General features: G+C 36.6%; 1 protein-coding gene and 1 long non-coding RNA gene across 3 annotated transcripts; one reads left to right on the forward strand and one right to left on the reverse strand.

Moving 5' to 3' along the window:
* Nucleotides 1–32,345: 32,345 nt before the first annotated feature.
* Nucleotides 32,346–41,465, reverse strand: LOC138921984 (uncharacterized). The gene is made up of 3 exons (XR_011435052.1): nucleotides 41,334–41,465; nucleotides 38,129–38,256; nucleotides 32,346–35,036 (listed from the first exon to the last, which is right to left on the reverse strand). It is a non-coding gene; the product is annotated as an uncharacterized lncRNA (long non-coding RNA).
* A 3,708-nt stretch (nucleotides 41,466–45,173) lies between these two features.
* On the forward strand, nucleotides 45,174–57,611 carry TBX22 (T-box transcription factor 22). Of its 2 annotated transcripts, none has more exons than XM_001502532.4 (8): nucleotides 45,174–45,775; nucleotides 46,388–46,574; nucleotides 47,371–47,472; nucleotides 48,848–49,022; nucleotides 49,899–50,063; nucleotides 50,434–50,498; nucleotides 50,856–50,941; nucleotides 52,949–57,611. In XM_001502532.4, the coding sequence occupies exons 1-8, from the start codon at nucleotides 45,295–45,297 to the stop codon at nucleotides 53,560–53,562; spliced, it is 1,875 nt and encodes a 624-aa protein (XP_001502582.3). In that variant the 5' UTR covers nucleotides 45,174–45,294; the 3' UTR covers nucleotides 53,563–57,611. The 2 variants fall into 2 exon arrangements, with proteins under 2 accessions (XP_001502582.3, XP_070113643.1); XM_070257542.1 differs by having other exon boundaries at nucleotides 46,391–46,574; nucleotides 52,949–56,646.
* Nucleotides 57,612–72,089: the final 14,478 nt, after the last annotated feature.

Below are 72,089 nucleotides of genomic sequence, written 5' to 3' on the forward strand. Positions count from 1 at the left end.
CGATTTGGATGTCTGTCATTTATGTATGTATGTATGTATTTTCTCTAATTGTTCTTGATAGTACTTCCAGTACTATATTAAATAGGAGTGGTGAGAGTAGATGCTTTTGTTTCTGATCTTAGAGGAAAGGCTTTCAACTTTGCACTATTGAGTATGAGATGTTTCTTCTATACTCAATTTTTTAAGAGTTTCTTCATGAACAGACGTTAAATTTTGTCAAATTATTTCTTCGCATCTATTAAAATGGTAACGATTGTTACACTTCATTCTGTTAATGTGGTGAATCACATAGATTGATTTCCATATGTTTAACCATCCTTGCATCCCGGGGATAAATTCCTCTTGATCATGTGCTTTGATCCTTTTGATGTGGTGTTGAATTTGGTTTGTAAGTATTTTGTTGAGAATTTTTACATCTATAGTCATCAAGGATATTGGCCTCTAGTTTGCTTTTCTTATCCTGTCCTTATCTGGCTTTGGAATCAGAGTAATGATAGCGTCATAAGATGAATTTGAGAGTGTTCCCTCTCTTCAACTTTTTGGAAGAATGTGAGAAGGTATTAGTTTTCTTTAAATGTTTGGTAGAAATCACAAGTGAACTCATCTGCTCCTGAGCTTTTCTATGTTGGGAGATTTTTCCCCCAGTACAAAGTTGTATATTCTAGTTGTAGATCCTTCTAGTTCTGCTATGTGGGATGCTGCCTCAGCATGGCTTGAAGAGTGGTGCTAGGTCCACGCCTAGGATCCAATGAAACCCTGGGCTATGAAGCAGAGCACACAATCTTAACCACTCTGGCACGGGGCTGGCCTCTGTTGGGAGATTTTTGGTTACTGACTCAATCTCCTTGCTAGTAATCACTTCAGATTTTCTGTTTCTTCATGGCTCAATCTTGACGGGCTGTATTTTTCTAGACGTTTATTCATTTCTTCTAGATTATCCAATTTGTTGGTATGTAATGATTCATAGTAGTTACATGATGTTTTGTGTTTCTGTGGTGTCAAAATGTCTTCTCTTTCATTTTTGATTTTGTTTATTTGAGTCGCCTCTCTTTTTTCTTAATTATTCCAGTAAAAGTTTTGTCAATATTGTTTATATTTTCAAAAAAGAAAACCCCTCTTAGCTGCAGTAATCTTTTCTACCGTATTTTTATTCTCTTTTTCATTTATACCTGCTCTGATTTTTGTTATTTCCTTCTTTCTGTTAACTTTGGGCTTAGTTTGTTATTCTTCTTGTTCCTTGAGGTGTAAAATTTTGGGGTGTTTTTTTTTTGAGATCTTTCTATATCTTTTTTTTAAAGATTTTATTTTTTTTCCTTTTTCTCCCCAAAGCCCCCCAGTACATAGTTGTATATTCTTCATTGTGGGTCCTTCTAGTTGTGGCATGTGGGACACTGCCTCAGCGTGGTTTGATGAGCAGTGCCATGTCCGCGCCCAGGATTCGAACCAATGAAACACTGGGCCACCTGCAGCGGAGCACGTGAACTTAACCACTAGGCCACAGGGTCAGCCCCGAGATCTTTCTATTTCTTAATGTAGGCATTGGTTGCTATAAACTTTCCTTCTAGAACTGCTTTTGCTGAATCCCTCAAGTTTAGGTATGATGCATTTCCACTTTCATTTGTTTCAAGTTATTTCTTTATTTCCCTTTTGATTTCTTTTATGACCTACTGGTTGTTCAGGGCTGTGTTGTATACTGTCCACATGTTTATGAACGTTCAGCTTTCTTCTTGTTGTTGATTTCTAGTTTCATACCATTGTGATTGGAAAAGATACTTTGTATGATTTCCATCTTCTTAAATTTTCTAAGACATGTTTTGTGATGTAACTTGTGACCTACCATGGAAAATTTTCCATGTGTTCTTGAGAAGAATGTGTATGCTGCTGCTGTTGGTTGGAATGTTCTGTATATGTCTGTTCCACCATTTGTGCTAAATTATAGTTTAAGTCCAATAGTCCTGATTGATTTTCTCTCTGGATGACCTACTCATTGTTGAAAGTGGGATATTGAAGTCTTCTGCTATCATTGCACTTTTGTCTATTTCTCCCTTCAGATCTGTTAGTAGTTGTTTAATACATTTGGGTGCATATATATATATTTACAAGAGGATGTATTTATTATATCCTCTTGATGAATGGACCCCTTTATCATTATATAATGACCTTCTTTGTCTCTTGTTATAGCTTTTGCCTTAAAGTCTATTTGGTCTGATTCAAGTATAGCTGCCCCTGCTCTCTTTTTCTTTCAATTTGCAAGGAATATCTTTTTCCACCCCTTCATACCCCTCATGAGTATCCTTGAAACTGAGGTGAGTGTCTTGTAGGCAGCACAAATTGATTCTTATTTTTTTGTTCATTCGGCTACTCTGTGCCTTCTGATTGTGTAATTTAACCTATTTACATTTGAAGTAATTTTTGATAGGTAAGGACTTACTATTCTATCTTATTTATCAGTTTCTGGCTGTTTTGTAGTTCCTCTGTTGTTTTCTTCCTTACTTTCTATCTTCCTTTGTGAAGCCACAATTTTCTGTAGTGGTATGATTTTATTCCTTTCTCTTTATCTTTTGTGTATCTACTGAAGGTTTTGCTTTGTGGTTATCATGAGGCTTACATAAAACTACTTAAAGATATAACAGTCTAATATTTTAAGCTGATGACAACTAAACTTTGATCACATGCAAAAACTCTACCCTTTTACTGACCCCATACACATTTTTTGTTATCACAATTTACCTCTTTTTGTATTCTGTATTACTAACAAAGTATTCTAACTATAGCTATGTTTAATTCTTTTGTACTTTAACCTTTATACTAGAGTTAAGCAATTAACATCACCATATTGCAATATCAGAGTATTCTTAATGTGACAATATGCTTACCTTTGCCAAAGTGCTTTAACTTGTCATGTTCCATGTTACTAATTAGTAATATTTCATTTAAGCTTGCAGATCTCCTTCGAATATTTCTTGTAAGTCAGATTTAGTGGTGCTGAACTCCTCCAGCATTTATTTGTTTGGGAGTCTTTACCTTGCCTTCATTTCTGAAGGACAACTTTGCTGGGTAAATTATTCTTGATTGTCAGTTTCTTGTTCTTTCAGTACACTGATTTTGGCCTTGGTCACCTGAATGAAGTAATGCTTTCATTATTTGTAATTCTTCTGTGTGAGAGGATTATTTCTTCTCCTCGTTTATTATTTATTTATTCATTCACTCAATAATTTATTTATATTAGTATTAACTTATGGATATTTATTTTATACTTTGTACTATAATCTAATGGTACTTTATTTTGTTGCTTAAATTGTTATAGCTTTACCCAGTGAGAAGTCTTTTGACTTGTTTCTGTGCTCTGTAACATGTGTCCATTCTTTTAAAAAATATACGTAACGTATAATATACCATTTTAACCATTTTTAAGTGTGCAGCTCAGTAGCATTAAATACATTCGCAATGCTGTGCAATCATTACCACTATCCATTTCCATGACACGTTTATCATCCCCCCAAAAAGCTCTGTACCCATTATACAACAACTCTCCATTCCCCACCAGACCCTGGGAACCTCTATTATACTTTTTGCATCTATAAATTTGATTATTCCAGATACTTCATATAAGTGTATCAAAAAAAACCCAGAGCCTTGTAGTAGTTAAAGTGATACAAAAGAATTTTAATCATGAACTCCAGCAATACAACAAAAGAGACCTCAGTATAGAACTAGGCTCATTTCTGAATGATCATGGAATAGTGAAGATTTATAGCCAAGGAGCAGGATGAGGATCAGTAGATGGAAAATTACTAAGAGGAAACATCAGGGGTAAGGGGCATCTCTGGCTAAACCAATTTGAAAGAATTTTGCTTTATGTTTGCAGACCAAGGTAATCAGATATCCCCTGAGGCATGGTGGAGGATGAGAAACTTGATCAGATATCGAGAGTAATTAGACATTGAAGATGGGCTATTCCTGCCATATTGAGTTAACAAGCTTCTTGCTAAAATTGGGTGGTGCAAAAATGGACACAGAAGGCCAAAGTTTGAGGACTAGTTTGGAAGAGGATTCAGAGGAACCTGCCTAAAATTTGGTCAAGAATGGAGTCTTTGTGAAGTGAAATCATACAGTGTTTGTCCTCTTGTATATGGCTTATTTCACTTAGCATGATGTTTTCAAGTTTCATCCATGTTTGAGCATGTATCAGAGTTTCATCTTTTTAATGCTGAATAATATTCCATTGTATATATACCACATTTTTTATCCATTCATCTGTAGAAGGACATGTGAGTTGTTTCCACCTTTGGACTCTTGTGAAGACTGCTGCTATGAACATTTGGTATACAAGTATCTGTTTGATCCTCTGTTTTCAATTCTTTGGGTATATACCAAGGATGTAATTACTGGATCATATGGTAATTCTATGTTTAACTTTATGAAGAATCACCATACATTTTCCACAGTGGCTGTACTATTTTACCTTCCCACCAGCAATACACAAGCATTTCAATTTTCCCACAGCAACACTTATTATTTTCCATTATTTCATAATAGCTACCCTAATGGATGTGAACTGTTATCTCACTGTGACTTTGATTTGCAGTTCCCTGATGAGTAGTAATATTGACCATCTTTTACGTGCTTATTAGCCATTTCTATATCGTGTTTGAAGACATATCTATTAAAGATCTTTTCCCATTTTTGAATCAGATTGCTTTTGTTATTGTTGCATTGTAGGGGTTCTTTTTTGCATTCTAGATATTAATATCCTATCCGATACATAATTGACAAATATTTTATCCAATTGTATGGGCTGTCCTTTGATGCAAAAATATTTAAGCTTCATAAAGTCCAACTTATCTATTTTTTTGTTTATTATGCTTTTGACGTCATATTTAAGAAATTCCCATGAAATCCAATGTAATGAAGATTTCCCCCTATTTTTCTCTGTTTTATACTTTTAGCTCTTATTTTTAAGTTTTGGTTCAATTTTGAGTACAATTTTATATATGGTGTATGGTAAGGATCCATTTTCCTTCTTTTGCATGTGTATATCCAGTTTTCCAAGCACTGAGTGTAGAAAATACCACCCTTTCCCCATTGAATGATCTTGGCAATCTTTTTGGAAATCAATTGACCATATATGGAAAGGTTTATTTGTGGGTTACTTATTCTAATATATTGATCTATATGTCAATTTTTATGCCAGCAGCACAGTTTTGATTACTGTAGTTTAATTAGTAAATTTTGAAAACAAGAAGTGTGAGTACTCCAATTTGGTTCTTCTTTTTCAATATTCTTTTAGCTATTTGGGGGTCTCTTGTGATTTCATATGAATTTTAGTATGAGTTTTCTATTTAATAAAAACTCGTCATTGGGATTTTGATAGAAATTGCATTGAATTTGTAGATTGCTTTGGATAGTATTGTCACCTTATCAATATTAAATCTTTCAGTTCATTAGCACAGGATGTATTTCCATTTATTAATATCTTTTTAAATTTCTTTCAGAAATTTTTTGAAGAAGTGTAGAAGTGTTTTTCCTCCTTGGTTAAGTTTATTCCAAAATATTTTGTTCTTTTGATGCTATTGTAAATGGAATTATTTATTTGATTTCCTCTTGAATTATTCATGTTAGTATATAGAAAGGCAAAAAAAATTTTTTTTTTTTTAAAGATTTTATTTTTTCCTTTTTCTCCCCAAAGCCCCCTGGTACATAGTTGTATAGTCTTCGTTGTGGGTCCTTCTAGTTGTGGCATGTGGGACGCTGCCTCAGCGTGGCCTGATGAGCAGTGTCATGTCCGCGCCCAGGATTCGAACCAACGAAACACTTGGCCGCCTGCAGCGGAGTGCGCGAACTTAACCACTCGGCCACGGGGCCAGCCCCGAAAGGCAAAAAATTTTTGTATGCTGATGTACACTGGAATTTTGCTGAGATTGTTCATTAGCTCTAACAATTTTTTCAGTAATATTTAGGGTTTTCTGCATATAAGATCATGTTATCTGCAGATAGAGATTATTTTAATTCTACCTTTGTAATTTGAATGCCTTTATTTATTTTTCTTTTCAATTATTCTGACTGGAATTTTCAATACTATGCTGAATAGAAGTGGTGAAAGGTGGCATCCTTGTCTAATTCCTTATTAGGTAAAATGTTTTCCATCTTTCATTATTGAGTATGATGTTAGGATGGGCTTTTCATATAAGAGCTTTATCTTATTGATGAAGTTTTCTTCTACTGCTAGTTTGTTACTGTTATTTAACCAAAAAATGTTTTGAATGTTTTGAATCATTTCTCTGTATCAGTTGAGATAATCATGTAATTTTTTCCCCTTCATTGTGTTAATGTGGTATATTACATTGAGCTATTTTTGCATTCCAGGAATAAATCTCACTTCATGATGTATAACTCCTCTAATGTGGTGCTGAAATTGGTTTACTAGTAATTTGTTCAGGAGTTTTGCATCAAAAATGATAAGGAATATTGGTCTATAATTTTCCTTTCTTATGGTATATTTGCCTGATTTGAGATCTGGATAATGCTGGTGTCATAGAATGAATTAGGAAGATGGCCGTCTGTAAGCCAGGGAGAGAGCCCTCACCAGAACCCAACCATGCTGATGCTCTGAGCTCAGACTTCCATTCTCCAGAACTGTGAGAAAATAAATTTCCATTGTTTAAGCCACCCAGTCTATATTATTTTGCTATAGCAGCCTGAGCTGACTGATACAGTTTGTTTTTAGGAATTTGTCAATTTCTCCTGGATTATCCAGTGCATGTACAAATGTTCATAGTATTCTCTCATAATATATTTTATTTCTTTAATGTCCCAAGTTAAATCTCTAATTTTAATAATATGAATCTTTCCTCTTTTTCCTTAGTCCATCTAGCTAAAAGTGTGTGAATTTTCTGATCTTTTCAAAGAACCAGCTTTTATTTTTGTTGATTTTCTCTGTTGCTTTTCTATTCCCTTTTATTTATCTCCACTCTAATATCTATCATTACCTTCCTTCTTCTATTTATGAGTTTGGTTTGCTTTTCTTATTCTAGTTATCTTAAGATATAAAGTTATGTTATTGATTTGAGGATTTTTTTAGTGTTTACAATTACAGCTTTAAATCTCCTTTATAATACTGCTTTTGCTGCATCCCAAGTTTTGGTATGCTGTTTTCATTTTCATTTGTCTCAAGATATTTTCTAATTTCCCTTATGATTTCTTCTTTAAGCCAATCCTTTTTTAAATGAATGCTGTGTAATTTGTTCATCTGTGAAATTTCCACTTTTCCTTCTATTCTTGACTCCAAGCTTCATTCCATTGTTATCAAAAAATATTTCACTCTATATGATTTCAATCTTCAAAAAATTATTGTTTTGTAGCCTAAAATATTGTCTATCTTGGAGAATGCTCCATTAGCACTTGAGAAAATGAGTTTTCTGCTGTTATGAGGTGAGTATTCTGTAAATATTTATTAGGTCTAATAGGTTTATGATGCTATTCATGTGTTCTATTAACTTATTGGTGTTCTGTCTTCTTATTCTACCCATTATTGAAAGGGATGTAATAAAATTTCCTTCTGTCATTGTAGCACTGTCTATTTGTCCCTTCAATTATATTTGTGTCTACTTCATACATTTTTGGGCTGTGATGTTCAGTGAAAATATGTTTATAATTGCTGTGTCTTCTTAGTGGATTGACACTTTTATCAAAATATAGTGTCCTTCTTTTTGTCTTGTAACAGTTTTTGACTTAAATTCTATTTTTTCTATTAATATAGGGATCCCAGCTCCTTTTAATTACTTTTTACATGGATTATATTTGTCCATACTTTCACTTTCAAATCATTTTGGTCATTACATCTAAAGTGAGTCTCTTGTAGACAGAATTTAGTTGGATCATGAATGTTTATCCATTGTATCAATTGGTTAATATAGGTATTTCAGATTTCTTTTGATTCTTGTTAGCATGGTATATACTTTTTCCATTCCCCTATCTTTTAAGACAATTTTTTAGAGTAGTTGTAGTTTCACAACAAAACTAAAAGGAAGGAAGAGAAATTTCCTGTATACTCCCCACCCATACATGCATAACTCCCCCAATAGCAACATCCCCTGCCAGAGTGGTATATTTGTTAAAACTGATGAACCTGCATAGACACATCATAATCTCCCAAAGTACCTAGTTTACATTAGGGTTCACTCTTGGTGTTGTACATTGTATGCGTTTGAAAAAATTTACATTGAAATTAATCTATCAATATTATGATACAGAGAATTTAGTGCCCAAACAATCCTCTTGCTCCACCTATTCATCCCTCCCTCTCCCAATCCATGGCAATCACTAATCTTTACAGTGTCTCCATAGTTTTATGTTGACAATGAAATCATACAGTACATAGCCTTTTCAGATTGGCTTCTTTCACTTAGTAATATGTATTTAAGTTTTCTCCATGTCTTTTCATGGCTTGATAGCTCATTTCTTTATAGCACTGAATAATATTTCATTGTCTAGATGTACCACAGTTTACATATCTATTCTCTTGAAGAACATTTTGGTTGCTTCCAATTTTTGGCAATTATCAATAAAGTTGCCATAAATGTCCATGTGCAGTTTTGTGTGGATGTAAATTTTCAACTTCTTTGGGTAAATACCAAGGAGCAGATTTGCTGGGTCATATTGTAAGAGGATGTTTAGTTTTGAGCCAAATTTGTTTCACAGTGGTTGTACCATTTTGCATTCTCACTACCAATGAATACGAGTTCTTGTTGTTCCACATCTTTGTCAGCATTTGGTATGTCAGTATCCAGATTTTACCATGCTAATGAGTGAGTAATGGAATCTCATTTTTTTTTTAAAGTTGGCACCAGAGCTAACAATTTTGCCAATCTTCTTTTTTTTCTTTCTTCTTCTCCCCAAAGACCTCCCCCCACCGAGTACATAGTTGTAACTTCCAGTTGTAGGTCCTTCTCATTGTGCTGTGTGGGATGCTGCCTCAAGATGGCTTGATGAGTGGTGCCATGTCCATACCAAGGATCCGAACCAGGGAAACCCAGGGCTACCAAAGCAGAGTGCGTGAACTTAACCACTTGGCCATGGGGCCAGCCCCTCATTGTTGTTTTAATTGGTACCTCTTTGATGATATATAATGCAGAGCATCTTTATATATGCTTATTTGCCATCTCTCTCTCCCTCTTTCTCTCTCTCTCTCTATGTATGTACATATATATACATTTTTTTGGTGAGGTGTCTGTTAAATTCTTTTGCCCATTTTTAATGGGGTTGTTCATTTTTTTGTTGAATTTTTGAAATTCTTTGTATATCTTGAATAACTGTCCATCAGATGTGTCTTGTGCAAATATTTTCTTTCATTCTGTGGCTTGTTTTCTCATTTAGTTAACATTGTCTTCGACAGAGCAGAAGTTTTTAAATTTAATGAAGTCTAGCTTATCAATTTTTTCTTTCAAGGATCATGCCTTTGGTGTTTGTCTAAAAACATCACCATAGTTAAAGTAATCTAGGTTTTCTCCTATGTTATCTTCTAGGACTGTTATAGTTTTGTATTTTATATTTATATCTGTGATCCATCTTGAGTTAATTTTTATAAAAGGTATAGGATCTGTGTCTAGATATTTTTATTTTTTTGTGGGGATTTCCAGTGGTTCCAGCACAATTTTTGAAAAGACTATCTTTGTTCCACTGTACTTCTTTTGCTCCTTTGTCAAAGATCAATTGACTATATTTATGTGCATCTATTTCTGGGCTATCTATTCTGTATTATTGATATATTTGTCTATACTTTCAACAATACCACATTTTCATGATTACTGCAGCTTTATGTAAGTCTTGAAGTAATGTGGTGTCAGCCCTCCCAATTTGTTTTTTTCCTTCGATATTCTGTTGGCTATTCTCGGCCTTTTGTCTCTTCATTTAAATTTTAGAATCAGTTTGTCAATATCCACAAAATAACTTGCTGGGATTTTGATTGACATCTCATTGGCTTTATAAATTAAGTTGGGAAGAAATGACATTTTATCAATATTGAGTCTTCCTATAGGTGAACGTGGAATAGCGCTCCATTTATTTAGTTCTTCCTTGATTTCTTTCATCACAATCATACTTATTCTCATATAGATCTTGGATATATTATATTAGATTTAAACATATTATTTTATTTGTTTATGTCCTAAGGTAAATGATGCTGTGTTTTTAATTTCAACTTCCACTTGTTCATCGTTGGTATATAGGAAAATGTTTGACTTTTGCTCCTTAACCTTGTGTCGTGCAACCGTGCTATAATTGCTTATTAGTGCCAGGAGACATTTTTGTTGGTTCTTTCAGATTTTCAGATTTTCAGATTTTAGATGATCATGTCATCTTCAAACAAAGACAGTTTTATTTCTTCTTTCTCAATTTGTACATACTTTTTTCTTGCCTTATGGCATTAGTTAGAACTTCCAGGATGAGGCCAAAAAGGAGTGGTAAGAGCAGACATCCCTGTCTTTTTCCTAATCTTAGTGGGAAAGCTTCTAGTTTCTCACTAAGTATGATGTTAGCTGTAAGGTTTTGTAGATGTTCTATATCAGGTAGAGGAAGTTACCCTCTATTCCTATTTTCCTGAGAGTTTTTATGATGAATGGGTGTTGGATTTTGTCATATGCTATTTTTTGCATTTATTGATATGATTGTGCTATTTTTCTTTAGGCTGTTGATGTGATGAGTTACAATAATTAATTCTGAACCTTGAACCAGCTTTGCATACCTGGGATAAATTCCACTTGGTTATGATGTATAATTGTTTATATTGTGGGATTTTGTTTGCTAATATTTACTTGAGGATTTTCGCATATATGTTTATCGCAGATTTGGGGTTGTAGTTTTCTTTTCTTGTAGTGTCCTTGTCTGGTTTTGGTATTAGGGTAATAATAGCCTTGCAAAATGACTTTGGAAGTGTCCCTCCTTTTGTTTTTTGGAAGAGTTTGAGAAGGATTGGTATACATTCTTCTCTAAATGTTTCATAAAATTCACCAGTGAAGGTATCTGGTCCTGAAATTTTCTTTGTTGGGATGTTTTTGGTTATTGATCCATTCTCCTTACTAGTAATCAGTTGGTTGAGATTTTCTATTTCTTCATGATTCAGTCTTGGTAGGTTGTATGTTTCTAGGAATTTATACCTTTCTTCTAGATTTTCCAAGTTGTTGCCATACAATTTTTCATAGTAATCTCTTTAGATCCTTTGTATTTTGGTGGTAACAGTTGTAACATCTTCTTTTTCATTTACAATTTTATTTATTTGAAATGTCTCTTGTTTTTTCCTGGTAAGTCTAGCTAAAGTTATGTCTATTTATTCATCTTTTCAAAAACCAGCTTTCAGTGTCATTGGTCTTTTAAAATGTATTTTTGACTCCATTTTATTTATTTCCATTTTTATCATTGTTATTTCCTTCCTTCTATTACCTTTGGGCTTTGTTTGTTCTTCTTTTTCTAGTTCATTGAAGTGTGAAGTTTGTCATTCATTTGAGACTTTTGTTTTTTCCTAATGTAGGCATTCATCACCATGAACTTAATTCTTAGAACTGCATTTGCTTCATTCTCATAAATTTTGGTATGCTGTATTTCCATTATCATTTGTCTCAAGGTTTTTTTTTTTTAATTTCTCTTATGTTTTTTGCTTTGACCCATTTGTTGTTTAGTAACATGTTGATTAATCTCCACATATTTGTAAATTTTCCAGTTTTCTTCTTGTTGCTGATTTTGAGTTTCATACCGCTGCAATTAGTAAAAATGCTTGATATGATTTCAATTTTCTTAAATTTATTAAGGTTTGTTTTTGGCCTAACATATGATCTATCCTGGAGAATGTTCCATGTGAACTTGAGAAGAAGGTCCATCTTGTCTAACATGTCAGTTATGATCAAAGTTTTCCTATTTATTTTTTGCCAGAATGATGTATCCATTGGTGAAAGTGGTGTATTAGTGTCCCCTACTAATATTTATTACTGTCTATTGCTCCTTTTAGATTTGCTAATATTTGCTTTATATATTTAGATGTTCCTATCATGGGTGCATAAATATTTACAAATGTTATATTCTCATGTCAAATTGATCCTTTTATCATTATATAATGACCTTCTTTGTCTCTTATTACAGTCCTTGTCTTAGTCTATTTTGTCTGCTATAAGCATAGCTATTTCAGCTTTCTTTTGGTTTCCACTTGCATGGAATACCTTTTTCCATCATGTCACTTTCAGTCTGTGTGTATCCATATATCAGAAGTAAGTCCCTTGTAGGCAGCATATAGATGGGTCTTATTTTTTTCTTTATCCATTCAGCCACTCTATGACTTTTATTTGGGGAATTTACTCCATTTACATTTAAAGTAATTATTGATAAGTATGTACTTATTGCCATTTTGTTAATAGTTTTCTGGCTGTTTTGTAATTCCTCTATTTCTTTCTTTTTCTCTTGCTCACTTTCTTTGTGATTTGATAATTTTCTGTAGTGGTATGCTTAGATTCCTTTCTCTTTTACTTTTGTGTATCTACTATAAAATTTTGCTTTTTGGTTACCATGAGGCTTACATAAAATGACTTATATTTATAACAGTCTGATTTAAGTTGATAATAACTAAAGTTTAAGCACATTGTAAATGTCTACATTTTTACTCTCCTCATCAAAGTTTTAAGTTTTTGATGTCACAGTTTAGAACTTTTCATCTTGCGTATCCGTTAACAAATTATTGCAGTCATAGTCTTCTTACTATTTTTGTCTTTTAACCTTTATAAGTGATTAACCTACCACCTTTGCAACATTAGATTTTTTTGAATTTTTCTATGTATTTACTTTTACCATGATACCTATACTTTCATGTTTTCCTTTTACTAATTAGCACCCTTTTGTTTCAGCTTAAATAATTCCCTTTAAGATTTCTTGTAAGACCAGTCTAGTAGTAATGGACTCCTTTAGTTTTTGTTGTCTGGAAAACCTTTATCTCTCTTTCAATGCTGTAGGACAATTTGCTGGGTAGAACGCTCTTTGTTGATAGTTGTTTTCTTATGGTACTTCCTTCTAACCTTCAAAGTGTCTGCTGAAAAATCTGCCAATAGTGTTATAGTGGTTCCATTGTATGTAGAAATCTGTTTTTCTCTTGCTGCTTTTAAGGTTCTTTTCTCTTCTTTAACTTTTGGCAATGATTATAATGTGTCTTGGAGTGGCTCTCCTTGGTTTCATCTTGTTTGCAACTCTATAGGCCTGCTGAATCTGATATTTATTTTCTTCCCCCAGTTAGAGAAGTTTACACCCAATATTTCTTTAAATAGGTTTTCTGCCCCATTTTCTTCCTCTTCTCATCTGTGACCTCTAGAATCTGAATGTTGTTCCACTTGATATAAGAGTCCCATAAGTCCCTTAAGCTATCTTAACTGTCTTTTATTCCTTTTATCTTTTTTTTTTTTGCTGTTCTAACTGGATGAATATTACTGCCCTGTCTTTGAATTCGCTTATCCTTTCTTCCACTTCATCCAGTCTGCTGTTTAACCTCTCTATTGTATCCTTCAGCTCTGTGATTTCTATTTGCTACTTTCTTATATTTGTCTATCTTTTTGTTGAAATTCTTACTATTTTATTCACTGATATCCTGACATCAGAGAGCATTTTTATGACTATTATTTTAAACTCTTCACCAGGCAAAGAACTTATCTCCATTTAATTAATGTCTTTTTCTAAGTATTTATCTTCTTCTTTTGTTTGGAACATATTCCTTTGTTTCTTCATTTATCTTGACTCTCTGTGTTGGTGTCTATGCAGTAGACAAAAAAAACCTTTTTTCCAAGTCTTGAAGGAGTGCTTCATCTAGGAGATGAGCCCTATCATTCCACATCATTCTAACTCTTGGTTGTCTCTCAAAACTTTGTGATTGTCCTAGAAACCTATTTTCTTCTTAATGGGTCCCCAAACATTGAGGTTGTGCCAAGACCTGTCAATGTCCCCAAAGGGAAGTTCTCCGTCATCACCTAGATTCAGGCAGCTTGGAAGACAGACCTTCAGGTCGCAGCTTTCAAAATATGCAAATGTACCTCTGTCAGGGGAAGACTGGAAGATGGGCGTTTTGTCTGCTCTCTCTGTGCTGAGCCCTGGGGTAGTAGCCAGTTAAGAACTGCTTCTTTGTTTGCTACCTTCCTGTTAAATTCATGAATACAAACTCTACTGGCCACCAGAGCCAGGGTATTAAAGCATGTGTTCTCTGGGTGGCAGTCACAAAAGCCAGGACACAAGAATGTGCACAAGCTCCTTCGTTGGAGACATGGCAACCTGGGGTGGGGCAGAGGGAAATTGTGAAGATAGTGCCTGCCAGCCTACCCAGTCTCTGGAGATAATTTTATTAGGCCTCTAGATGTGTATTTACTTAGAAGTCTGCCCCTCAGGGGACAGGTTTGAAGATAAGCTAATAGACTTGTTTCACAGAAAAACTGGGAGGGGGGAGCATTTCATTCTGCTGTCTCTGTGCTGTGCCCTGGAGGTTAGTTGGTTAAGAATTGTTTCTCTGTTTGTTACAGTTCTTTGGGACCCATGAACAGAAGCTCCACTGACCAATAGAGCCTTGGGATGAAGTGGTGTCCCCTTGGTGGCAACCACAGAACCTGGGGCACATGTGTACAAACTCATTTCTGGGAGATACCTATGACCTGGAACTTGGCAAAAGGAGAGTGCAAAGATGAACATTGCTGGTGTCTTTGAAGAGTATTTCAATAGGCCCTTAGATGTGTGTTAAATTAGATACCTGTAACTCCGGCCAAAGCTTTAAAAAAAGCAAATAAACAGCTTTTATAGAAAGACTAGGCATTTCAATCAGCTACATCTGCACTGAGCCCTTGGGTATAGCAATGGTGAGTCCATGTAAAGTCTTTAAGAACTGTTTCTCAGTTTGCTATAGCTTTGTGGGTCTTGTGGACCCAAGCTCAGTTGGCTTTCAAAACTAGCTATTTTGGGGGCTCATCTCTGCAGTACAAGTCTTAAAAGTTGGGGAGCCCAATGTGGGATTCAAACACTTTGCTCCTCAGGGAGAAGCTCATAGTTGTGAGTTCCCTTTTGATTGTGGGTCACTATGCTACAGGTGGGTTTATGGCAAGATTGTGTCTTAGTCTCTCCTACCCATTTCAATGTGGTTTTATTTTTCATTAACCTGATGTGTAGAAGTTGCTCAGCTAATTTTTGGGTTTCTTTCAGAGAAAATTGTTCCATATGTAGCTGTAGATTTAGTGTGTCCCTTGGAGGGGGTGAGTTCAGGATCTTCCTACATTGCCATCTTGAACTAAAACCTAATAGTGTTTTTAAAGATTTTATTTTTCTTTTTCTCCCAAGAGGCCCCTAGTACATAGTTGTACATTCTAGTTGTGGGTCTTTCTAGTTGTGGCATGTGGGACGCTGCCCCAGCATGGCCTGATGAGTGGTGCCATGTCCACGCCCAGGATCCAAACTGGCAGAACCTTGGGCTGCCGAAGTGGAGCGTGTGAACTTAACCACTCAGCCATGAGGCTGGCCCATAATAGGGTTTTTTATTGAATTCTTTAGGCATTTCTATGTATAAGATAATGTCATCATGTCATGTGTGATTATAAACAGTTTTACTTCTTCCATTCCAATTTGGATGCTTTTTATTTATTTTTCTTTTGTAAGTGCTCTGGTTAGAACTTACACTACAATGTTGAATAATACTGGTGAGAGTAGGCATTCCTGCCTTGTTCCTGATAGCAGGAGGAAAGCTTTGTCTTTCACCATTGAGTATGATGTTACTTGTCAATTTCTCATAAATGCCCATTGTCAGTTTGAAGAAGCTCCTTTCTGTTCCTAGTTTAGTGACTGTTTTTTAATCAGGAAGTATACTGTATTTCATCCGATGGCATTTCCTCATTAATTGAGGTGATCATGTGGCTTTTTCCCCCTCATTCCATTAAGGTAATGTATTAAATAATTTTATTTTTGTATGTTGAATTACTATTGCATTTCTGGGATAAATTCCACATTGCCATGATGTATAATCACCTAATATGCTACTGGATTTGGTCTGCTAGCATTTTGTTGAAGACTTTTGTATCTATATTCATAGAGGAACTTAGTTTATAGTTTTCTTTCTTCTGATGTATTTGTCTGGTTTGGTATTCAGGTAATGCTGGGCTCATAGAATGAGTTAGGAAGTATCCTCTCCTCTTCTGTTTTTTGGAAGAGTTTGAAAATGATTGGTGTTAACTACTTTTTAAAAGTTTGGTAGAATTTAACAGTGAAGCCATCTGGTCCATGACTTTTCTTTGTTGTGAGGTATTTGATTATTGATTCAATCTCTTTAAGAGTTACATGATTTTTTCAGGTTTTTTATTATTTCTTGATTTAACTTTGGTTGTAAGTATGCTGCTAGAAATTTGTCTATTTCATCCAGGTTATCAAATTTGTTAGAATAAAATTTTTATAGTATTCTCTTTTTATAATTTATATTTCTGTCAAATAAATAGTGATATCCTTTTTATTTTTGATTTTAGTAAATTGAGTCTTCTCTGTTATTTGCTTTATCCATCTACTTAAACGTTTGTCACTTCTGTCAGTCTTTTCAATGAAATATTTTTAACTTTATTTATTATCTCCATTGTTTTATTTATTTCTTTTACATCTACTCTAATCCTTATTACTTTCATCATTCTGCTAGATTTAAGTTTGGCTAGCTCTTATTTTTCCAGTTCCAGAGGGTGCAAAGTGAGGTTAATGATTTGCGATCTTCTTTTTTTCTTTACCGTAAACATTTGCAGCTGTACATTTCTTCTGAGCAAGGCTTTCACTATATCACATAGGTTTTGGTATATTGTGTTTTGGTTTTCATTTGTTGTAAAATTTTTCTATTTCCCTTGCCATTTCTTCTTTGACTCAGTTATTTAAGAACGATTTTTTTAATTTCCACATATTTGTCAATTTTCCACTTTTTTAAAATTTATTTCTAGTTTTATTCCATTTTGGTCAGAGAAAATACTTTGTACAATTTAATCTTATAAGTTTATTGAGACTTGTTTTACAGCCTAAGATGTTATCTATCCAGAACAACGCTTCACATTCATTGCTGCTGTTTTGTATGTATTTGTTAAGTCTTGTTATTTTATATTGTCTTTCAAATACTCTATTTTCTTATTGATCTTTCTTATTGCTATAGCCAAGATAAAAGAGGATATTGTAGGCTACTACTGTTATTATATAACTTGCTATTTCTTCATTCACTTCAGTCAACTTTTATTCCATATATCCTGGAGTTCTGTTGTTAGGTGCATATATGCTTATAATTGTTATATATTCTTAATGAATAGGCCCTTCTGTCAAGGTGTAACGTGCTTCTTTCTCTCTTGCAAAGTTTTCTGACTTACTTAAATTCTATGTTTTCTGATATTAGTATAGCCAAATCAGGTCTTTTTTTTTACTTTTAGTATGGAATATCTTTTTCCAAAATTTTGCTGTTAACTTACATGTTCAATCATTACATTTAAAATTTAGCCTTAGCCTTTACTTCCTGCTTAAGTGGATCATAAAGGTCAGGGAGAAAGATAAAGGCTTAGAGTCTTCTCAGACCTTTTGTGAACATGCTCCCTCTGGCACTAGCAACTAGCACCAGGAGTGTGAGCTGTTATTCCCATAATCAGTATCTATCTGGGGTTTGGGGGAAGGCAGGCAGACAATTTAAAAGCCATAGTGCTCTTTTATCATAAAATATCAGCTTCTTCTTTCACCAAGCCTACCTCTAGTTCTTTTAAGTTTTTTATTAGATTCCAGAGCTCAGCAAAACCAGATTCTGACAGTCCTTGCCAGTTAATTAATTGCTTTTAGGGATGGACCAAGACCTGGAATTCCCTACTCCAATGTTTCTGATGATGTCACCAGCTTTATTCTGCTATTATTATTATTATTATTATTATTATTATTTTAATGAGGAAGATTGGCCCTGAGCTAACATCTGTGCCAATCTTCCTCCACTTTGTATGTGGGATGCCACCACAGCATGGGTCAAGTGAGATTTATTTCAGAGATATAAAGCTCACATGCTAATCTTCAAAAAAAAAGAAAAATTACATGGTTTTATCAATTGATGCAGAAAAAACTTTGACAAAATTCAACACTTTCATGATTTTAACAAATCTTTAAGCAATTTCAGAAAGCAGAAATCTTCAACTTGATAACCTGCATCTACAAAAAATATATAGGTGACATCAAACAATAACAAAACATGACTACCCTTAAAATGTGAACAAAATACAAATGTCCACTATAACAATATTTATCTTACATTGGAGGTATACCCACTGCAAGAGGGCAAGAAAAAGAAATAAAAGAAGTCCAAATTGCAAAGGAAGACATAAAATGGTCATTATTTGCACATGGCAATCATTGTCTGCATATAAATTCCAAGTAGTCTAACAAAGCATGTCTTAAATTTTTCAGCGAGTACTCCAAGGCTGCAGGAGACAAGATCAGTATGCAAAAATTAATCACATTTCTGTATACCAGCAATGAACACACAAAACCAAAATTAAAATCATGGTACCATGTTCAGTTGTGGTGAGAAAATTAAATAGTTAGGAATAAACTTAATAAAATGTGCATAGGATCTGTATGTTGAAACTTACAAAATGCTAATGAAATAAATCACAGAAGACCTAAATATGTAGAAAAATATACCATGTTTGAGGATTCAAATACTAAACATAGTAAAGATGCCAATTTTCCCAAATTAATCTATAACTTTAATTGCTTTAAAAATCCCAGAAAGGTTTTGTTTTTGTTTCTTTACATAGACTGGCTTATTCTAAAGTTATATGAAATGGCGTAGACCCAAGAATTGTGAGAACAATCTGAAAAAGTAGAATAAAGGGGGAGAAACCACTCTACCTGATATAAGGCTTACTATATAGCCACAATAACCAAGACACTGTAGTATTGATTGAGGGATAAACACATAGATCAATGAAACACAACAGATTCATCTAGAAATAGACTTATGAAGAAACACCGAATTGATTATTTACAAAGACTTATAAAGAGTTCAATGGAAGAAATATAGTCCTTTCAACAAATGGTGCTAAAACAATTGGACCTCCATAGCAAAAGAAAACAAAAATTTAGAACTAAATCTCACATGATATATAAAATTTAACTCAAATTCAATCATAAAATTTAAAGTAAAACATAAAACTATCAAACTTTTAGAAGAAAAATTTTGATAACTGGGACTAGGCAGAGATTTTAGATTTTACACCAAAAGCATGGTGAAAAAAATAAATAATTGATCAGTTTGGACTACAGCACGATCAATAAAAGGAATAACTGATAAGTTTGGACTTTAGCAAAATTTTCAACTAACTGTGCAATCTTATTTGAAGAGAATAAAAAGACAAGCTAGGCTTATTCTCTGGGCCCTCACTCTCTGATCTGTCTCTGGGCCTCTCACTCTCTTATCCTCTCACATTGTGGGCTTCTCATTCTCTAAGCCCCTCACTCTCTGGTCCCCTTCATTCTCTTGGCCCCTCAGTCTCTGGTCCCCTCAATCTCTGATCCTTTCACTCTCTGGGCCCCTCAGTCTTACATCCTTCACTCGGTGGGCCTCTCACTATCTGGGCCCCTCTCTCTCTGATCCTCTCACTCCCTAGGCCCCCCACTCTCTGGGTCCCTCACCCTCTGTTTCCCTTAGTTTCTGGGCCCCTCACTCTCTTAACCCCTCACACACTGACCCCTCTCTCTCTGGGTCTTCACTCTCTGAACCCCTTACTATCTGGGCCCTTAACTCTCTGACCCCCTCATCCCCTGATCCCATCGCTCTCTGGGCCCCTAACTCTCTGCTTCACTGATTTTCTATTCCCCTCACTCTCCGGGGCCCATCACTCTCTGATGCACACACTCTGTAATCTCCTCACTCTCTGATTCCCTCACTCTCTGATCCTCTCTTTCTCTGAGCCCCTCACTCTTTGGGACCGTGACCATCTGATCCCCTCACTGTCTGGGCCCCTCAGTGTCTTGACCCCTCACACTCTGACCCTTCACTATCAGATGCCCTCACTCACTAGCCTCTCATTCTCTGATCTCCTCACTATCTGCCTCCAAACTCTCTGGGCCGCTTATTCTCAGATCCCCTCACTGTCTGGGCCCTTCACTCAATGGGCCACTCACTTTCTGATCCCCTCACTCACTGCTCCTTTCACTCTCTAGTAGCCTCATCCTCTGATTCTCCTCACTCTCTGGGCCACTCGCTCTCTATTCCCCTCACTCTCTAAGCCCATCACTCTCTGAACCCTGCAATCTCTAATCCTCTAACTCTCTGATTCCCTTACTCTCTCATTCCCTCACTCTCTGATCTCTCACTCTCTGATTCCCTAATTCTCTGGGCCCTCACTGTCTGAGCCCCTCACTCTCTGGGCCCCTCACTCTCTGATCCCCTCAGTCTTTGATTCCCTCAATCTTTCCCCCCACACTGTCCTATCCCCTTGCTCTGTGGGCCCCTCACTCTTTGGCCCCAGACTCTCTGAACCCTCACACTCTGATCCCCTTACTCTCAGGGCCCCTCACGCTCTGGCCCCCTCACTCTCTAGCCACCCGTTCTCTGTTCCCCTCACTCTCTGTTCCCCTCACTCTTTGGGCTCCTTACTCTCTGATCCCCTCACTCTGTGGGCCCCTCACTCTCTGTGAGACTCACTCTCTGGGCCCATCACACTCTCATCCACTCACCCTCTGATATCCTCACTCTCTTGCCCCCTCACTCTCTGGCCCACCACTCTCTGTGCCCTTTAATCCCCTCACTCTCTGGGACTCTCACTGTCTGTTTCCTTGACTCTCTGATCCAGTCACTCTCTGATCACTTCAATCTCTGGGCTCCTCACTCTTTGGCCCCTCACTCTCGGATCCACTCACTCTCTGATGCCATCACTTCTTTGGCCCTTCCCTCTCTAGCCTCTCACTCTCTGATCCACTCTGTGGGCCTCTCTCTTTCTGGGTCCCTCACTGTTTGTTCCCCTCACTCTGTGGCCTCCTACTCTGTGGGCCCCTCACTCTCTGGCCCTCTCACTCTCTTATAACCTCAGTCTCTGATCCCCTCACTATCTGGGCCCTCCCTCTCTCTGGACCCCTCATTAAAGGAATAAAAAAAGACAAGCTAGGGCCTGACCCCATGGTCTAGTTGTTAAGTTCAGTGCTCTCCTTTTCAGGGGCCCAGGTTTGCAGGCTTGGATCCACAGCACAGACCTACACCACTCATCAACCATGTTGTGGAAGCAACCCACATATAAAATGGAAGAAGTTTGGCACAGATGTTAGCTGAGGCATTATCTTCCTTAAGGAAAAAAAGCGGAAGATTGGCAACAGATGTTAGCTCAGAGTTAATCTTCCTCAACAAAAAAAATAAATAAATAAATAAAAATAAAAGACCAGCTATAAACTGGGAGAAAATATTTCTAAACCACATATTTGACAAGGGATTATTTTCTAAGTTTATTTTATTAAATTATCAACACTCAACAGTAAAAAAAAAAAAAAGAACGAATGATCCAAGTGTAATATGAGAAAAAGACATGAAGGAATATTTGACAAAAATGTTATAAAGATGGCTAATGAGCACATGAAAAGTTGGTCAACTTACACATTTCTATACAGTAACAGTGAACTAGCAGAAAGAGAAATTAAGAAAACAATCACTTTTATAATCACAACAAAAAGAATAAAATAACTAGGAAGAAATTTAACAAAGGTGAAAGACTTACACACTGAAAGTTATAAGACATCATTGGAAGAAACTGAAGAAGACATAAAGAAATGAAAATATATTCCATGCTCATGTATTGGAAGAATACACATAATTAAAATGTCCATATGACCTAGAGCAATATACAGATACAATGCCATCCCAGTAGAATCCCAATGACATTTTCCACAGAAATAGAATGAAGAGTTCTAAAATTTATATGGAAAGACAAAAGACTCTGAATAGCTGAAGCAATCCTGAGAAAAAAGAACGAAGCTGGAGGTATCACACTCCCTGATTTCAAAATATACTACAAAGCTATAATAATCAAAACAGCATGGTACTGGCAAAAAAACAGACACACAGATCAATGGAACAGAACTGAGAGCATAGAAATAAACTCACATATTTATGAACAGCTAATTTTTGAAAAAGGGACCAAGGACATAAAATGGAGAAAGGAAGTCTCTTTAATAAATGATACTGGGAAAAGGGGACAGCCACATGCAAAAGAATGAAAGTAAACCATTCTCTTACATCATCCACAAAAATTAACTCAGTATGGATTAAAGACTTGATGGTAAGACCTGAAACCACAAAACTCCTAGAACAAAATATAGGCAGTACACTCATTGACATCAGTCTCGGCAGTATCTTTTTGAATACCGCGTCTAGTCAGGCAAGGGAAATAAACAAAAAAAAAATACAAATTGGACTATATTAAAGTAAAAAACTTCTGCATGGCAAAGGAAACCATCAATGAAACAAAAAGACAACCCATCAACTGGGAGAAAATATTTGGAAATCATATATCTGATAAAGAGTTAATTTCCAAAGTATTTAGGAAACGCATACAATTCAACTACAATAAAATGAAAAACTTGATCCAAAAATGAGCAGAATATATGAATAGACATTTATTTAAAGAAGATACACAGATGGCCAACATGAAAAGATGTTCAATACCACTAATTATTAGGGAAAGGCAAATCAAAACTCCAGTGAGATATCACCACATGCCTGTCAAAATGGCTATTACTAAAAAGACAAGAAATAACAAGTGTTGGAGAGGATGTAGAGAAAAGGGACTCTTCATAAACTGTTGGTGGGAATGCAAACTAGTGCAGCCACTATGAAAAATAGTATGGAGATTTCTCAAAAAGTTAAAAATAGAAATACTGTATGATCCAGCTATTCCACTTCTGGGTATTTATCCAAGGAACTTGGAATCAACAATCCAAAGAGATTTATGCACCCCTCTGTTCATTTCAGCATTACTCACAATAGCCAAGACTTGGAAGCAACCCAAGTGCCCATCTACATATGAATGGAAAAACTAGATGTGACATATACATAGAATGGAATACTACTCAGCCAGAAAAAAAGACTTAATCATGCCATTTGTGACAACATGGATGAACCTTGAGGGTATTATGCTAAGCGAAATAAATCTGACAGAGAAAGATATATACCATATGATTTCACTGGTATGTGGAAGATAAAAAAACAAACACATAGATAAGGAGAATAGATTGGTGGTTACCAGATAGAGAGTGGGTGGGGGTAGGGCAAAAGGGATAAAGGGACATATGTGTATCGTGACAGATGGAAAGTAGACTTTTGGTTGTGAGCACAATGCAGTCTATACAGAAGGTGAATCATAACGATGCACACCTGAAATTTACACATTATAAACCGAAGTGGCCTCAATAAAATATTTTTAAAACAATGATGGCTGACTTCACTAGAGAAATGCAAAATAAAATCACAAATAGATAACATTACACATCTATCAGAATGGCTAAAATAAAAAATAGCGACAACACCAAATGCTGGTAAGGATTCAGAGAAACCAATTAACTAAATCATTGTTCATGAGAACATAAGATGGAGCACCCAGTCTGTAAAGACTTTGACATTTTCTTACAAAACTTAACATACAATTTCTATACAAAAGCAATGGGACTCAGGCATTTATCTGAGAAAAATGAAAACATGTTCACTGAAAAACCTGTACATAAATGACATAGCTTTAAAATACACATAGCAAAATTTATCATTTTAATTATTTTTAAGTGTATAGTTCAGAAACATTAAGTATATTTACATTGTTTTGCAAACATTAGAACCATCCATCTTCACTTTTTCCATGTGGGAAAGTTGAAACTCTGTATCTTGTAAACAATAATTCCTTACTCCTCTCTCCTTGCAAGCCCTTGGCAACCTCCATTCTACTCTCTGTCTCTATAAATTTGACTACTCCAGGTACTTCATACATAACGTAGCATGTGTCAGAATTTTGTTTCTTTTTAAGGCTGTATTATAAATCAGTGTTTGTGTATACCACATTTTGTTCATTCATGCATCTATTGATGGAAAACTGGATTGCTTCTAAATTTGCCTAATGTGAATAAAGCCTATGAACATTGGTTTACAGATATCTGCTCAAAACTCTGCTTTCAATTATTTTAGGTATATACCCAGAAGTAGAATTTCTGGATCATATGTTAATTCTACTTTTAATTTTTTGAGGATTTTCCATACTGTTTTCCACAGTGGCTGCACTATTTTACATTCCCACCAGCACTGCACAGGGTTTCAATTTTTCTACATCTTCTCCAACAATGTTAACTTTAACAGACTTTTTTAGAGCAGTTTTAGCAGAAGATACAGAGATTTTCCCAATAGTCCCTAACCCCACACAGGTCTATCCATCTCCATTATCAACAGTATCAACTCTATCTACTTAACTTTACCAGAGAATTTTATGTTTTTGTATGGCTTCAAGTTACTGTCTTGTGTCCTTTCATTTCAATTTAAACAACTCCCTTCAGTATTTAGCATTTCTTGTAGGGCATATGTAGTGGTAATGAACTTCAGCTTTTTAAAAAATCTGGGAATGTCTTAATTTTCCATTTATTTTTGAAGAACTGTTTTAAACTATATAGAATTCTTGTTTGACAGTTTTTACCTTTCAGCACTTTGAATATTTAATCCCATTGTCTTCTGGCTTGCAAGAGTTCTGCTGGATTTAACCTACGTGGAGTTTGTTGAGCTTCTTGTATTTGTATATTCATATTTCCATGGCTTTTCACAAACTTGGGAAGTTTTGGGCCTTTATTTCTCCAATTAATCTTTCTGCCACTCTCTCTCTTCTCCTTATGGGATGCCTATAACACTTCCATTGGTCCTCTTAATGGTGCCCCATAAGTCCCTTAAGCTTTATTCAGTTTTCTTTGTTCTTTTTTCTTTTTGTTCCTCAGACTTGATCATTTCAATTGACCTGTCTTCAAGTTCAGTGATCCCTTTTTCTGCTTGTTCAAGTCTAATATTGAATTCTTCTAGTGCATTTTTCAATTCAGTTATAATGTTTAGCTCCAGAATTTCTGTTTGGTTATTTTTAATTATTTCTTTCTCTGAAGATATTTTCTTTTTTTTCATATATTGTTTTTCTGATTTCCTTTAGTCCTGTATCCATGTTTTCCTTTAGCTCTTTGAGCATATTTAAAACAGTTGTTTTAAATTCTTTTTCTAGTAAGTTTGAATACTGTGTTTTTTTAGGGTCATTTTCTGGAAATCAGTTTTGTTTCATTAAATGGGCTATGTTTTCCTGGCTTTTTGTAGGCCTTGTGATCTTTTGCTGAAAATTGAGTATTGAAAAACCAGCCAACTCTCTCAGTCTTTGTAGACTGGCTCTGTGTGGGTGAAGACTTTCACTAACCAGGCTGGCATGAAGGCTTCAAGTCTTCCTAGATAATTTTTCTGCCTGCATCTTCCCTGGGCTTGTGTGTGTGCTTTTTTCCAATTCCCCCCATATGTGGCAGATTTTTATTTATTTATTTATTTTTGCAGATTTTTAATGTTTCAATTTCCCTAAAAGCCTCATCTCTATTTCTTTTCAGTGCCCTAAATTTTCTATTGTATCCTTCTTCCACAATCTCTCATCCCAGGTATCCACACATCTGTAGCCCTCCTGCCATTTCACATGCCACAACATCTGCCACAGCCTTCTGCATTTTAAACCTGAGATTGAAACTATGCTGCTGATTACATCTGAGCTCTGAGTAAGTTGATACAGAGCCAGTCATTCAGGCAGCCCACAGATAGGCCAGAACATTGCAAATAAGTTCCATATTCTTCCTTCTATGCTAAAGGAAGGAACCAGGAATTGGCTTTCCTCCCCACCTTGCCCCACCAGGGAGGGATGAGGCAAGAATGAGCAAAATGCCACAAAATTTCCTATCATTTTGAGTGTGTCTTTTTCTTTTTTTGTTTTTGCTAAGGAAGACTATCCCTGAGCTAACATCTGTTTCCAGTCTTCCTCTTTTTTTGCTTGAGGAAGATTAGCCCTGAGCTAACATCTGTGCCAATATTCCTCTACTTTATATGTGTGTCACCACCACAGCATGGCTGATGAGTGGTGTAGGTCCACACCTGGGATCCAAACCCATGAATCTGGACCACCAAATTGGAGCACACTGGTCTTACAATATTCCAGCAAAGACATGAAGAAGCAAGAGGGGATTAGTATGTATTAAGTCCCTTACAATCTGAAAGGTAAGTACTACTGTTAACCACGTTCTACAGATGAGGAAATTGAAACTCAGAGTCAATAAAGAATTTGCCTATAGACACTCTTCTAGAAAGTGAGAGAGTCAGAATTCAAACACAGGTTGATCTAACTCCAAAATTCACGCTCCTCATCACCAAGTCTGGCTCATAGAAGACATTCTTTGGGTGCTTTTGAAATGACTCAGTATCTACTAGAAACATAAATCATGAATTATGGAAGTAAACAACAGTGGAGTTTGAGCAGTAAGGATTAACAAATAGCAAATGTAGTGCAAAAACTTGATTTGTTAGAGATGGAAACACTGAAATGTCATTGCTACAACCTTCATTAAATATTTCAATCACTTTCCAAATCTTTATTAGGAGTTGAAAATGCTAAAATAAGATTAGGTATATTTAGAAAATAATCTATAAAATGTATGTCAAAAATCTCCCCAAACTGAAAATATATATTACCTTAAGGATTGAATATTTTTATACTTCTCTGAACTTATGAAATAAAAATTATTTGCATATATAATCAGACAACTTCTGGGTCTAATGTATCTCCCAGAAAATGTTGTTTCTAACAATTATAAAGTATAATAACTGTATGCATGCTCCTATCAAAGCCAGAAAATAGTGAGAATTTACTTAGTTGATATCACATACACATATAAATTGAAAACAATTATATACACACACAGACACACACATAAACCTGCACATGTATATGTGAATAAACACACACACACAAGGATATGAACCTTACAAAGCATCAAAAGAACTATTGTTCACAGATAGGTCTTTCAGGCTACACTTTTTCAGAGATTTAACACATGTTTGATAAATTAAGCTTCATATGCAAAACTAAATAAAACTCTTCATCTGATACCTGGAAAAATGAAAAAAATCTTTAAGCTTTTCTCTCGGATTAAACTAGACACTTTCATTAAAAATCCATTATGTTAGACCACGAAAAAGATTGACACAGGTCCAAAAAAACTTACTTCACATAGCCGATGGACCAAAGAATAAGGAATATGTACAGAAAAGACATACAATCCCTAGGATTAGCTTCTAAGAGTTATCCTCCACAGGTTTTGAATGTTTTACTCTCAGATTACAAGATTAGAGAATGTTATTTTTTAGTTTTGTTTCATTTTTGCCACTAAGAGAAGAGATACAATAGTCCTCCCCACTTAGCACAGAGGGAAGGGAGAATATGTTCCAAGATCCCCAGTGGATGCCTGAAACCAAGGATAATACCAAACCCTATGTATGCTATGTTTTCTTTTCTATATTAAGCACTTATCACTGTGGCCGTAACTTTTGCAGTTTGAGGTGGGACAGCAAAACTAGCACGAATTTCTTTTTTCTCCTTCATAATTTCATGGATAGAAGATTCATTCTAACCATAGATCTTAGCAACTTCAGCATAGATTTTTTTTTTCCTTTTCTTATTAAGCGGAGAACTTTCACCTTTTCCATTAAAGGAAGCACTTTACAGCTTCTCTTTGGCATATTCTAATTTCCAGCATCACTAATCTTGCACTCTGAGGCCATAATTAAGTAAAACAAGGGTTACTTGAACACAAACACTGCCATACTGCCACAGTCCATCTGATAACTGAGACGTCTACTAAGTGATTAATGGCAGGGTTTAGCATATACAGCGTGGATACACTGGACAAAGGGATGATTCGCCTCCTGGGCGGAACGAAGTGGGATGGCATGAGATTTCAACACACTACTCAGAACAGCATGCAATTTATAACTTATAAATTGTTTATTTCCGGAATTTTCCATTTAACATTGTTGGACCATGGTTGATCGCAGGTAACAGAAACTGTGGAAAGCAAAACCACAAATAAAGGGACACCACTGTATGGTCCCTCTCTGTTCACATTTTACACTATAAATAAATTCGGTTAGTAGAGGTATGTGCCAAAGCATATATTACTCCAAAGCTTGATGGATGGTTCAGTTATATAAAATGACCAAAAACGAGAGGATAATCTCTTACAATAATCAATCACTAACTATATATTAATTCTAAGTAGTAAACTGTAGCGAATAAACAAAGAAAAACTTCTTACTCAATTATGCTTCATTCACTGCTCCGAGGGAATATAAACCAGTACTTGGAAATAACAGCAGAGGTATAAATCAAAATCTTCAGAGTTTAGTAGACACTTGTGGAATAGGATAAAAAGGTGGGAAAAATTAGTATTTACTGAAAGGATTTCCCCCACAATATGGCACAATGAGAAGAAAATAATAAAAATATAAAGGAAAAACTAGAAATGTTCAGGATTCTGTTCTCATTTTATGCACATTAGGACATGGCTTTGCTGAGCTTTTCAGGATAGAGTTCACTTCAGATTTAATCTTAAGCATACATTATATATAAATAAGAGAATAGAAGTTCATGAAAGTTCATTAGGGGAAAATAAGCTCAAAGATGAAATTAAAGCTGTGCTTACGAATGTGACATTTGAGAACACAGAGGAAAATTATCTCACAAGAATCAGAATAAGCTACTAGATGTTTTTGCCAAAGTCTACTTGATCTTTGAAACATTTTGAAAGAAAAGATTTGTTCTTAAAATGTTTTAATAGTTTAATTTGATAATGGACAATAATCGAATCTAAATAGTCAAACTGTCTTTGGTGAAGCATCTTAAGCATGTATTTATCAATGACAGAGCTTTAAAAAATATGTTAACCTATTGTATTTTAGTGAATTATGATCAAATTCTTCAATATAAAAATCTTACTATTGCATTTGTTTGTCAAATACAAGTACACATTTTAATATTTCTTTAGACTATTTTACTGTATTTAATATCATAAATTCACTACTCTAAGTTTTATCCTCTCCTTCACTGACAACGTCACATATGTAAAAATATGCTTTAAACTTTAATAAAAGGATATTTGTTGTAATAGATTTTGTTTCAAGGAATTAATGTATACAATATCAAAGTGAACTTTTATTTTTGTAAATTAAGGCTGCTTTTTATTTTTTATCCAATTATAGTTGACATAAAATATTATGTTACTTTCACGACATTTATATACATTATGAAATGATCACCATGATAAGTCTATTAAACGTCTGTCACCATAGAAAATTATTACTATGTTATTGACTATATTGCCTATGCTGTATATTACATCCCTGTGACTTATTTATTTTATAATTGGAAGTATGTACCTTTTAATCTCCTTCACTTATTTCACCCAACCTCCCACCCACTCTCCTCTGCCAACCATCCGTTTGTTCTTTGTATCTTTGAGTCTGTTTCTATTTTGCTTTTTTTGTTGCTGCTAATTTGTTTTGCTTTTTAGATTCCACACATAAGGTGAAATGATCTCAGTCTGACTTATTTCACTTAGCATAATACCCTCCAGGTCCATGCATATTGTTGCAAGTGGCAAGATTTTATTCTTTTTTTGTGCCTGAGTAATATCACATTAGATATATATACCACATCTTCTTCATCCATTCATATATTGATAGACATTTAAGATGCTTCCATATCTTCGCTATTGTAAATAATGCTGCAATGAACATAGGGGTACATGTATCTTTTCTAATTAGGATTCTTTTTCTCTTTTCATAAATACCCAGAAGTGGAATTGCTGGATCACTTGGAAGTTTATTTTTCATCCTTTGAGGAACCTCCATACTGTTTTCCATAACGGCTGCACCAATTTACATTCCCACCAACAGTATACAAGGGGTCCCTTTTCTCCACATCCTCGCTAACACTTATTTGTTGTCTTTTTGATGACAGCCATTCTGACAAGTGTGAGGTGATATCTCACTGTGGTTTTGACTTGCATCTCTCCGATGGTTAGTGATGTTGAGCATCTTTTCATGTGTCTCTTGGTCATCTGTATGTCTTCTTTGGAAAAACTCAGTTTCCTCCAATGTCTAGTCTAGTCATGTCTTCTGCCCATTTTTTAATTGGGTTGTTTGTTTTCTTGATATTGAGTCGTATGAGTTTTTTATGTACTTTGGATATTAACCCCTCAGCAGATATATCATTTGCAAATATCTTCTCCCATTCAATGGGTTGCCTTTTCATTTTGCCAATAGCTTATTTTCCTCTGCATAAGCTTTTTAGTTTGATGTAGTCCCATTTTATTTTTGCTTTTGTTGCTCTTAACATTGCTTTTCAGTTAAAGATATTTAATGCTACAAAATATGACACTTTGAACATTACTTCATCCTTTCATGATTTATTAATTTCAAATTTGTATTCAATCCTATAATTTCCATGCAGTATGTATGCATAAATGTCCTAATAATTGGTTATTACTGCGCATTTTCAAATAAACTCTATTTACGTACGCTATATTTATTACCCATTTTACATTTATTTTCGAAATCATCACATTCTTAAAGAAACTTTAGCTGTGCTTGTGACAGTGATTTTTGCTGAATTCAAAACTGTTTAATTTCCTAATGACAACTACCCTTTTGTGAACAATACCTTTATCCAGAGTGCACTGGATATACTTTGTACCAAAACAAAAATTATCTTTCTCAAAGTGGAATTAGGTATCTAGGTAGGCAGCTGGAGCACAGCAGGCTACATTACTGTGAGAGGAGAGAGGATTTTGACAATTGAAACTGGGCTAATTCCTCTATGCTTGTATAAAGCTGACAAAATGCAGGACCTCAGTGTTTATGACAGTAAATGAGAAGCACTCAAGCTGTCAAACTTCAGGGAATTCGATTTATCTACACACTTCAGAGGCTAAATAAACTGTGATGTGTTCTAAAAATATGGAGCAAGAAGTGAAGTGACTAATTTAATAACATTTTGTTATAATAAATGCTTTTCATGATTTTTTAAAATTCTACTGTTAAAAAATATTTCTAAGCCCCAGTTGATGGCCCATAGTCATAGTGCTTTGTTGATCTGGCTACATGAAGATTCGCTATATAAATATTAGAGAGTTAAGTAAATAACAATTGCCAACCCATGCATGTAACATAGTCATTCACTAAGATGAAAAACAAAGCAAAACTATCCAATATCTGATTATGTGATATGGAAAACATGCAAAGAGAAACCAAAGGTGAAAGAGCCCAGACTTCAGCACAATGCCAAAGTATAGTGAGAAAACAATATGTTTCTGGGATTTTCTTTCAAAGAAAAATGAAAAGCAGTGGAAGTAGTTGACTCTGATAGAAAGGATGGTGATCTAGGCAAAAAAGTTTGGGCCAGCCCCGATGGCCTAGTGGTGATGTCCAGCACATTCTGCTTTGGAAGCCTGGGTTCGGTTCCTGGGTGCAGACCTACACCGCTCTGTTAGTGGTTGCTGTGCTGGTGGCCCACGTACTAAAAAGCAGGGGAAGATTGACATGGATGTTAGCTCAGGGTGAGTCTTCCTCAGCAAAGAAAAAAGTTTCATCCTTCTATGCTATCCAAATTCTTAAAAATAATTGTGTCTGTGAAGTTTTTAAATTGATAAAGCTTTTGAAATTGCCATTATGTATTCCAAATTTCTTTTGAGAATTCCAAATGAAAATAAAATACCAATTATCAAAATACCCACCTAATTAGATATGTTTTTAATGTCCAAAGTAATACAATTCAATCTTTTTAAGTTTTACTAATGATATATGAGTGCAAAAACTTGTGTAAAATACTCTTTTACCATATGTTCCCTTGAAACATGATTTTCCTTCTTCTTAAATGTATTTTCTAGATCTCTTCCTCTCAGCAGTTTCAGAAAAGATTGCTAAGGGTTGAACATTACTTACCACAAAAAGCTAAAAACTTTCTATTTATTTACAACTAGAAACCAGACTAATCCTTTTTCATCACATTGATCAGATGAACCAGAAATTATCAAAAGAATCCGATCCTTCTGCCATGGTTCCTATTAATTTGAATGTGATAAATGATCAGTTAAGCATTGACCAAACTGAAGTTGAATCTTTAACAATCCAAGAGGATGGGTAAGTAGAGGACATAAAAGCAATGGGATGGTGATGAAAGAAAGGAGCAGTTTTTAAAAACGTGTACTCAAATGTTCATAACAGTTTTATTTTTAATCACCAAGAACTGGAAACAATCAAATGTCTTTCAATAAGTGAGTAGTTAAATAAATTTTGTACATGCATATCACGGGGGTACCACAATAAAAAAGGAACACACTATTGATATGAGCAACAACTTGGATGAATCCCCAAGGAATTTTGCTAAATGAAAAAAGTCAATTCGAAAAACTTACATATTGTATATCCCATTTATGAGTGTGGGGGCTGGAGGCAGTTGAGTGTAGTTATAAAAAGGCAGCAAGAGGAATCTGTGGTGATTGAACTGGTCTATATCTTGACTATGGTGGTGATCAAACAGCCCCACACATATGATAAAATTGCATAGAACTAAATATATACATGGGCACACACACAAATGAACGTATGTAAAACTGGGGAAAGCTGAACAAAATTAATGGATCATAACAATGTCAAAATCCTGGTTGCTATATTATACTACAATTTTGCAAGATGTTATCATTGGAGGAAACTGGGTGAAGGGTACACAGGATATCTCTGTATTATTTCTTTCAACTGTATGTAAATCTACAATTCAAAATAAAATATTTTTAAATATCTCTGAGAAAGAAAAGCAAAGTGCATGATTCAGGGTTTTTAAATTGTACTGTTCTATGTTAGCTTTAATTTCTAGTCAAAGTGTGGACTAAATTAAAGTATTTCATTTTTATTTTAAATCAGGTTGGGAGTGAACTATAGCTAATAGCTACAAAACACTTCAAACATGAATTTGAAAAAGAATTAATCATTTAAAATAGTCTCACCTCAGGAATTTTCTTCAAACTATTAGATGTAAGTCAATGAGCACTGTTGTTGTGTTTATTGTTAATGAGTGTTCGGTAAGGTTAGCTAGGTACCAGTCATGCATTATCATTATCTCATTCTTATAGGAACTCTATGAAACAGTAATTACTCTTGTCTATATTAAGTAGATGAGAAAATTGAGGCTCTGAAAAGCTGAGGAATTTGTTCAAAAGTTTTCAGGTAATTAAGTGGTAGATTTGAAATTCTAACTTAGGTCTGTCTGACTCAATACAGATCTCTTGACTACTATGCTTTAATGTCAATGCCATGCTCTACCCATTGGAAAACTTTCTAAGGAAAACCATTTTTATTTTCTATAATTAAGCATAAAACTATGGTGATGCAGCGGGGGGAAAAATTTGTGAGTATCTTGTCAAATGCTCATATGTTTTGTGATCTACCTTCCAGATAATTATTCAAGCATAGAGTGGGTTAATGACAGTAAATTTTATAATGGGAAATATGTTAGTATCAAATTCATAACTATAGCGCTGTATAAAGCCATAGCTTTTAAGATAATCAGATGAAAACATAATAAATAACAATATCAGTTACCAAATTAAGCACAGGTGGTTTGTCAAAGCTGAACCATTACCTGAAAGCTAGACACCAGTTTTTCGTTATTACAGGAATGAAACAGTTAGTAGAACCACAGAAAAATTCAATCACTTGTCATCTGAGTTTCGTTACACTGTAGTATTAACCCTTGAGTTCTTGAAAACTTAATACATAATTAAAATTTTTATACTCACAAATATGAAAATCAGATGGTTCCTTTAAAGGTATATAGATAAGTTTCAAATAAATTTAAGTTTGGATTTTATTTCTTTTTCTTACTGACCAGAGTGTATTACATAGCATAAAACTAATTTCTAGGGACTCAGTAAGATTACAAAATGCAATAATGATCTGAGCCAATCTACAACAGATAAACTTTCCCCCAATTCAACAGAAAATGTTGTCCAATATGCCATATAAAGCTAAATCCACTTATCCACTTCATAAATGTTCCTGATTATATTCTCAATTGCCTTCCTTTTTTGTTCTTTTCATTTTTCACCATAGAAAATTAAAATGATTTGGTTGATCTTTGTCCAACTTTCTAAATGTTTTGTAATAAAAAAATAAAACATTATTTGACATGCTTTAAAATAATGTCATCTGATTAGAGATAAAAGTGTCTCAGCTGGGTTCTATCAAAAATGAAAAAAACCTATCAATAAAAAGAGAAAGAAACGATTCATGAATGAAATATAGATGACCACATAGTTCTTCTTATTAATTTTGTAATTGCACGCCACTATAATGACATCTATATTTGCTACATGTGTTTCAGTTATACCTTTGGGGAGAAGGAACCTCATTAATTTACAAAATCTAACTAAAAAATGGGATTGGGATTGTATAATATAAAAGTTCTCCATTTGGTTTATTTTCATGCTGAACACAATTATAAAAGTAAAACCAAGAAAGTAATAACAATGAATTGAAGAAAAAAGCTCACCAAATAACAAGAAACTAAGAATTAGGGGAAGATCAGAAACTGAAAAAGTGGACAGAAATATTAATTAGTAACATATACTTGACAATATCATCAAATACCTTCTGCTATCTAAGAAAGGCCTTTATACTTTCATCAGAGATCACTAAATGCATTATATAAGACCTTTGAAGAATGGCTGTTCTGAATTTTAGAACTCCTACCATACCTCCACTGGTTGCAATAAAAGTTTCTTCATTCAAATAACAAGGTCTACTTTATTTTCGCTCTTTCAGTAAGGTCATTTTGTGGTTATGGTCCTTGTGACCAAGCTCTCCTCAGTCAATTAGATCTGCTGTTCAATCTGCTTCAGTTGTTGGGATGACCCTAAGCAAGAGAGAGTAATTTTTCAATCAGTGATTTTTATCAAATAAACATTGCTTTTAAATATTAAAAATAAGTCCACCAATCTGAAACATCCACCTACATCATTATATTAACAATTTTTATTGAAAATTTGACATCCACCTACATCATTATATTAACAATTTTTATTGAAAATTTATTGAAAAGCATGTGTATTAAGATTGTGCAAAGGATAAAGCCTAAATTTTATTAAAGCATTCAATATTTTAACTGACACAATAGATTCTTTTCAGGTATTGAGAAATAAAAGTGTTGAAAAGAAATTGTAATATTTAAAGTTTTAAAAACTTCACTTTAAAAGTATTATGTACTTCATGCACCATAAAATCTTATATATTAGCATGCATCTTTTCAATATCAAATCATTTCAACATTTGGTGTCATTCAGAGTGCTGAATGGGAAAGTATGATGTGTTTCCCCAAAGTGGTGGTTGACTAAGATTTACTACAGTGAAAAAAGTCTTATAATCATTTCCAGTTTCAAAGGAGTTTTACAGATGTCTAAAGACCAGTTTAAAATAAGGATGTTTAAAAGGCTAACATGCATATGCAAATGAAATAGAACAAAAATTGTTTGCAACCTAATTTTCAAAGTCATTTCATTGGGCCTTCTAGGTGCTGATGTGCTAATTGCACCTCAAATTGGTCACTTGTATTTTTGACAATAGATGTAGTGGCTAATCTGTACACAGGTGATGACGCTAAGTGAAAGAGAGAATGTTGTCTGAAAATCTAGCCCATAATTTTCCATTTATCATGTCCAATGTCATCCTCTTCAGAGAATGGTCAATATAAGGCTGCCTAAACTTCCCAATTTAAAAATGCAAGTAGCATTTCGATACATTCTAGCAAACGGAACTATTTCTCAAAAGTTCTTGGCTTCTCACAGTCAAAATCTTAATAAATCAATGGCCCCATAGATCATGATCATTTAAAGGTCACGCTGGTCCAGGAAGATGGTAGGAAGCTGAACCATAGGTGGGCTGATATTACTGGTTAGTAGAAACTCAGAGGAGCACAGCAGAAAGTGACTTTTGTGCTTTGACTTTCTAAAGTATTGTTTGTGAGGAGGTCTGTCTGTCTGAGACAGAGCTTTACTATTACAGGGAGGAGCTTTCTGAGGTCCTGACGAGTGGCAGCAGCCTTTCCCCAAACTTCAGAGTGCATTTTGGCACTCAGGGAGCTATAAACTTGGCTGGAAGAAAGGGAGGCTCCCGGCCAATCTTGGAAGGCGCCAGCTCTGCAAATTGCCCGGACCCGCAGGTTTGCTCCGAGGTCAGCACCAGAGGACAGATGCCAGAAGATCATGCCAAATAGAATGCCTGCTCTCCTTGAGAGGCGACAACTGGGTTTTCCCCCCAGGCCCTACGAGGCCTCTCACAGCGAATCACCGCGGGGATCTGGGGCGGGAGAGGGCTTTGCGATGGTAGCAGAAGCTTTAGAAATTCGTTACTTTCTGGTATCTGAGCAGTGGTCTTGGAAACTCACTGCAGCGCTGGAGATCGGCAGCTGTCTTTACCTTTAATGTAATTTTTCTAGTCCTCGATTACTTTATCTGGATAATGGGGTAATGAAATTACCGACCTCATTTTTTGTTGTTGCCTTAAGGATTAAGATAATGTATATAAAGAGTTAACACAACTCAAGTTTCAAAACAAATGGCACTGGTTACTGTTAGAGACCCCTCGCCTGTACCCATTGTCTCCCCAGAACGCTGTCAAGATCTCCTGAACTGTGGAAAACCAAGCCCTTGTTCTCTTCTATTCCCGAAATCTGGTTTGGTAGAAGCCACTGGGAGTTTGAGTGCACCTGCTGAAGTCGTGAGAAAAGATGAGAGTTTTTTTGGAATGTCAAAATTTGTCCCCAACTGACTGTCACTGCGGCGTCTACGCAGGCAGGGTACAGGTAGTGCTTTGTCCCTCTGTCCCTCGGTAGGCACGCTGATGCGGGTTTCTGGCAAACACTTGCCCCCTGGCTCACTACCTGACTCTGCAATGTCTCTCAGAAGGCCTCATCCCAAAGGCTAGAAGTGTAGTATCAGCTGGCTGTCCCGGGCCTTAAACCGAGCACGGTGGGGCTCAAAGAGGACAGCGGAGGGAGGGAGTGGGAGGCAGGTTTCTTCAGTTCCCTGGGTGCGATTGCTGACGCGGTAGCCAGGAGACTCTTCTGCTCCAGCGGGTGGCGACCTTGCCACTTTGAGATCTTGCCTGCACTTGCACTCAGCCCCCACCCAGCACACACAAGAGCAGAGACATAAAGGGGTACAGCTGGCCTGAGCCCGGGAAAGATGTTTTGTGATGTGAGTCCCAGTCTCGCTGCCGCTCACCAACAAGGAAAAATCTCTTTCATTCATTAATAATTGCCTGCCGTGTTCATTACTGCAGAAGAAAAATAGTTACAAATTCCTTTGTTTTGCTTGGGAAGTGATCAGATTTGGTTGGTAATTGCCTGCCTGATCAAGAGCCATTTCCTTCATGGTTAACTAAACATCAACTCCACACAGTTGGGCTCGTTTTAAATATCACCAAAAGTGAATAGCCCCAATTACAACAGGAAACACATTTCCTGACATGAAACGAGGACCAGAAACAGATTTGTCTGTGTTTCAAAATGCAGAAACAGATTTGTCCGTGTTTCAAAATTCTTCTTTTAGGGATGTGGAATGGACTGTTGGAAAATTCTACTTCTGAGTTCTCCTAAAAAATGGCTGGAACCTGCTCACTACAATGATGTTTTCAGACTTGAAAATAGAAATAAAGTAAAAGGGAAAGCCATAAGCGAAAAATAAAATTCCTCTTTTTTTCCTTGAGAGAAGGGAAAATATTCCCCAGGAAAATTACTTTAGAAACAGTGTAGTCCTCTTTACACAATTATAACTTGCATAGGAAATTGTCAAGAAAAACCTAGGTTAATGCATGGTTGACTGTGAGTTAAAACCTCAGGAACTCAGGAATGCATATATAGACCCTTCATGTATTTCACCCTCATAATTTCATGTCCAGTTTTGGTAAACAACGTGTTGGTTTCTCACGCAAGATCTGCATAGACTTTACCTGGTTCAGGGGTTTCATTCCCCAGGTCCCTGTTTCTTCCAGGTGACAAATGATGTCCTGGCAGGGTAGCCAAAAGCCAGGTGTCTGGGGTTTCCCTCATTCTTTGGAAGATTTGGCCCTCCCTGCAGCTGAAAAAAAATGCTCCATCATTTGGACATTCATTTAAACTGCACTGATCTGAAATCTATCTTCTCAGGGAGCCACTCCACTCCAGGATAAAACAAGCATTGATTTCAAGTCCCTGTAGGTCACTTACTGCTAGTAAAGTCTTCTTGTTTAGAGTCTTAGCCCTTTTCATTTCTCTCTGAGCTGCCCTGGAGAAATAAATCAAGTAAAAATCAGACATGTTCTATTTTGCATTGTGAAAATCAATCAGCCAATGCATTTCTAGGATTCCCTATGGATTAAAAAAAAATATTTCTATTGACTCTTTCCTCTGGGAGGTGTAGGGTTTGGATACATGGCGCGTGGGGATCCCAGGAGGAACCATGGCTCCTGAGAGTCTCACAATGCCCGAGGCACCTAGTGGCCTGCCCCCTGCATGGAATGGCTGAGACTGAATGGGTTGCTTCTTGGGCGACCAGAAATCAGAGCAGATGGCCAGAGCTGGGACCCACAGGTGGGGCTCCTGAGCTGCTGTTGACTGGAGTTTGAAAAGTGTTTTCCAACTACAAGTGCTCAGGATGAAGATGGGCCTATTTAACTAGTAAGGTCAGTTTACTTCTGGTTCCGAGGCATTTTTCTCAAGAAACGTTTGCCTGAAGCTTAGAGCAGAGCAAAGCTGGGCAAGCTGCCCAAGGAAGCTGGAGGAGGAGGCCAGGAGCCCTAAGCCTTGAGTTCCTGAAGGCTGAAATCACAGCTGTCCTTGTGCCTTCATGGTTGGCCTTGAGTTGAGGCATGTCTTCTGGGAGGGAGAAGGTGCGGCACAGTCTCACTCAGGAAGCAGCAAGTGCTGCTCTAGCCACTGGCCACCAGAACATCTTGTTCTCGTGTTCACTCGCTCCAGGGGACTCTCCTCTGGACTTTGGAGAGTTGGTTCTGGCATCTAATGGAGCAGATGAACCCAGCCTGAGACTCAGCTTTCAGATCAGAGGCGAGCCTGGCCTCTTAACCCAGCCACCAAACATTTCTTGCCTCCAGGGTAAAAGCCCTTGCCTTACTGGTCAGGCTGTGGGTTTTCTTTAGGATCTCAGGTGAAAAGATTCTTCTCTGTATCTGCCTCTCTTGTTAACTATGACTAGACAAATCCATAAAGTTAGGGAGGACCAGCTAAAGTCATAACTATAGGTTTCATCTTCTTCAACTGGGGCTTTGTGACAGGGATCCTGAAACATCTACTTCTCAGGTGACCCAAAGTGGAATGTTAATGATCCATAAAGTGAATGAAGGCTAGACTTGGCCTGTCGTTTGAGCATATGCAATGATACCTGAAGGAACCAATAATAGTCCTTCTCTTGGGCAGGGTCACTGCCAGAAAGCCCCCAGGCCCAGGAAACTGTGCATTGGGCAGGGAGTAAAAGTAAGAAGCCTACATGCCTCCCTGGAAGGTGAGGTCTGTGGCCTGCAGTGAGGCCAGATCTGAGAAAAGCATACTGAGCTGAGTGGCAAGTGTCTAGCACTGAGAGGTGGCCGGAGGGCTCTAAGCAGTGACGCTTTCTCCCCAGGCTCTTCTCCAAGGAGTTCCAGATCACTGAGCCAGAAGGCTTTTTCGGAGCTCCCCTTTCACTCACTTGACTTCAGCCCCCCTCATCCTCAGGAGGAAGCCTGAGGTTCCAAAACATCTGGCAGTGACCACTCCCAAGGGAGAGGGGAGGGAGCAGTAGGGTGTGCCAAAAGACACCTTCTTCCTTTACTTATTCCTTGTTTTTCTCACAAGAGCTTTAGTTAAGACACTGCATTGTAATCCTACACACACACTCATACACCCACCACACGCACCTGCCTTCAAGCTAGAGAAGGATACAGCAGAAAACACCTGACATTGAAAGGGATGCCACGGAGCTTGCTGTAGGGTGGTATGGTAAAACTCCCGCCTCCCCATGGAGGCCTTCTTGGATTATTGGAAGCAGGGAAAATATAAGAAATAGAGAGAGACAGGGGGAGGGAAAAAGAGGACTAAGCAGAAGAAAGAGAGAAAAAGAGGGAAAGAAGGAAGAATGGTAAAGAAAGACATAAATTAAGAGACATAGAAGCAGAAAGACAGAAACACACACAGAGAAATTCAAGTAACACAACAAAGAGACACAAAGAAAGAAAGACACTGAAACTGAGAGAGTGAGTGGGAGCAGAGACCCATTGAGTTTTCTATCAGTAGATGCCTTCATATCAGCTTGACTTAGACTGGCTTGTTTTTCTTGAGAACTTGATGAAGTACACTGAGATCTTTTTCAAACCAAAATCCTCATCTGAAGCCAGCTCTGGTGCCCTGGGGATCCCAGACATTCTATGATGGCTCCAGTTTATCAATATATTATCTAGAGGAAAAATGCACAGTGAATCCACCCTGGATAAACAACTGTCACCTAAAAAAAACATTCAAAACTGACTTTTAAGTCTTTTCAATGCCAAAATGAAATGTTGGGGAATAGAAGGTAGAATTTCTGTTTTTTAACTTCTGTTAAAAAAAGAAGTCACTCTTGAGGAAAATGCTTCATAGCACTCTGTCTGTGCATGTGTTCAGATAATTTTACTTAAAAATATAAACCTGTGGTCATTTTCACAGCACACACTAGAACACATACACACAAACAAATGCCAATTGTGAAATTTTTCTCCAGCCACAAAAGCTTATTAAAACATTAAGAGACATTCTAATTAGTCCTTAGACAAGGAGAAAGACAAGAGGATGCATGTGTGTGTCAGTAAGAAATAACTGCAAAGTTTTAAGTTTGCCAAAATGGAAAGTAATGACTAGGTTTCAGTTTAGGATGGAGTTTTCAAAATTTGTCTCTTTGTAACAAAATAAATCAGACCAGGACCACAATGTAAGACTGGAAATCAATTGTGAAGAGTGATATCAAGTGATTTAGCATTTATTAAAATGCTAGCACACTGGACCTCCTAATCCAATTATTTTCCAAGCAGTCACTGGCATCATTGCCCTGAAAAAATTCAATAATCACTTTCTATGAGAAATACACATATATACAAATTAAATGACTCTGGATTCACAATCATAAATTATAAAATAAATGTGTGTTCTAACCTTCTATCAACCTGTTGTGGTGCAGTCAGGTGAGTCAAGTTTTAGGCTGGGGGTACAAAATCCAAAGTTTGAGGAGGGGAATTATTTAAATGGCTTCACTGAGATGATTTAGTTAGTCCCCTAACTGAGCGGTGACCTAAAGGAGTTGCCTCCAGGGTGTACATCATGGTCCCATGGACCCAGTGTATTAAAGGCTGGCATTCATTTACCAACACGCATAACCATTGACTTTGTTCTTCCTTCATGCTCTCTTACTCCCTCAGTAATTAAAACATGATGAATTCAGATAGTGAGGTCCTTGTGGTTTTCAATAGTTCCTCTTTTGCATCTTGCCTTGTGTATCTTTATTGCTTAATTATTAAAGAATGCCCTTTTACCCCTTGGAAGAATTGATCAGGGTGTCCTAACTCTAGAAACATTCGCTTCATGCAGGAACAGCTTTTTGTCTAATAATGTTAATATAGGAAGATAGTAGGTGAAAGTAAGTATAGAATGTGGGCCCACTGGTGGCATAGTGGTTAAGTTTGCATGCTCCCCTTCAGCGCCCTGGGGTTCACAGACCTGGATCCCCGGCATGGACCTAGCATGGCTCGTCAAGCCATGCTGTGGCAGCATCCCACATAAAATTGAAGAAGATTGGCACAGATGTTAGCTCAGCAACAATCTTTCTCAAGCAAAGAGAGGAAGATTGGCAACAAATGTTAGTTCAGGGCCAATCTTCCTCACAATAAAAAAGGAAAGGAGACATAGAATGACTTTAAGTACAGGCAGAGTGGATGTTTGCCTAGATTTGATGTTTTGATGGATCTAGGGAAAATCCCTCAGCCTACCACCAAATATTTTCCACTATTACTTCTGTGGATGTCAGGTCTTGAAAAGCCCTCATCAAAAACAAATCATTATGAAAACAGGGAAGAAAGCTTTTAAAACTTTATTGACATGCTCTGGGCATGATGTGGTAGGGTGCCAAAGTAAGGAGGGGAAAATACGTTGGAAATGCCAAGGGGAAGTAAATAGAAATTAAATAGACATAAGATTTGGTGTGCCCAGTCTATGACGCTGAGGAAGATTTCCTACTTAGTGACAGGATCTGCTTCTGATGGGCTCATGGCTGCCTAGATTAGACAGAGCCAGAGGAGGGTGGCCTACTGATCTGAGGTCAGGTTTTTGACTGTTGATTGCATGCAGAGTCATTTTGTGAGAGTGTGGGGGAGAAGGGTGTAAAACGGGTTTTTACCTGGTTTTAGAGAGACAAAATGATTCTTCTTAAACAGTATTTTTTCCAAGAATTCATTGATGGAACAAACTTAGTATATCCCTGTTCAAGTGATCTGTGCTGGTGATATTTTGCTACATGTCAGAATTATTTATTTAAAACTATCGAATTGGTACCTGTGGCCATTTCTCAAATTCCAGCCCACGTTTTGTAGGGCTGATGCATAAAGCATATTTGGAAATAATTCTGACTCTTATACTCATAAGAGAAAAAGGCATGAAAGAAAAGACAAAGAAAGGGAAGATTGAGGGTGGGAAAGTAAAGGAAATGTATAAGTCATAAAACCCAAGTTAGAATGGCCTAACATTAAAATTCACAATTAGAAACTCAAGCCATGAAGAATTATTATTTCTAGCAATCTTGATTGAGCCTTAAGTTAATATACGACTGTGCAAATGCCAATGGAGCACAAGAGAGGTAACATAAGAAAGGACTAAGTCTGACCCAAGCTCATTGTTTCAATAGCGGCGTATTTGAGCATTAAAAGAAGCAAGATACATTTACAATTATTGGTTGCTTACACTGTGCTAGGCAGTCAAAGACAGCTGAAAAGTGGGCTTGCAATGCCTATTCTGGCAATTATTCAGGTCACTATAGAATAGGCTCACATCTGAGCTTATTCTTTTATTGTTTATTTTTCTTTTATTCATCTACTCTGCCACAAATTAGCCAAGGACAAAATTGTCCTCACAATTCTGGGGGCCAAGCTCCTAGATCCAAATTTTTAAAAAAATCTGCCAGCCATAAGTTATGAATTGAGTAGAAAAAAATGGGAAGAATAGTTGCATGCCTTTGACATACTTCACTGAGAGTGAGAAATACAGTGAGCCCAAGAGTAATGTTAGAATTATTTTCATAGGAAGGCCTTCATCATTTGATAGCAGTGTGAACACATACAAAGCCTTCCTTTCCTACACAAGGCAATTTCCTGCTTTTCAGCAATAAAATGAGCCAGGGTTCAAAAACAAGAATATATCCGTATTAGGAGACACTAATGCAAGTGCTACATTGTGATTAACACTCTAAATTTAACAAACGAACTCTTGACTTTTCTGTTTCTGAGCTGTGTCTTTTAGTTAAGAACATACAGTGGACAAAAAATATATCTTCTGAGTAAGAATGGCTGGCTGAATGCATTCATATCCTCCCTCACCCCTTTAATGGCTGCAGAAAGAAACAAATGCCAGTGGAGATGTGGCCAAGATCACATCCAGACCTGGCTCTTTTCCAGCCCAAGTGTCTTGTATACTGGCCTTGCACTGTGAGCTTCACTCTGCCTCTCTAGAGTAGCAATAGTGTCTTTCCCAGCCCTGCATGGTGAGCAGGGGAAAATTGGTTATTGAATCAAACCCCTCAGCAGCATTCAGGCTGTAATTAACCCTTTGCCATACTACCCGAGATCATCAGATGCTTAAAGTCATACAGGATTGCCTAAAGATCTCCTTTCTGTGGACCAGCTGGACACACCCACACACTCCACCACCACCAGCATTATCACTGGCACACTTGTACCTAAGAAGCTGGAACTAAAAGGCCACAAAAGGTTTTTTACTGTCAAACTCCAGTACTGAGATACTATCAGTTCATTCAAGTTCCATCCTATTTTTAGCAGAGTTGGATTGACTTTAAATGTCCTTTGAACAAATATCTCAGAGGAGAATAGGTGAACCTTTCTGAAAAGGTGCTAATGTCATTAGTTAGGATGCAGTCTGCAAAAGAGTGCAGAAGTGCCTGATTTCTTATTTCTGATGAAAAGCGGATGACCAAATCTCTTGCACACAGACAAACATCTCACATATGCATGCATAAACATGCTCTTTGGAAGTGGTAGGAAAGTCTTTTCCTGACACAAAGAAGATGCCTTTATCTATTTTAAGGAAAAGTAAAACCCAGCCCAGGAAGCTATTCCAGGAGACACTGGAATCAATTATCGGAGCTCAGCATTTTGAGATGCCACATCCTTGGGAGCAAAGTTCTGGTTGGTGCTCCGCTGGTGGCCCTGGAGTCCTTAGGCTGTGTTTGCTGATTAAGTCATGTGAGTAAGAAGCAGCTGTGTGTGGGAATGCTGGGCTCCAGTAGAGACAGGGCTTGAAAGCCCAAGGATCATTGACAGTGTGCATCTGGGAGGCTCCCGCTTGCCCTGGCCCTTGCCTCCCCAACTGGATAGAGAAGAAAAACTAACAAATAGCCCACCCATTTTGAGACCAGGACTATAGAACAAACTGGTCCTCTACTTTTCCCCAGTGTGCTCACTGGAGAGCAAAAGACCTTGATACACTTCTCTGGATCTGGTTAAATAATATTTGCAGTTTTGTTGGAAAAGTGGCTCCTCGTCGGCAATTATTTCGCATATCTCTGAGTTTCACAATTTAATGTATAATAGTAACTTTGCGTATCCCTCCTCCCTATTATCCTGAGCCCCTTTACAGCCAACTCTCAACCCCCTCCACCCCTACCCCCGTCCGACTCTGAAGTGTCACTCATAGTGTTTTTTTAATGCTTCCGACAGTTTCCAAAACAAACAGTGGAGGCTGTGACCGGCGGGTATTCACTCAGTCCGATGCAACAGTATCTCCCAATCCTAGCGGCCTGAGTCGCCATTGGCGGCAGGTCTGCTCCCTAAAAGGCCCGCGCTTGCCAATCTCTGCGCTCTGCCAAGTCCTGGAATCAGGGATTTGAGGACTGATGGTCTGCACATGTCCACTGGGAGGAAGGAGACTGCAAAGGAAAGGACGACTAGACTCCACAGGACTTTGGCTCCAGTTTGATCTTCTCCTTTCATTCTGTCTATTCAAAGAAAAAAATATACGTATATATAAAAATTATACACAATTCTTTTCTTTGAATATACATCCAGAAATTATTTTTCTGTTTTGGGGACTTTTCCGCTTTTTCTCCTTTGCCTGTCTTCTGCGCCCTCTTTACCTCTCCCTCCCTAACCCATCTCAGGTTGAAACTTTGCAGTGCGCATTCCCTTCGCCCCCTCCAGGAATGGCTCTGAGCTCTCGGGCGAATGCCTTCTCCGTGGAAGCTTTGGTGGGGAGACCCAGCAAAAGAAAACTGCAAGACCCAAGAGAGGAGGCGCAGCTTGAGCTGCTGGAGAAAGAGGGCGGAGAGGAGGAGGAGAGAAGGAGCGGCGCCGAAGGGAAGACATGCGAGCAGCCGGGTAAGTGCCTCTACCGCAGCCCCAAAGCTCTGAGCCCGGTACCTGCGCTTGTTGGATCTGCAAGTCTCAGTCTGGCCCGCGACGCTGCGGAAGGGCGGCTAGCCCTACCCTAGGATGTCCCGGCCCAGCCTGATGGCAGCCTTTGGGGCCGCAAGAACATCTCAGCCACCTGACTGTAGGGGAAGTTTCAGAGCCTCCAAATTCAGCCCTAGTTTGTGGTTCACTTGCGGTGAAGGGGAGGGACCCTACATGTTTGTGGAGAAGTGAGACTCTCCAATCTCCCCAAGCCGTGAGAGCCAGAGAGTGGCTGTTTCTCCGGGTAGGAAACAGGACACGCACCGGGATTCCGAGGGGATTCAGCTTGGGGGACCGAAAGCCTCCTAGAGAGTGAGGATGGGCAAATTTGAAGAAAGGCTGTGCCTTTCACTGGACGGGACGTGGGCCCCTTTCTCTCCATCAGGGAGCCACAGTGGGTGTTGTAGGAAACTTAAGGATCCGCCGCCAAGATTCTTGGGGAAGAGACAAAGCCGGTCTGCTCCCAGACAGGAGTCAACGAAAAGGGGGCGCGCGAACTGTGAAGCTCAGTCAAAATCTCGATGTCTTTCTGCCCAGCAGAAAAACGACCCAAGACAGAGCCCTCTGCAACTGCTTTCTCATCCTGTGGAGGCGGCAGCGGCGATCGCAGTAGCGGCGAATGCCTGGAAGAGAAAGATGCTATCCAAGTGGAGCTTCAAGGATCCGAGCTGTGGAAGAGATTCCATGACATTGGGACTGAGATGATCATTACCAAGGCCGGCAGGTTCGGCTCTCCCCAAGCTGTCCAAGGGCAGCGGCTCTCTAGTGTTATGCTTTAGTACCCCTACCCCCCACACCTCCACTCCCGACAGGTATTAGAAAGTCACTGCCTCTCAATCTACCATACTAGGACATGCCTGGCCCATGTTAGTGGCTTAGCCTTTCTTTCCTGTATAACGAGACTCCAAGAGCTCATTCTCCCAGCTCCTGCCTGTGGAGTATGTGACAGAAATTAGACCTCTCAAGGCAGGTGCCAGATGCCACTCCCACATCTTAAACAGTGGACAAGCCTCTCTGTTAAAACCTCACAATTATCAGTGGGCAATAGCCCATCTAGCAGGCCTCAATCTACTGTCCCTTAGCCCAAGCCAGTTTGAGGTGGGCTTTTCCCACTCCTACCTTTTACTGTGGGGCAGCTTCTTCATGGCAGCTTGGTAATTTGTGTGTGTGAATCTTCCTAATTTCGGTCTTTCCCAAATCTCTCACAGAAAGTACCTCTGAAAATTCGGGGAAGGGGCACAGATTTTTCCTTCCTATAGCTTTTTATTATGATGGTGGTGGGAAGTGAGGTGGACACTTGTGGTAAGGATATTCTGCTTCACTCAAAAATCCTGAACTTGTTCAGTCAAGCCTACAACCAACAATCTTTCTTCATGTAGCAAATATCGTTCTCTGAACCTGTCCTAGAATGGGAAGAGTATTGTGAATTCCTTCACTTTTCATTTGCCCCCACCTCTGCCCCACTCCAAATGTGTCTAAAAGAGCCCAGGTCAGTTGCTATGCCATTTTCTCTCCCACAGGAGGATGTTCCCCTCTCTTAGGGTCAAGGTGAAAGGACTGGACCCGGGAAAGCAGTACTTCGTGGCCATTGATGTGGTGCCAGTGGATTCCAAACGTTATAGGTAACCAAGTCCAGAGAAGAGTGCCCCAGGCCAGGCTGGGAATGGGGATTCTGATCTATGGAACCTGAGAGCGCTATTTTGAAAACTCTACCATGAGGGGTGGGATTCTCTCCCATGGGCTTTGGGAGTTGAATTTTCTCACTCAAATTGAGGTTCAGACTGAGAGAGGAGCAGGCTTACTCCTCTTTCCTCTCACTCCTGGAATGCGATGCTAATCAATGTACCCCAAACCTTTCAGCTTCCTGCTGCTCTGGCCTTGGCTGTGCAAACAAACTGCAGAGGGTGTGGGCTCAGGCAGCTGGGACGGGAGCTGTTTGAAGGAATTTGGGAAGAAATGCCTGGACTTCTCGGGTCCATACTGGGCTTTGAGCTGTGCTGCTTTGGCAGCAGGTTCCTGGAGGGATGCCCTGATTTGCCATCCAAGGCAAGGCTAGCAGTTCTCTCTCCTAGGTCCATCTTTTCTTCTTTCCTTAGCCTCTCTCCTGAAGCAGTGGCCAGGTCCCAAAGAGTACAAGTAAGCTTTCCTCTTGATATAAGCTCTCTACCTAGAGCAGGCTAAAAGTGCAGAATTGATCTGAAACGAAGAGTCCAGTCTGTGTCAGCAGCCCGGAAGTGTAAATCTGCCAGGCTTTGGCTCAGGGGCAATGGGAGTTTTGCGAGAGGTGCCTGCACCCGGGCTGCAAACTTTCGACTGAAGTGGGTAACCAGTCTTTCTAGGAGACAGCCCCCATCGCGTCCAGTGCTGCGTTTGAGGGGCAAGGAGAAGGCTCAGCTCAATAGCCTGCTGGGGCCCCAGCCTGGAAATAGCAGAACAAGCAGTTTGCTTCTGCATTTGAGCTGGCTTGGGAATGCGGTGCCCAACTGAGCGATTGAGATTAGAAACAATAGGAAAATCAGTCCCGAGACCACCTGGGGCAGAGTTCCTGGGGGTATTCTGATGCAAAGCTTTGTTGGGGAAAAGGCTTCTAGGATGACTGCTGGCAGTGGGCTGGACAGACACTCTCCTCACCCCTCTGCTTCTTCCCTGATGCTTCTGGCCCGAGGCTTAAGGATTTTTCCAGCGACTCTGCCCCATAGAACAGGTTAGATCAAATTTTGTTGTGGTTTCTGTGAGGAAATACAAACCAGACTCTGAAATCTCATAACATTATACTTACTCTGGGACTTCATTGCATTTTAATGAAATATGCTTATTTTCAGTTTGCTTTCTGACTTTGAACGCTCTTTGGAAATGAAGTTGGATCTTCTACTAGTTGCTTTTGGGATTAGCGGGCAAACCTTGGCCGAGGCTCTTAGCATCAGAGCCTAGCAATCTTCCTCCCACGCTCCTGGCTGTGGCCCTCTGTACCTAAAGCCACACTCTGCGCCTTTTCAGGTACGTGTACCACAGCTCACAGTGGATGGTAGCCGGGAATACGGACCATTCCTGCATCACTCCTAGGTTCTATATTCACCCGGACTCACCCTGCTCAGGAGAGACCTGGATGCGGCAGATCATCAGCTTCGATCGCGTGAAACTCACCAACAACGAGATGGACGACAAAGGTCATGTAAGTGTGTGCAATCCTTTGCCCTGAGGAGGGGAGGGAGATGCCAAGGCCTCAGCCCTTGGGTGGCCCTGGAGAGGCCAAGGAGGCTTTTTCTCCCAGTTGCCTAACGTGGTCTATAGGAACTGCTCAAGTTCTGGGCCTGTGACCAAAGTAGCTCCTATGGCCTTTGTTTTGCATCTGAGAGTGCTAGGGGATGGGGATGGTGAGAGAAGGGAATTTGAGGATCAAATGAGGCTTGTTTAAGCCAGGATGTTTGGTCTGGGAGAGTGTAAGGGAACATTTCACGGAGCTCTCTGACATCTCAGCCTCCTGGGCAATCACTGTTGGCTCTGATTGCTTTCTCCTAGACGGGGCACTTTCTGTGTAGCATGGTGTGGTGGAAATCTCCTCCACAACCTGCCGCCATGGAAGGCCTTTTCAGGTCACCAGGATCTTAAGCCATCTTCCCAAATGCACCCCGGCCTGCCTTTGCCCTGCCAGGCCATGTGCCAGCCACAAAAGGAGAAAGGGAGGCTCCCAGGATTAGGAGGTGGGGAGATGTCAGAGGGTTGCCCATCATTTACTGCAAGCCTAGGGAATTAATGGCAGGCACTCATTCCAGTGACACCTGGGGATATCACATGGTCACCCACGGTTGGAAGCAGGAAAAGTCCCATCTGGAAGTGGAATCACTGCTGCTTGGTGCCGCTGTGCTGCCCTACTCTGGAAACCCCGTAGCCTTGAGGGCCTCTGTCTGGGACCAAATGGCACAGAAAAGTCCTTGTGTGTGGCTAGTCTAGCCTTTCTGGTTTAGCCTTACTTTTGTGTGTGGGCAGGTTGGGGGTGCGGAGGAGGGGAAGCCAATTTCTAGGCAGCATTTGATGATTTCTTCTCCAGATCATTCTGCAATCCATGCACAAGTATAAGCCCCGTGTGCACGTGATGGAACAGGACAGCAGGATTGACCTGTCCCGGATTCAGTCCCTGCCCGCTGAAGGGGTTAAAACGTTCACTTTTAAAGAAACTGAGTTCACCACTGTGACAGCTTACCAAAACCAGCAGGTAAAGCCAACTAGGTCCCAGGCAAGCAAGGATGGCCCCAGAGGGACTTTTGGGATAGAGGCAAACTGTACTATACGGATTGAATTTTTCACAATTAAAAAAAGTCATAGTGCTATTGCATTGTCATCAAGCAAGTTTGATCATGAATTGTGTGGATCTTGTGTTAGAAAGGAAAGCACAACAAAGAGTGCCAGGAGAGAAAGGACATAACCATTCCAAATTTGACTTACCAATATGCTTACATTTATTTAACATGCCATATTACATGTTGAAAAGTGTTTTTGTGGTGGTTGTAACCATTAAAAACAATGGAGATGGTGTTATTAGTGAGGACACTGACTTTATCTTGCTCTCTCTTTTGAATCCATAGATTACCAAACTGAAAATAGACAGGAATCCTTTTGCTAAAGGATTTAGGGATCCTGGAAGAAACAGGTAAACAACATAACAGTCACATCTAATGTTTATATAGCTCTTTTTGCAAGTATTACAGATTAGCAAACTGTGGCTTAGAGACTCAGGGGACCTATGTTTTGTAACTAGTAGGTAGTAGGAAAGGAACTTAGCTGTTTTGTCTCCAAAATCTTGCTTTCTCCCTCTCTGAAATTGTTTATTCTAGATTCCAGGGGGTTTATTCAGGAAATAATTACTGGGAATTTTATTCAGAAGTCTACCTGTAAAATAAAAATATTTCAGATATTCACCCCTAAAGGCTATAACAAAATAACTCAAAAGTTTACATAAATCATTATTTTCAGGAAATGCATTCTGGAGGTTGAATCTCTTTTTCAGGGGTGTATTGGATGGGCTTTTAGAGACCTACCCATGGAGGCCTTCTCTCACTCTGGATTTTAAAACTTTTGGTGCAGACACACAAAGTAAGAAAAGTTTTATTAACTTTTATTTTTAAAAGTAAATGAAATAAGAACAGTCAGAACCTCTGTACCAAATACTACACAAGGGGAGAATTACATGCCAGAAAATGTGTGTTTACAGGCAAGTGGGTGTATATTTATCTTGATGAGGAGGTAAGAGGCAAAAAGGAAGGAGAACTGGCATGAAGGAAAAGTACAGAGCCATGGTAATGGTGGGTTTATTGACTTCTATCTTCTTGAGTTATCATGCATCCTGAAATCTCCAGATCTCATCTGGATTCTTCAGCATCTCACTATATCATACTCTTTAGGATCTGCCCGTGAGGCATTTGTGGCCTTGTTTGGAAATATGTTAGGTATTGAAATAAATATTTTATGTTTTAGGAGAAACTTTCAGAACATGTTAAAATGACTTCCATTAAATTTTGCCAACACTTAGCTCTAATTTTCCTTGTGTTGTGAGTAGGGAAAATAAATGTTGAAAACAATACTAAGCCAGCACAATTAGATTAATTGCCATAAGCATTTAAAATATTTGCAAGGTATGTGTTCTCAGGTAGGGCATTACATGAATAAATGATAAGAATAATTAGACAACGCAGGCTTTGTGGTGGAAGAACATATATCTTCTTTTACTCTGATATCTAACAATGAATAGAAGAATCTTTATTTGCAAGCAACATGGAATTATTTTACCCCTTTTATCTTTACTCCATTAAAGTTGTTTGTCTTTGAACATTAACGCAAGGTTACAGTTATAGAGAAAATCATCAACATTATAAGTAGATTGAGTTTTATAAGATATAACTACCAATCAAAATGTAAAGAGATCAAGTCTAATATTTTGGTGAAATGTTTCACTGGATTGACTGTGTTAATTTGGTTTAGAGAGTTCCATAGAAAAATAGGAACACTTATTTTATAGTATCACTTTAACTAATAGCATCTAGGCAGCATGCTTTTAAAATATCCAAACCAACACTAAGTATACTAAAAAAGAAAAAAAGCTAAAGATGATCATTAATTGATAATTTAAAATACACAGTTTTCTTAATTATTTAAGATGCCCAGAATGTTCTTAAATTGCAAAAAAAGGGTATCAGTTTTTTAAAATAACTTTTGAATGCTTAGTTATAAAAGATATTTGCCATCCTGTTGATAAAGAATTAGGTTATGTCTATGCATACGTCTATATACACAAAATAGTTAAGAAAAACAATAGCAATACCAAAAAAATCCCACAAAAAATTGACCAAGTTCACTCAATAAGGAATTTTCTAAATTCAAACACTTACAAAAATAAGGTGTAGTGTACAGATTTTCCTGGACCTTATAATTATCTCTAACTCTAGTAAATGCCGGGCCACCATAAAATATCCCCTGACTACATTGATACAAACACTTTCATTTTCATCTTGATATTTTTTAACCTGCAAAATTTTCTTTAACTCTTGATATAGTGCACCACTGAAGTCTCCCCATCCGTACTTTTCATGCAAGGAAAAAATCTAATGCATTTAAATGTTATTTTAATTTATAAACATTACTTTCATGTGCACTGATTTTTTTATCAGACTGAAGTTTTCTGTATAATCCCAAGCAACCAATTTATTCAATTTAATCAAGCATTTAATTTAGTAATATTTTTAAGCTTAAAAAATTTTAAAAAATAATTTTTATTTGTAAGATATACTTGGTTCTGGGTCATATGTAATTGGACTTCTTCTTTATTCATTGGATAAATGTTGTTCAAGTGCCTAGCACAGTTCTTGTACATAGTGAATGCGTAACACATGAAAACAACAGCGGTGCTAAAAGTAATAGTGATGGTAGTAGAGATACCATATTCAACTTTAGTCAGAAAAATGAGCATGCTCTTTACCAAAGAAATTAAAAGAACTGTGAACTTGCAAGGAAAGCTAACCTAAAAATGAAACAGGGATAGCTATGGACATGATTCTGATTCAGTAGGAACACCAAGTTCATTGTTTACTGAATTGTCATTCACAGGTGGAAGCAGTGGCTCATCTCCAGTGACCTCTAGTGGAGGGGCTCCCTCTCCTTTGAACTCCTTGCTTTCTCCACCTTGCTCCCCACCTACGTTTCACTTACCTACAAGCTCCCTTGGAATGCCCTGTCCGGAGGTGTACCTGCAGGATATCAACCTGCCCCTTTGCTACAAGATTTGCCCAACTAATTTTTGGCGACAGCAGCATCTTGTCTTGCCTGCTCCTGAAAGGCTAGCAAGCAGCAACAGTTCTCAGTGTTTAGCCCCACTCATGATGGAAGTTCCCATGTTATCTTCCCTGGGGGTCACCAATTCAAAAAGTGATTCTTCTGCAGACTTCAGTGGGCAGTGTCTACAAGCACCTAATTCTGCCAATCAAATGTTGTATGGATTACAGGCACCTGGAAATATTTTATCACCATATCCCATTGCTCAGGAAGCAATTGGTTGTTCTTTCCATCCTTCCTATGGCTTTTATAGGTACAACTTCTCCATGCCATCTAGACTGATAAATGCTGACAACCAACTCAAAGTGAATGACAACCGTCAAGTTTCTTTTAGAGAAGGCAAATGCAGTCATGGTCATTGGTATCCAACAATTAATCATTGTCTTTAATGGAATAGTCACGTTCACTTCTAAAACAATTACATGTGAGCGCATATTTTTTTTATTTGTAGCCAAAGAAAGGTTATGAGCTATTGGGTTTAAAAAGCTTCATTATCAGAGGGTATTTCTCTGTTATGCATTTAGAGTGCCTTATCAAATGTTCACAAGAAGTTGTTATAGGTCAAATATGACCTATCGTGATAGATCTCTGATTACAGTGGCCTTGGGCCTCAAAAAAGATACTCAATAAATATTATTTAATGAGATGGACTACCAGTGAAAATTGACTCCAGATGACAAAGTCTCCAATTATAACGAAGCCAGTTTACCATGTCAGCTGCCTCTTATATATTGACAATGACCAAAAGAAGGTGGATTTAATTCCTGTGAAAGTAGTGAAACAATTTTAGTTTAATCTATGAATATTGTTGTCATTGTAATTATCTATCTAGTAATTGTAAAGGAAAATTTCATTGCTCATTTGCCTTATACTTTTATATTCTGCTATTGAAGGAGCAACTAATCTCAGTTTTAAGGTATAAATAAGGACACAAACTTTCAAATATTAATCTTTGCAGCCTAAAGACCCTTTAATCCTTAAGGAACACAAAGATTAAATGAAAAGCAAAATATTCTAAATAAATTTGATCTTTTACTTCCTTTTACTTTTTGGATCATTCCTAGGTGAAGCTTGTTTACTTATTCCTCTAACAAACCTGGTATTTTATACACAGTTTACAAAAACAAACTATTGTAGTTCGCCAAAAAGACCATGGAATTATAATTTGAAGGAGGAGAATATATCTGAGTCTGGAAATATGAAAATATCACGACATCAGGAAAATTTAATTTCTCTTTTGTGCTTCAATCACGATAAATTAGACTCGACAAAAAGTATCATAAATTAGACTTTAGTTTATGAAGTTGAAAAGTTTCTTTTGCCTGGTCCTAAATTTTCTGAAAAGACTTGTTAAGTATAACCTATATATAATTTGTATATCCTTAAAATTAATCATATTTTAATTTTTATGCTATTAGCCCTACAATTTATTAAGCAAAGACCCTTCAAATTACAATGGCATGACTTAACTTTTGATAAACTAACCAAACTGCTAAACTGCTTTCTCTAAGTTTTCCAACACATATTAGGAAGAGCATGTCATTATTATTTATTTTGCTCAAAATGGTTATTTCCTCTTAAGTATATCTTATAAGTGTGCCTTCCTATATATACTTTAAAATTATGTGCCTGTTCACTTCTGGGGCTATGGATAGAACAGCACATGGTTACATTCAAACTGAGTATTTTAGTCAAGATGAAATATTATTTGTGGCCCAAACTAACTAGGTACCTGTTAGAAAAGTCTTTGAGGCAGAAAACTTGTACTACCTAAGTTTATCAAATCAGGGATCAAAGCAGCAAGTACACTTTATTTCTGTCTATTCCAAAACAGTAATGCTGTAGGCTAACTTACACTGCTAAAATAAATTATGATTTTTTTAAAGCAGAAACTCCCATATCAGATTATAATGAAACTTATTCTGATGGTTTACCTGACAGATAATTAGTAATTAACAACAGAAAGTATTTAACTAAAAAGTCCAGAGAATCTCTGGGTTACTTTTTAATGATTATTTAAGAGAAAGCATTAATTTTGTAGCTACTTGAATATATATACCCGATGCTTTATATTTCAGATCATTTTGCTATATTTTGCCCATATAAAATTGACAATACAGAACTATATTGATAAAGGAGATTAATATAAAGGGGCAAAAGTTTAAATTTTAGAATCTAAACAACTACTTTAGGCTGTTTTTGTATAATGTTCATAAATTGCCATTTCATACTTTTAATTGAAGAAGTAACCAAGGGAAAGCTTTCATAGAAAATTAGACTTAGAAGAGACCTCAAGAAGTCTAGTAAGCAGTCCCCTACTTTCTGAGCAAGTTACTCATCTGCAGGAAGCTGCTAACAGCTCTAATTCATGCACAATTAATATGCAGTGTCCTTACTATTTTACATTGAATAAATTCTTACTCCTCAATGTAGGACGGTGCAAAACTCGGGTAACTTGGTAAATTGAGGCTATGGTTCTGGAATAAAAACCAAAATGCCATGGAATTCTATTAATTTCAACTGCATCAACTAAATATTAAGCTCGCTTTAAAAATCTACAAAAATCAAAAGCCACTCTGGTTAGACAAGGTATGAAATAGCAAATGAAAGTGGCCAAATGGTACTTAATAGATTCCCAAGTCTGATAATTAAAACTATTTCCAATTGGTTTGATCATATATATACATCTCCCCCCCCCCAAAAATAAAACATCCAATTCAGCTGACTAGATTTATAAAATCTAATTCTTAACCTGACCTGGTTATATGGCTTACCGCAAATAAGTCTAGAGAAAATAAAATTTTCATCAAGTCTGTAAAATTTGTACATTGAGTCAGGAAAGAAGTGAATGTTGCTTTGTCTTTGTATAATTTCGAGTCACGCTCAAACCTGTAGTCAGATTCCCTTGTCAGGAAGGTTCTATTTTGTGGAACAGCCAGTCAAGCTGAGATCAAGGACTTGATTTCAAGTTTGAGGTTGGTTGCAGAACACATGTCTAAGTGGGTAAATGCTCTATTCACTACATTTTAAAGACAAAAATATGACTTTAGATAACATAACTCAGAACGTCAAAACTATTATTTCTTTTCACAAAACAGAGGGGCTAGGACTCCTGGATATTATATTATAAAGTCCAATATATAACTTTAGATTACATATTTGAGTCTTCAAACATTAATATAATTGCTCATCTTCACTATACTACAAAATGAAGAGTTATATTTTCCCCAAGCTATGAAGATAGATATTCATGATATTTCACTGCCGTTAGGCATGGGTTCTACAACTGGTCTAAGAATGGACAAGACTTCATTCTTTTGTGAGGTTGAAGTGTGTCTATGGCACGAAAAGAAATGAACAATTAGAATTGTCAAGTGATGAGTCAGTGAATCAGTCCTTGAATGGTCAGAGTCCTATGTGCCGACTGCTTGACAAGGTGCCAACAATGAATAAAGACAAGCATCTATACTGGACGTTAAGAAAGATTTCCCTTTCATTCTCCTAAGCATTTATACTATGCACCTTGGGGAAAATCATGGTGCACATAAGGCAGGTAGCATGTATCTTGTTAAGTGTTACTGGTATAATGCTAAGCCAGAACATGACTGAAATAAATGCTTTGCATACATATTTAAAATATATTTTACAAAAATATACAAAAATGCTGATGACAAATTTAGATGCTTTGAGACAGTAGTGTTATATGTCCACATATGTATTGGGGTAATATACAGTTTTTATCTCCCAGGTAAATCTCAATAACAAATCTTTTCCTTATCTGAATTTGCAATTTGATAAATTCCAGATGTCACACTGTAATTTATATAACCAGTAGGGTTTTAGTTTAGTTTTGTTTTAAAATAATTTATACCATGTTGCTTTTCATCCTTCCTCTTCTTAAAAAGAGATGCTACAAGAACACCTACTCATTATATACTTGTACTATTGTGGAAAGGCAGATTTAAATATACTTAGAGATGTCTAATTGCATGTACTGTATTTTTTTAATTTAATTGACAGGGTGGAAGTACAATGTTTTCACTCCAGTTTAGAGATACATTGCCTTTGTGCTGAAAAATTTTCAATTAACCAAAATAACAATATCCTGGTATACAGCAACAGTTTACCAGTTGATTTCATTGGAATTTAACCTATTTATTGGAGCAGTTTAAAACAAACCAAATGCATAGTTTAGGCATTGGTGGCAGTTGTTTTGATATAAGTGCCTTCGTATACGTTTAATCTTCTTAGGTTTGGTCTGCAATTAAATGATAATTTGTATTAAAATTGTGCAAATAAACATGGTTTGGATGAAAACATAAAACAGAACAAATAGATATATAGGACATGAGAAACATATCCAGTATTAAAACTATTTACATGTGTGGTGCTGGCCAACTTCTGACATGCTGTTTCAATAAAATATTGAGAAGAAAAAGCTAGTATCATTTCCTTTTAAAGTTTCAAATGTTCACGTTTACAGATTTGTACTGCACATTAATATGTAAACATACATTATAGTGAGCAGATGTACAGAGAATAGTTATAGGATATTTCTACTTATTTGAAATGTATACATGTATACTGGATTTATTTTTTAAAGTACCTGAAAGAGTTACCAAATTTAAAATTAAATACAATAGACAATCTTGAAGTTATACTACAATAAATTGTATCATTAAACTCTTTTATCAAATTATGATGACAGAATTTTGATTTTGGATTTAGGATTATATAATTATCCACATGATCAAGTAAAATGTAATATTATGCAGTACAAAATGGTATAAATAATTCAAAATTTTACTAGAACAAGAAGGGAATAAAATCATGTATTTATATGGATAAAAATTAATGTCTTTAAATTAAAGATTGTTTGGATTAAATACATAATTCATTCTGTCTTCAATTTTTCTGGTCAGTTTTTGGAAAATGTTGATGTTTTAGTGTTTTGTTTTTTTTTTTTTTAAAGATTTTATTATTTCCTTTTTCTCCCCAAAGCCCCCCGGTACATAGTTGTATATTCTTCGTTGTGGGTTCTTCTAGTTGTGGCATGTGGGACGCTGCCTCAGCGTGGTCTGACGAGCAGTGCCATGTCCGCACCCAGGATTCGAGCCAATGAAACACTGGGCCGCCTGCAGCGGAGCGCGTGAACTTAACCACTCGGCCACGGGGCCAGCCCCAATGTTTTAGTGTTTTTACCTTCACTTAAATTTTGCCTGAAATTGAGTTTTCATATTTCTTTTGTGACATGAGGATTTTGTGACCTTTTACCAATTACTGTAAGGTTTAATAATACTGCCTTTTTACTTTATTGGATTTTGAAAATTTTAGGAAAAATTGTTTCATAGAAGCACCAACAAATAGATTACCCTTTGAAAAAGACACAATGTTTTAGTAAACCTCAAGTTGAAGTAGCAAAGTTACTCTCACTAGTGCACAAACACAGACATCATATTTGGCTTTCTTTAAGGGAATTCATGCAAGGCCAAATGCTTAGTGTTTAACTGCTACAATAATAGCTATGCCTTGCAAAACCAAGGTTGGCTCCTCTTCAAACCATGATGCCAGGCAGGAGAAAGAAGTACTTGGGAAACATATCATCACTTTGTAACCTATCACCATGATTCTTTTCTGTAGTTGTAATGGGCCCTAGTATCACACACAGAGGTTAAGATAAACTAATACAATGTTTATCCTCAATTGTTGTAGCCAAATTCAGCAGTCCCTTGGGTGTGCTGAATCACGCAGTCGCCCTGAGCCTTTGGCTAGTCAGGATACAGGACCTTCCAAGTGGGTAGTTGGGGTGACAGACCCAGTTGATCCTAACAAAGGCATGAAGCTTTACACACACATATTGTGCTATATTTTAGTTTAGTTGTTTGTATGCATGCCTCTCCTATTAGACTGTGAATGAGAGGAGGAATGGTATTTTTTAAACAACGTTTATTTTCCAACTTTTAAAAGTTTATGTGCATTACCAAAAATTGGAAAATGCAAAAAGCAAACACAAAAAGATTTATAATCACAAGCAGTGTATAGTTTGAGTTCTAGTGATTGTGTATGTCTACACACAACTGAGCATACATTTTTTTAATGTGGTTGAGGTCATACAATATTAATCATGCTTTTTCACACATGGTCAAGATATACCAATTCAGGGTCTGAAAGCCATGAGTATTTTAATAACCAAGAATATGCTAAATCAAATTAACAGGATAGAAATGTAATCGTGCCTTTCACAGGGCCAGATTTTTTTTTAAAGACAAAAATGGCAACAGGTGTTTGGATAAAGATGTTGAGAGAATTACAATTAAAATACTGCATTCCCTTAATGCTCAATTAAAAATGAGACGAAGTAAAAGGGTACACTAAGCATAATGCTTCTAAGGTAAGTCATCATCAGATCTATACTATTAAAGTATTAGTGAGAAGTATGTTTCCTTTAAATTGTATTCCATGGAATGGATGTACCACAGTTTAACTATTGACCTGTGGATGGACATATGAGTAGTTTACAGTTTTTGGCTATTACAAACAAAGTTGCTATGATCATTTACGCACAAGTTTTTGTGTGAAGATAAGTTGTTTATTCCTCTTGGTAAATGCCCAAGAGTGCAATTGCTTGGTTGCACATAGCTGCATGTTTACTTTTTTAAGAAACTAACAAATTGTTTTGCAGAGTGGCTGTATGATTTTACATTTCCAACAGCAATGTATTAGGAATCCAATTTCTCCTCCACCTGGTCAGAATTTGGTGTTGTTACTGTTTGTTTTTGTTGTTGTTATGCCAATAAGCTGCTTGTTATTCTGATAACTCACTGTAATTTTAATTTGAATTCCCCTGATGGCTAATCATATCAAACATCTTTTCATATGTTTATTTGCCATTTGCAGGTCCCCTTCCATAAAATGTCTGTTCCTGTCTTTTGCCTAATTTTAATTCTATTGTTTTTTTTTGTTTTTAAACTGTTGCATTTTAAGAGTATTATATATATATATATATACACTCATCAATTGTTTTCTTTTATGGATTATACTTTTGCTGTCTAGTCTAAGAAATGTTTGTCTAGCCCTAGATCTCAAAGAATTTCTCTGGTGTTCATTTTTATAAAAGTTTTATGGTTTTATGTTTTACATTTAAGTCTGTGATCCATTTTGTGTTAAATTTTATGTAGGTTGTAATGTTTAGGTTGAAGGTCTTTTTTATCTTTCAATTTTGGGGCCTATGGATATTTAATTGTTTCAGCACAATTTACTGAATTACTTCTTCCATTGATCCATTCAACATTGATTAAATTGGTTTTGCATCTTTGTAAAAAATCAGTTGGGCACATTTGTGTAGCTCTATTTTTGGGTTCTTTATTCTATTCCATTGATCTATGTTTCTAGCTCTCTGCTAATACCACACTGTCTTGAGTATGGTAGCTATATAGTAATTCATAGTATCAAGCAGAGTAATTCCTCCCACTTTATTCTCCTTTGTGAAAATGATTTTGCCTATACTAATTCCTTTCTATCTTTCATATAAATTTTAGAATTAGCTTGACTATGTCTACGAAAAACTTTGCTGAGATTTGGATAGGGATTGCATTAAACCTATAGATCAATTTGGGGAGAATTGACATCTTTAATATATTGATTCTTCCAATTCACAAACATGGTATTTCTATCCATTAATTTAGCTCATTTATCAGTTCCTTCATCAGCATTTTGTAACTTTCAACATACATTTTGTATGTGTCTTATTAGTGTTTTACCTAAATATTTCATTTTCTTTGGAGCAATTGTAAGTGGCATTGTTTTCTATTTCACTTTCTGTATGTTCACTGTTAGTGCATAGAAATGCGATTACTTTTTTTGTATTGGTCTTGTATCCTGCAAACTTGCTGAACTCACTTACTAATTCTACAAGTTTTGAGAGTGTGTTTTTATGGATTCCTTGGGATTTTCTAGCTAGACAACCATGTCATCTGCAAATACAGTTTTGTTTCTTCCTTCATGTTCTCTATGTCTTTTATTTCCTTTTCTTGACTCACCACACTGGCTAGGACTTCTAGTACTATGTTGAAAAATTAAAACTAGGACTACCATACAATCCAGCAATTCCACCTCTGAGTATATATCTGAAGGAAATAAAAATAGGATATGGAAAATATATCTTCACTCCCATGTTTATTGCAGTATTATTCACAATAACCAAGATAAGGAAACAACATAAGTGTCTGTCAATGATGAATAGATAAAGATGATGTGTGTGGATATATATGTGCACATATATACACATATATGTACACACATACATGTATATGTACATATATATATATCCACGTAAACGATGGAATATTATACCACCATGAGAAAGAAAGAAATCCTGCCATTTGCAAACACATGGATGGAACTTGAGGGCATTTTGCTGAGACAAATCAGAGAAATACAAATACTATTTAATATTCTTTGTATATGGAATCTAAAAGAAACAAACTCGCAGATACAAAGAATAGATTGCTGATTACCAGAGGCTTAGGTGGTGGAAGGATTGGGGAGATGTTGGTCAAAGAGTACAAACTAACAGTTAGAAGATGAGTAAGTTCTGGAGATCTAAACACAGAATTGTGATTATAGTTAACAATACTGCATTATATAATCAAAAGCTACTAGGACACTTGATCTTAAACGTTCTCATCACAAAAAAATAAATGATCATCATGTGACGTGATGGAGATTTTAGTTAATGCTACAGTGGTAATCATATAGCAATCTATAAATGTATCAAATCAACACATTGTACACGTTATACTTATATAATGTTATACATCAATTTTATCTCAATAAAAAAAGAGTGGAGAGAGTGAACATTCTTGCCTTCTTCCTGATCTTAGAGATTTTCATTAATGGTATGATGTTATCCATAGGGTTTTTGTAGATGATATCAAATTGAAGAAGTTCTCCTCAATACCTATCTTTTAAAATCATAAATAGGGATTGGATTATGTGAAATGTTTTTTTGTGTCAATTGATATGATTTTTCTTCTTTAGCTTGTTTACGTTGAAAGATTACATTAATTGATTTTCAAATGTTGAACAAGTCTTGCATACCTGGAGCAAATCCCACTTAGTCGCAGTTATAATTAATTTTACACTTTGATATGTTTGATTACAATATTTTGTTGAGAATTTTTAAATCTAAGTTCATGAAAGATATCGGTCTGTAGGGTTTTTTTGTGTTGTCTTTGGTTCTAGTACTGAGGTAACATTAGTCTCATAAAACAAGTTGGGAAGTATTTGTCTTCTATTTTCTGGAAGATGTCATGAATAATTTCTTTTAATTCTTTTTTACATGTTTGGTAGAATTCTCCACTGAAAATCATTTGGGCTCAGACATTTCTTTTCCAAGAGTTGTTGTTTTTTTCTTCAATAACAGTGTTATTAAGATATAATTGACATATCATAAAATTCACCCTTTAAAAGTGTACAATTAAAAAGTTTTTCATGTATTTACAGAGTTGTGTAACCATCACTACTATAAAAGTTTAGGACATTTTCATCACTCCAAATAGAAATGCCATACTAATTACTAATCAACTCCTCTAACCCTTTCTCCCTCCCTCTCCCTACCCATGGCAAACACTAATCTTCCTGTTTCTATGGATTTGCCTATTCTGGAAATATCACATAATGGAATAATATAATGTGTGGTATTTTGTGACTGACCTCTTCTGATTAGCATAATGTTTTCAGTGTTCCTCCATGTTGTAGTGTGTCAGTATTTTATTCATTTTATGGCTGAATAATACCCTAATGTATAGATATAATGCATCTATTTATTCATTCTTCAATAGATGGACATTTGAGTTTTTTCTACTTGTTTGGCTATTATGAATAATGTTGCTATGAATATTCATCTATAAGTTTTTTGTGAACATTGTTTTCAATTCTCCTGGGGAATATACCTAGGAGTGGAATTGCAGGATCTTATGATAACTCCATGATTAACAATTTGAAGAACTGCCAGATTATTTTCCAAAGTGACTGCACCATTTTACATTTCCACCAGCAACATAGGGTGTTACAATTTTTCTGCATCCTCTTCAATACTGGCTGTCATAAAATGTTTTTATTTTAGTCATCTTAGTGGGTATAAAGTAATACTTCATTGTGTTTTGGACTTACATTTCCCTATGACTAGTGATGTTGGGCATCTTTTCGTGTGTGTACTTCCATTTGTGTATCTTGAATTTCAAAATGAATTTTAGGATCAGCATGTTAATTTCTGAAAAAATAAAGCCAGCTGGGGATTTGATAGAGAATGTGTTCAGTCGGTAGACCAATTTAGATAGTATTGCCAGCTTACAGTATTAAGCTATTCAATCAACAAACACAGGATTACTTTCCATATATTTAATTATTCTCAAATAATTTAGCTTCTTCCTTTACAATCTGGATGGCTTTTTTTTTCTTGCCTAATAACCTGGCTAGAACCTACAATACAATGTTGTATAGAATTGGAAAGATCAGACGTATTTATCTTATTCCTGATCTTAAGGGTAAAGTATTCATTTTTCACCAGTAAGTATGATGTTATCTTTGCACTTTTCATAGATCAGTTAATTTTGATCAAGGAAGTTCCCTTCTATAGCTAGTTCATTGTGTTTTTATTATGAAATATTGTGGGAATTGTCAAATTTTTTTTCTGTGTTTATTGATATGATCTTGTGATTTTTGTCCTTTATATTATTAATATGATGTGTTACATTGATTTATTTTCACATATTAACCCATTTTTGCCTTGCATTCCTGGGATAAATCTCACATCTCTATGGTACATAATGCCTTTTCAAGGTTGATGGATTTTGTTTCCTAGCATTTTGTTGGGAGGTTTTTTTCATTTATATTCATAAGGAATATAGTCTGTAGTTTTCCTTCCTTGTGGTGTTCTTGGCTCTGGTATCAGAGTAATACAGGCTTCATAGAATGAGTTGGAAAATATGCCCTCCTATTTCATGGAAGAGTTTGTAAAGAATGGTGTTAATTCTGTATATTTGGTGGATATCATCTGTGAAGCCGTCTGGGCCTGGGCTTTTTTTTGTGGGTCACTTTTTTATAACTGTTTTATTTTATTTATTTGCTATAGCTTCATTTAGGGTTTCTATTTATTTTTGATTGAGTTTTAGTAGTTTGCTCTTTCTAGAAATTTACTGTTTCATCTAGGTTATCTAAGTTGTTGGTGTAACATTGTTCATAAAATTCCCTCACAATGCTTTTTATTTTTGTAAAGTTGGTAGTGATGCCCCTGCTTTTATTCCAGATTTTAAGAATTTAATCCTTCTCTGTTTTGTTTGGTCAGTCTAGGTAAATGTTGGTCAACTGTTGATCTTTTCCAAGAAAAAATTTGGGTTTCATTGATTTTTGCTATTGTTTTTCTATTCTCCATTTTATTTATTTCTGCTGTAATGTTCAGTATTTCCTTCTTCTTTTCTTGCTTAAGTTTAATGTCCTCTTCTTTTTCCAGTTTCTTAAGGTGAAATGTTATATTCTTGATTTGAGATCATCCTTCATTTTTAATTCAGATGTTTACAGCTATGAATTTCGCTCTAAGTACTGCTTTAGTGGCATAAATTTTGATATGTTGTGTTTTAATTTTCATCCATCTCAAAATGTTTCTAATATCTGTTGTTATTTCTTTTTGACCCATTGCGTTTTCTTAGGAGTGTGTTGCTTAATTTCTACATATTGTATTTTCTCCAAATTTCCTTCTGTTATGGGTGTCTAATTTCATTCCATTGTTTGATTTGAATCCTTTTAAATTTATTGAGGCTTTTTTATGACCTTGCACATGGTCTATCTTTGAGCATATTCCATATGCACTTGAGAAAAACATGAAAATGTGTATTAGGCTTTTGTTGGGTGGAGCATCTAATAAAGGTCTGTTAGAACTAGTTGGTTTATGGTGTTTTTAATGTTCTCTATTTCCTTGTTAATTTTCTACCTAGATGTTCTGCCCATTATTGAAAACAAGTTATTGAAGTCTTGGACTATTATTGTTGAATTGTCTGTTTCTCCCTTCAATTCTATCAGTTTTGGGTTTCTGTATTTTGGGACTTTTTTGTTATGTGCATTTATGTTTATTATTGTTTATTATTATTATATCTTCTTGATGGAATGGCTTTTTTATCTTATAATGTCCTTTTTCTCTGGTAACAATTAGTGCCTTTTTTGTGTTAAATAGATAGTTTCTAGTGTCCCATTTTCATTCCTCTGTTGTCTTTTTTACTATATTTTTTAAAAATTATTTTTAGTGGTTACCCTGAAGACAAAATTTAACATTTTATAGCCATCTAGCTTGTATCAGTACCAACTTAACTTCAATAGTATCCCTATGCTCCTCTCAATGTCTTCTGTGCTATTATTGTTATACAATTTGCATCTTTATATATTATAGGACATTTTGTCTCAGTTTTTGTTTATCTGAGAAAGTTCTAATTTCTTCTTCATTTGTGAGGGATAATTTTCCTAGGTATAGAATCATTGGTTGATAATATTTTCTTTCAGCACTTTGAATATATCATCCTACAGCCTTTATTTTCCATGATTCCTGATGACAAGTAATCTTTAATAATATGCTGCTTTGTCTTTGTCTTTCAAAAGTTTGACTATGGTGTGTCCAGGTATGATCTCTTTGTGTTGATCCTACTGGAGTTCACTGAGCTTCTTGGATGTGTAGATTGTTGCTTTCCTAATTTGGCAAGTTTTTGACCATTGCTTCTTCATATCTTCTTTTTGCCCCTTTCTCTCTCTCCTCTCCTTTTGAGACATTCATTATGCATATGCTGTTACACTTGATAGTGTCCCATAGGTTTCTGAGGCTCTGTTCTTTTTCCTTCATTCTTTTTTCTTTCTGTTTTTCAGACTGTAGAATCTCAATCACCCTGTCTTCAAGTTTGCTGATTCTTTCTTTTGCCAGTTCAAATCTTTTGTTGAACTTTGTAGTAATTTGTTCAGTTTAGTTACTTTATTTTTCAACTCCATAAATTCTCTTTGATTTTTTTTTATAATTGTAGTAGCTGATTTAAATCTTTGTCTAGTAAATCCCACATGTGGGCCACCTCAGAGACAACTTCTATTGATTACGTTTTTACTTGGGTATGAGCCACAATTTCCTGTTTCTTCTCATGTGTCATAACTTTTATTAGTAACTGGACATTTCAAATTAACATAGTGGCAACTCTGATGATCAGATTCCCTCCTTTTCTCCAGGGTTTGTTGATGGTTCTCCTAGTTGTTGCTGTTCCCATTTGTTTGTTTGATGATTCTTCTGGACTAATTTTGTAAAGCCTGTATTCTATGTTGTATACTGATATTTTTACTCAGCTAGTTTAGTGGTCAGTTAACAATTGACAGTGATTTCCTTAAATGTTTTGAACCATTAAGCACCCCTGTCTTTGAGAGCAGCTCTCTGTGTACATTGAGGCATGTCTTCAATATCCAAGCAAGCAGTTCACATCTTTGCCTTAGACTTCACTTTCTGCTTACACAGAGCCTCAAGACCAGTGAAAGGTGAGAAGTTAGGGCCTTCTCAGGTCTTTCTTGGGCATAACCATAGTACTGGGCATGTGTGTGGCCTTCTAGATTCCCAGGAATATTTTGGAGTTTTTCAAAGCCTGCTATGGCTATCTCGTTCTCCAGTTTTTTCTTTTAAATTTTTTGTCAAGGTGTTGTTAGCCTCAACTGGTATTGCTCTATTAGACATATGTGATGTTAAAGAATTGCTGATGATTGTTTTTAGCAAATTCTCTATGGAATGAGCTCTGAGTCAGATGAGATAATGATAAGCCATGAGAGTACAACTTTTTAGGGAGGTGCCTAATATATCAAAACATAGCAATTATCTGGGGATTACACTTTTGAGGAGCTGCCAACCTTTTCAGCCCCCTCCAATGGTCTACTACACTGCTAATTTTTACAGATAACAATAGTTGAAAGGCTATTTGTTTGAAGGCTACCTCTGAGTCAGAACGGGAAGGAGAGTTGGGAGTAGGGTAAATAATGTCCCAAATCTCACTGTTCTTACCAAGATTTAGCTGTGTTTCTGGAATAATACTCCTCTGATTGCTGGAAGCCTTTGATTATTTTCTAAAGTTCTGAAAAAGTTGAGTTTGATAAATTTTTTGCTTTTTTTTTTGTGGACGATTAGCTCTGAGCTAACATCCTCTGTCAATCCTCCTCTTTTTTTTTGCTGAAGAAGACCGGCCCTGAGCTAACATCTATGCCCATCTTCCTCTACTTTACATGTGGGACAACTGCTACAGCATGACTTGACAAGCAGTGCATAGGTCTGCACCAGGGATCTAAACTGGCAAACCCTGGGTCACTCAAGCAGAACGTGTGAACTTAACCACTGTGCCACCAGGTCAACCCTAAATTTTTTGCTTTTATAGAGGAGTAGATTCTTGGAGGTCCTTACTCTGCCATTACAGAAGTTCTTTTCCTTGGCATCTTTTAAATTACAAATCCAATTTCCGTTATAGGTATATAGTTATTCCAGTTACTTATTTCATCTTGGTTCAGTTTTCATATTTTGTGTTTTTTAAAGGATTGGTTCATTTACCATTTATTTTAGATTGTTGAATTTATGAGCACAAAATTGCTTGTAGTATTTCATCACTATCAAATTAATGGCTGTAGGATCTGTAGTTATATCTTCTTTTTTATTTCTAATTTTGGTGATTTGTATCTTCTCTCTTTGTATCTTTGTCAGTCTAGAAGTTTGTCCATTTTTACATATTTTCAAAGAACCAACTTTTGGTTTTGTTATTTTTCTATGATTTTTAAAATTCCCTATTTAATAATGTTAACCCTTATCTTCATTATTTTCTTCCTTGTGCACACTTTGGATTTATTTTACTCTTCTTTTTCTAGTTTCCTAATGTTGGAACTTACATTATTAATTTGAGACCTTTTCTCATTCCTAATGTAAGCACTCAGTGCTATAAATTTACTTCACAGCACTGGTTTAGCAGCATCCCACATATTTTAATATATTGAATTTTTATTTTCATTCAGTTCTACATACATATTGTTTTTTGCTTTGAGATTTTCTCTTTGACTCATGGATTGAACAAACATGAATTTTTGTCATTTCTCTAGGTAGTCTAACAAATTCATTTCTAAAAGCCATTTCCAGAAGACATTTCTATGATGTTTTTATACAAAAGTGTTTTTATAAGACATGATTTTCTAACTCAACATTATTATACCACCCCAAAAGTTGCAACTTTTGTTCACGTAACACATACAAATCTATAAACATTCGGTAAATCTTTCCAAAGTGTAATGCTCACTTCCTGTTAGTCAACTGTGATACATTATGTGTATCACACATGTGTGTGTTGTGGATGGATTACAGTGTGCTGAGATTTGTGCTCTCTTATCCCTCAGAGTGGTAGGCCAGGACCTGACGTGGCCAAAGTTCTAGGGATAAAGTTATTAGAGTCCTAGTGCCTTTACTCCTGGCTCAAGAACCCTCTCTGCTTACTTCATCATGCCATATAAGCATTATCATTCTCCACGTGTGCCATGATGTGAAGTGGTTGGTAAGTTCTAGACACACTGTAATTTTGAGTATTTCTTGTGAACATTTTAATGTGTAATATTCAATCAAGACCTGTTTTGTGGGTCCCTGCTGCATTGTTTTACATATACTTATGAAATATCTTAGAGAATGTTCCTAGAAATTTTATCTTTGCTGTTTCATCTTTATTTTTCATTTAAGAAAATGTGTCAAACTGTCTTATAATCTTAGCAAAGTCATGAAAATTTAATGGTTACTCTCCTATCGTGAAACTTTTACATTGGCTAAAATGGAATAAATCTGCTCTAAAACAGACTGAAGACCACTAATTAGAATATAAACTTACCCTCTTTTCAGAGAAAAATCATAACTGCTCAGCATTTACTGCTGCTGCACTTCAAAGAAGGAGAAATACCTCTTTCTTATGGTTAAAATATTTTATTCCTCACTGAAATCTGTGAAATTTGCCATTTGTGATAACCAGATATTGATCCATTCATCTGACAAATATTCCTTGAGTATCTTCTATGCAATGATATGTTAAGTGGGATAAAAAAAAGTATAAGGCATGGTTCTTGTTCTCAAGGAGTTTATAGTCGATTTGGATGGGCAAGACTTGAATATATTAAAAAGAGATTAAAATAACGTTAAAACAGTGTGAACTATTTCCTATGGTGGTATAAAATGAAACACCAAAGGAGTCGTAATGATTCTAAGTGATACAGGATTTCAAGAGAGCACAAGGATGATGTGTCACTTCCTGGAGATGATGGGAGCTAAACTGTGCCTGGAAGGAGGGAGGAAGAAAAATAATAATAGAAAATACTTACATAGGAGCTACTTCGTGCCAGCCACCTTCCTCAGCACTTTATGTACTAGTTCATTTAATACTCAGAAAAATGCCAGAAAATGCAGAATTTTAGTGGCTTGACTAAGGTAATACAGCTAGTAGGTGTTAGAATAAAATACAAGCAATCTGTGTTTTAACCACTATACTGTACTATCCCTTGGCAGATGTTCTAGGACTTGAGAAGCAAATGAACAAAGACACAGTAGGGTGTACTAAGATCAATGAGCAGATTCTTAAAGAGGGGGCCAGGTTTGATAAGAAAGGTGATATGTTTCTGGTAACTCTGTTCCTGCTTCTTTTGAGGTTAGGACTCTTCACTCTACCTAGTTACAATTAATACCTAGGCCCAGGGTTGCTGGTGTTCCACAGGTACCCAAGGACTAAAGATTATCAACCCTTTTTGCCAGTTGTTTGTTTTCTCTAACTCTGTAATTTCTTAGGTTTAGAAGTAGGTGGTTTAGATGTGTACTGTTTGCACTTGCTTATAGGATGTCAGTAACTTTGTCTTTACAGTTTACATGCTTAAATTTTAGTGGCTGACAAATCCCTTAGTTACCACCCTATATAGTATTAGGTGGGTGAAGACTGGATCTTTGAGGCTCTTGCCTTTGGGATGAAACCTTAAAGTTTTAATCTGGCTCATTATTGGGAGACATTGGAAGTGTTTGGGTAGAACACTGCAATAATAGTGGTATTTTATCAGGCAGTTGTGTGCAGGATGCATTGGATAATAAATAATCAGTTTCCAGAAATCAGAAACTATACAGGTTTCACTTTGTTAGGCTTGTTTCTGCTTTTAGACAGTAAAACTGTATGATTAAAAAAATTCTAAGGTTATTAAGCTTTTTTTTTACTCTTCAACTTACCCATCCACATGCTTTATGGATCTAACCTTAAACTGAGGATGTTTGCTCAGCTATCTGCCACATAGATTTCTGTTTGTCTTTGACAATTTTAGGAGGCCTCGATGCATCTGTATAGAATATGCAAGATTTCAACTTTCATTGAAATATTTTATATTTCATGCTGTCACCAAAATTTGAGAGGGAACAATGTTAGCGATTTTACAGAGGAAGTTTACCTTTCATTAAGTCTGCTTTAAGATGTTTGAATGACTCATCACTATAAACTCACTTTTAAGATAAGAAGCTCTTTAAAATCTCCTGCTGTATTTGTTATTTAAGAAGTCTTTGGCAGTTTGTGTTTTTGCTTTTTATTTTTCTTTTATTCTACTTTGCAAATCCGAGAAACATAATTCTCATAACAATGCTATTTTTCTTTATGATACTTGCCCCAAATCTTCTTTGGTAAGAGGAGGCCCTGATCTTCTACAATTTCCTCAAAGCCTAACCTAACAGCTGTAAGCACTTAACAACTAATCAGCTCAATTCAGCTCACCTGTGTGAGTGATCCTTGACAGCTCCATCTGCTTTGAGTCAGGATTTTTTTTTTCTTTTTTTTGGTAAAAGACTTAAAGGGAAAAGAGTTAATGAACTTGCAAGATTACTTTCAGCTATTTTGAGTGTTATTCAAGGTACAAAATGTTTAAAAAGATACATTAACTTTAGTGTATACTTCGAATCAGCAAATGACTACCATATTATTGACAATAGTATTGACAACAAATACAGTACAAACGACGAGAAAGTTAGATATGGATTACAAGAGAGAAACTGAGAAAATGTTAGCGAAAAATAAAAATAAAAAATCTGGGTCTAACCCTTTAAGAAAATACAGAACATTTATAAAGACTATTTAATTTGGCAGAAATTACCATATTAGCTAAAGTAAATGCTAAATCTCTTAAAAGAAAGGACAGGTCTTTATTTATTTTTTTTAGCAAGATTAGCCCTGAGCTAACTGCTGCCAATCCTCCTCTTTTTGCTGAGGAAGACTAGCCGTGAGCTCACATCCGTGCCCATCTTCCTCTACTTTATATGTGGGATGCCTACCACAGCATGGCTTGCCAAGCGGTGCCACGTCCACACCTGGGATCCAAACCGGGAACCCTGGGCCGCCAAAGCGGAATGTCTGCACTTAACCACTGCATCAGAGGGCCAGCTTCAGGACACGTTTTTAATACTCACAATGAGTCTGACGTTGTATTAGGCCAGAATGCGGAGATTGAGGAGATTATAGAAGAACAAAACAGTGTCCTTATCATTACTATGTAGAAAAGGAGTGTGGCTTTTCAAGGCATAAAGCAACTGATATGATGACCTGGAATAAGTATGACCTGCTCTTACTCTCACTTGGATCCTTTGATATTGATCCATGCTGCTTCCGTATGGAAGCTGACATTTGACAAAGATATCAAAAACCTCACCCATCCGATAAAAGCCTTATTTCCCCAGATGAATAATGCAAAGATATTGTCTAAGAAACATGTTTTACATACATCCACGTCTAGCTGTAATAAGAACCTACTATTTTGAAAACACATTTACAATTGAGAAGCTTTAGCTTCTTCATAGTTATTCATTCATTCCCCTTTA

Source organism: Equus caballus, chromosome X, assembly GCF_041296265.1.
Source record: "Equus caballus isolate H_3958 breed thoroughbred chromosome X, TB-T2T, whole genome shotgun sequence".
NCBI lineage: Eukaryota > Metazoa > Chordata > Mammalia > Perissodactyla > Equidae > Equus > Equus caballus.

Bases quoted from the DNA above. Each gene is read 5' to 3' on its own strand.
- TBX22 (XM_001502532.4), top strand. From the start codon at position 45,295: ATGGTCTGCACATGTCCACTGGGAGGAAGGAGACTGCAAAGGAAAGGA. The intron at 47,473-48,847 runs GTAACCAAGTCC...GCGCCTTTTCAG, and splicing joins GTGGATTCCAAACGTTATAG to GTACGTGTACCACAGCTCAC. The intron at 50,499-50,855 runs GTAAACAACATA...TCTCTTTTTCAG, and splicing joins AGGGATCCTGGAAGAAACAG to GGGTGTATTGGATGGGCTTT.